The sequence below is a fragment of the Camellia sinensis genome, chromosome 10, assembly GCF_055761805.1.
Source record: "Camellia sinensis isolate YWXY chromosome 10, ASM5576180v1, whole genome shotgun sequence".
NCBI lineage: Eukaryota > Viridiplantae > Streptophyta > Magnoliopsida > Ericales > Theaceae > Camellia > Camellia sinensis.
Genome location: NC_138970.1, coordinates 140429884 through 140501972, shown reverse-complemented (window position 1 = coordinate 140501972; position 72089 = coordinate 140429884). Strand labels below are relative to the sequence as shown.

General features: G+C 35.8%; 3 protein-coding genes across 3 annotated transcripts; 1 reads left to right on the top strand and 2 right to left on the bottom strand.

The window, feature by feature from the left end:
- The first annotated feature begins 27451 nt into the window (after window positions 1-27451).
- On the top strand, window positions 27452-39067 carry LOC114284402 (uncharacterized). Its single transcript, XM_028227301.2, has 4 exons — window positions 27452-28113; window positions 28300-28375; window positions 37206-37844; window positions 38500-39067. Exons 1-4 carry the CDS (start codon window positions 28075-28077, stop codon window positions 38916-38918), a joined length of 1173 nt encoding a protein of 390 aa, XP_028083102.2. The 5' UTR covers window positions 27452-28074; the 3' UTR covers window positions 38919-39067.
- A 16256-nt stretch (window positions 39068-55323) lies between these two features.
- LOC145800726 (uncharacterized) lies at window positions 55324-59476 on the bottom strand. Its single transcript, XM_082890457.1, has 3 exons — window positions 58753-59476; window positions 58196-58395; window positions 55324-55638 (listed from the first exon to the last, which is right to left on the bottom strand). The coding sequence occupies exons 1-3, from the start codon at window positions 59474-59476 to the stop codon at window positions 55324-55326; spliced, it is 1239 nt and encodes a 412-aa protein (XP_082746583.1).
- A 39-nt stretch (window positions 59477-59515) lies between these two features.
- Window positions 59516-60568, bottom strand: LOC145800725 (uncharacterized). The gene has a single exon (XM_082890456.1). The coding sequence runs from the start codon at window positions 60566-60568 to the stop codon at window positions 59516-59518; it is 1053 nt and encodes a 350-aa protein (XP_082746582.1).
- Window positions 60569-72089: the final 11521 nt, after the last annotated feature.

Genomic DNA, 72089 nt, shown 5'->3' with positions numbered 1-72089 from the left:
AAAACTGCTCAATCAATTTTGTAAAACTGATGAGCCTTAAATGTGTGAGTTATATACACATTTATGAGGCAATTTCTTATTCAACCATTTTTCTCCAACAATCCCCCACATGAATAAAAATTGACCGAATACAGCAAACGCTCAACGTTTATCAACAAAGACTCGGAAAGAGAGAGAGCACATAGACTAACCCTATATCAGAAAAGGTAGCTGTTGGCCTTGAACCTTTCGTAGTGAAAGCCTATCGGATTTACTGGCTGACCAGTGAACGTGATGTCTTGAACTGTTCTGTCGTTTATGTAAACCGAGACAATAGACCTCACATAGGAGTTAGTCTAACCATTGTTCTTGTTCTCACTGGTGTGTCCGGTATGGCCCTAGAACACTAGCCTGGTTCTGTGAGTGTTTTTAAAGAATTCGGCCTTGGCAATTCTTAAAGAAGCGGCCCCACTTCGCACTCACATAGGTGACCTAGATACGGTATTTCATTATACCACATCACTAAGGTCATTAGAAGCATTAGCTTAACCTTCCACCCCCACAGGACATCACTGTATAAAGGAATGGGCAAGAGGATTTACCTCTTCAGTGACTCACCCGTTACACGAAGTTAGGTTGTCCCTTTGAACCTAGATCTTGGGATCTCCAGTCAACTAGGTTGGGTTTTCCGTTCCGGTAACCTTTACTAAAGGCCTTAACCCCATTCCTCTTGACGACTTTTCTACTAACTCTCGAGTTAACCCTTTGGTTAGCGGATTCGTAATGTTGTCCTTAGACTTGACATAGTCTAGAGAGACAACTCCATTTGAGAGTAGTTGTCGTATGGAATTATGTCTACGACGGATATGTCTAGACTTTCCATTATACATATTACTCTGTGCACGACCAATCGCTGATTGGCTATCGCAATGAATACTAATAGCTGGCACAGGTTTCGGCCAACGTGGAATATCCTCAACAAACTGGCGAAGCCATTTAGCTTCTTCAGTTGCTTTATCTAAAGCAATAAACTCAGATTCCATCGTTGATCTCAAGATACACATTTGCTTGGCAGATTTCCAAGACACGGCTGCCCCTCCGAGGGTAAACACATAACCACTAGTGGATTTGGAATCTTTTATATCAGATATCCAATTTGCGTCACTATACCCTTCTAGTACCGCTGGGTATCTGGTATAATGCAGCCCATAATCCAGGGTGTAACGGATATACCCCAACACCCGCATAATGCCCTTCCAATGAGTAGCATTAGGATTACTCGTGTATCTACTCAGCCTACTAACAGCGTAGGCGATATCCGACCTTGTACAACTCATCAGATACATCAAACTCCCAATGACCCGAGAATATTCTAGTTGAGAGACACTCTCACCATTATTCTTGGTCAAATATAGACTTAAGTCTACCGGTGTCCTAAACATACTTGTATCTGACTTTCCAAATTTCTCAAGTATCTTATTAACATAATGAGCTTGAGAAAGTACAATACCACCAGATGTTCTGGTGATCTTAACACCCAGAATGACATCTGCAAGGCCCATATCCTTCATGTCAAACTTAGAGTTTAACAATCTTTTGGTAGCTTTAATCATTTCATCATTGATACCAACAATGAGTATGTCATCAACGTATAGACACAAAATGACATAACCTTTGTCAGTGTTTTTAACATATACGCACTTTTCACACTCATTGATTCGAAACCCATTTGACAACATAGCATTGTCAAACTTCTCATGCCATTGTTTGGGAGCTTGCTTCAAACTATACAATGACTTGACAAGCTTACAGACTTTCTTACTTTTTCCTGGAGCTGAAAACCCTTCGGGTTGCTCCATGTAGATTTCTTCATCTAAATCTCCATTTAAAAAAGCTGTCTTTACATCCATTTGATGTATTTCTAAACCACGTAAAGCTGCTATTGCAATCACCATACGAATGGATGTAATCCTTGTCACAGGTGAATAAGTATCAAAGTAATCCAGGCCTTCTCGCTGTCTGTATCCTTTGATAACCAGCCGAGCTTTATATTTGTCAATTGACCCATTCGCTTTCATCTTTCTTCGAAAGATCCACTTACTCCCCAAGGCCTTACTGTCTGGGGATAGATCAACCAACTCCCAAGTATGGTTCTGTAAGATGGAGTCAATCTCACTCTTAATTGCTTCTTTCCATAAAGAACTTTCAGGTGAAGTCATAGCATCATGGAACATTCGAGGTTCTCCCTCTAACATATAAGTCAAGAAGTCTGGACCAAAAGACTTTGTGGTTCTAGCCCTTTTACTCCTTCTTGGCTTATCTACTTTATCAGCTTGATCATCTACTTGATCAGTTATTTGATCAGCGGTTTGATCATCCATGTGATCATCTATGTGATCGTCTTCATGGTCATCTATTTCTTTCATGGAACTCGGAACCCTGTCTTGGAGACGACACGGAAATGCATCTTCAAAGAAAGATGCACTTCTAGATTCCATGATAGTATTCTTGTGTATATCTGAAATATCAGACTTGTGCACAAGAAATCTATATGCACTACTATTTTGTGCATAACCAATGAAAATACAGTCCACGGTTTTCGGACCTATCCTAACCCGCTTGGGTGTAGGTACCGCCACTTTTGCAAGACACCCCTACATTCGTAGGTATTTATATGAAGGCTTGTGACCTTTCCATAACTCATATGGAGTTTTGTCCACTTTCTTCCGTGGTATTCTATTAAGAATATAATTCGCGAAGAGAATTGCTTCTCCCCATAAGTTCTGTGGTAACCCAGAACTTATCAACATTGCATTCATCATCTCTTTCAGTGTCCTGTTCTTCCGCTTAGCAACACCATTTGACTGAGGCGAATAAGGCGCTGTGGTTTGGTGAATAATCCCAAATTGAGCACAAGTCTCGGTAAACAGGGATTCATACTCACCACCACGATCACTTCTCAATGCCTTGATTTTCCGGCTTAATTAATTCTCAACTTCATTCTTAAAAAGAATAAATTTATCAATAGCCTCGTCTTTGCTTTTATGCAAATACACATAACAATATTTAGTACAATCATCAACAAAAGTGATGAAGTACTTGTTGTCACCACGTGATTGTACAACTTTCAAGTCACACACATCACTATGCACTAAACCCAAAGGCTGGGTACTTTTTTCAATAGAATGAAAAGAAGACCTTGTCAATTTTGTTTTTACACAAGTTTCACACTTGTGTTGTGGATTAATCTTGAAAGATGGTATGTGATCTAACTTGATTAATCTACAAAAAGAGTCAAAATTTACATGACCCAATCTACCATGCCATAAATTATGGGACTCAAGCATATAAGCAGAAGAAGAAGCTTTCTCATTAATCTTAGGGATAAGTGTCATTACATTCAATTTAAACATACCACCTGACATATATCCCTTCCCCACATAGACCCCGCCCATGGTCAACAAGACCTTGTCTGATTCAAACACCATGCGGAAGCCATGCTTGCTTAGGAGAGACCCCGAGACAAGGTTCTTACGAATGTCCGGCACAAAAAGGACATCGTTCAAAGTCAATTCTTTTCCTGAAGTCACCTTCAGGATTACCTTGCCTTTACCCTCAACAGTTGAGGTTGCAGAGTTTCCCATAAACAACTTCTCCCCGTTTGAAACCGGTTCGAAAGTTATGAACATTCTCTTCTTTGCACAAATATGGCGAGTGGCCCCAGTGTCCACCCACCACTCCCTCGGGTTTGACCTCACTATGTTCACTTCTGACACGACGGCTGACAGATGCATGTCATCCACATCGTGTGACAATTCCTCCATTTCAGCCATATGTGCCCGGTTTTTGTGTTGGGGAGAGTTTTTCCTGTAGGGCTTCTTCTTCAGACAATCAACTGCCCAATGCCCGTCACTTCCACAGTTGAAGCATTTGCCATCGAACCTAAAAGTAGGCTCCTTTGGCATGTAGGATGGCCTTTTGGAGATTCCTCCTCTAGCCCCCAACTTTGAGCTTTTGCCTGTCGGTGGTTTTTTCTTCGCCCCCGAGGACTCGCCATGCTCAACCATGTTGGCTTTAACAGTGGAGGTACTCCCTCCTTTCTTCTTGTTGTTCTCTTCAATCCGGAGCCTGACAACGAGCTCTTCGACTGTCATCTCCTTTCGTTTGTGCTTTAAGTAGTTCTTGAAGTCTTTCCACCCGTTAGGCAGCTTCTCAATCAAAGCAGCTGCCTGGAATGACTCACTTAGGACCATCCCTTCTGCATGTATCTCGTGCAGAATCACTTGGAACTCTTGGACTTGACTCAGGACAGTTTTAGAGTCCACCATCTTGAAGTCCAGGAACCGGTCGACGATAAATTTCTTTACCCCAGCATCCTCGGTCTTGTACTTTTTGTCCAAGGCATCCCACAACTCCTTAGCCGATTTCTTGGCATAGAACACGTTGAAAAGCGAATCCGCCAAGTCGTTCAGAATGTAATTCCGGCATAAGAAGTCTGCTTGTTTCCAAGCGTCCAGAGCCATGAGCTTTTGTTTATCTTGCTCATTCTCCTCTACGGCTGGTACATCTTTACTTCGAAACCTCGCAAGGCTTAGAGTAGTCAAATAAAATAGCATCTTCTGTTGCCATCTCTTGAAATTCACTCCCGTGAACTTCTCCGGGCGCTCGTGATGATTGAGCGGTCCTCCCAGAACAGCCAGAGTAACAACAGGAGGATTGACCACAGAGGTCATAGCAGGGTCGGCAAGCCAGTCGCCCCGGGGTTCGGATCCCCACCAACATTAGCAGCAGCAGTAGCAGCAGTAGCAGCATTAGAGATAGTTGCCATTTCTGAAAAATTACAGCAGAATTTTCACTATTCTGTATTTCCAGAAATCAAACTTAACACTAGAAAATCCCACAATTGGAAATTTAATTCAAAACTAGTCTCACCACGCAACCTAGAATCGAACATGGTCAAGAAAGTTTCCAGGAAGACTGGAGGGGTCACACCAGTCCCACTTAAAACCCAGTTAACCTTAGACAAAACTTTCAAGAGCATGTTAACTCCTAGTCCATGGGAAACAACTTTAAGAATTAAATTTTTCAAGGGATGAACTAGGTTAAACACACCAAGTTCCAAACTGTACAAGCAATTACAACAAAATTGCTACAATAATTACAAGCAAATAAAACGTGCATATTGGTGAATAACCACAAATGAACATTCAAGCAAACAATTGTTTCAAATATTTAGTCCAAATTAATCCTTTTTCCCATTTCCATAGGTATTCCTGCAATAAAGAGTTAGCAGCAAAATACAACAAAACCTCCCTCAGCTTTTCTTTGCTTTTGGCAAAGTAGTGATTGAAGGGGTGGGTACTAGCAAACAAACTAATAAATAACTGTAAGTAAAGATTAAAACCAACCCTTAAGTTGCACATCTATAATTTAAACTAAAAAAAACTGTAAAAAATTAATTATATAATAAACATGTAATTAACTATATAAGTTACAGACCTAAATTAAATATAATTAAACCATATTTTAAATTGGTAAATGTTACATATGAACTTATGGTACACTAAACATGTAATTAATTGAGGCAAGTTACAAACATTTTATAACTCCTAAACACTTAAATCACATTACTAGGCAAGAATTGCAAATGACATGATTAACATGCAAATAATTCTAGAGAAATTAACATGAATTTAAATATAGGCAAGTTATAAACTTTACAACTCCACACCTAAATTAAAGATTAATAGGTACAAGTTACATGAAAATTTACTACCTACTAAATATGCTAGAAATGTAAATTACACTAAAAATTAAACCCGAATGAACATGTAATTTATATTGTAAACTAGAAGCATGTGAACTAGAAGCATGCAAATCTAGAAATACAAGGCATGAACCAGTATACCATAAATTAATAAATTAATTAGAAAATACAGTGAACTAACGTTGCACCAATGGAACTCTTCTTCCCTATTGATAACAGTGGCCTATTCCATGCGATGGGAAGACCAAACAGTAGCATACACAAAATGGCAAAATCAAAAGCTTAACCCTGTGTACATGCATCTAATAAACCAATTAACTCGCTAGTACTACCAGGGGCCAATTACATCCAAAATTATTACACACACCTATGAATCTATTAATCTAATTCTATGATAAACGTCAAATCTATTTTAAGCTTGTTGGGAAAAACTACTCACATTACATAATTTCACATTGCATATCGCAAAATTATGAGATGAACAAAACAAACCTTCAATCCCAGGAAAAATAACATGCTGAATAAAATACAGATAAAATATAAAATGGTTAAAGGAAGCAAACTGAAACCTGTGTGATACCACAGTCTCCTTAAAATAGATTCGCCGCCTCACCGTTGGGTGCTGGACGTACGCCGGCGTCTACTTCCCAGGATACGCGGTTTTTACCAGCTACAACAGAAGCACTTTCTAATTAGCTTAGCGAACGGACAATGGCAGCACTCTCTCTCAGGAAGAAAATTATAGGAGAAGTAGACTGACAGTGTATGGATGTCAAGGAAAAATTCTATATCTCTTTTCAAGGAATATGGCCTCCTTTTATACACCAGGGGGGAGAGGGGAGAAGCCTCTAGCCATCAAGGCTGGCAACTAATGCTAGCAAAACTGCTCAATCAATTTTGTAAAACTGATGAGCCTTAAATGTGTGAGTTATATACACATTTATGAGGCAATTTCTTATTCAACCATTTTTCTCCAACAACTTAAACTTATATGTTTATTTGCTAGGGTATGTTTGGTTTGGTTTTGAAAAAATAGTTTTTAAAAATTGTTTTGGGGAGAGAGTTTATAATTTTTTTTGATTTATTTAGTTGTGTATTTTGAAAGTAGTTTTGGAGTTTGGAAGTTTGGATTGATTTGATATTTTATTATAATTGATTAGATATGTGTAAGAGAAAAAGTGATTGAGAATGAGAAAGGAAAGAGAAAAAAAGTGATTAATTGATGTATAAGAGAGAGAAAGTGATTTGAAAATTGTTTTAGAAAAATTACAAAACAAACAAGTTTTTTAGAAATTTCTTTCCAAAATCACTCTACAAAGTCAAACCAAACATACTATATATTTGTTCAATTTAATGGTAGAACAATGTGCATGTTTATATTTTAAAAATTTATGTTTCAAAAAATCATGTTAGATTGATGTTGAACAATATTTATTTAATGTTATGTTTATTTTGTTTGATAGGCTTATTATTATCTTTATAATTTATGATAAGTTGAATTTTTTTAAAAATATTATATGATATTTCTTATGAACAAGTTATTTGAAATCATGATTCCAAACCGAATCAAACCGTATTTAAATAGTTTAATTCAAATTGATTATATGATTTTAATAATTTAATTTAATTCTAATTTTCTTTTTATGGAACACAATGAATTAATCATGATTTCGTTCTAAATCAATCCAAGCTTGATAATACTCATCCCTACTCTCTTTCTCTCTTAATTTTCCAAGCAATCCTGAGTGGATAAGAGCCCTCTCACGTTAATTATGGCACATTAAAAAAATACACATGATTAAAAATAAGAACACCTTTTTGTTTATTATGACGACCAAAATTTCACTATTCGTTTGAGCAAGCCTACAACCTATTTTAATATTTTAATTAATTATTTATAATAATTATTATCAGTATTATTATTAGAGACAATTGTAAATAAAATTAATAATAAAGAAAAAGGAAATAATTATTGTCAGTATTATTATTAGAGAAAATTGTAAACAAAATTAATAATAAAGAAAAAGGAAAGAATAAAAATTAATTGCATATATGTAAGACGTTTCCAAAAATTATAGAGGAGATTAACTGTATAAAATTAATTACAAAACATGCAAACTTTAATTAAAAAGACCAAATTACTCCATTCTATTCCTCTTTCCATCCCTCTCTAATTCCATTGGCCACATCTCTTATGACATCCATAATCCTTCTCTCGGCCTTCTCATGTTTCAACCTCTCCTTCTTTAGCCTTTGCCCCCCTACGCCGCCTTTAAAAGCCCTTTTGCCCCATATTTAGTCCCTTTCCTACCCTTCAATAACCCACGGCCCCTTTTCCAATTGTAAAAACAGCAATGCTACATACCACTAAATTCCTACCACTAACACCACCACTAATGATGTGGCAAGTAAAAAAAAAAAAAAAAACTAAGACACAAAACACATGTGGCAGTGGGTGGTGCAACCACTAATTAGTGGTCTGCATCATTTTTCTTATAAAAATTGCCACACTTAGCCCTTTCTAGCCTTCCTACCTTTCAGCCCATTCCATTAACTACGACTACCACTACGACGCCTATAGGTCTGACATCTCAATCCCTTAGATCTAGATTAAATATTAAAACCCTAATATATATAAAACAACACAGAGCAAGTTTTGAATTTTGTTGTACACATCTGTTAAATATATTATATATTCTGTATACTGTTATATTTACCGTAATTCTAATATTACTCTATTTAGGTTAGGTTTTCCATAATTAGGTTTGTCTCTTCTTATATAAAGGAGTTTTGTACATTGTGCCATTTAATCAATTGAACACAAGAGTTTTCTCTTTTCTCTTTATTCCTCTCTCTTTATAATATCATAACATGGTATTAGATCTAATGCTCTCTTTCTAAGCCGCCTCCGGCGTTCCACCTTATTTTTCTGCTGTTCCAAACCACCTCTGGCACACCACGTTCTCCTTCAAATATTTGTGTCTCTGTTCCCAGTTTTGTCCGCCTAAAACCCAAAATAACTGGCACAGAGACCTTTCTTATCACTCCATGAATCTGTCACCACCAACCGGCACTGAAATCACTTCTAACGCGCCCTCACGCACCTTCAGGAGCCTCGACGCGTCATTTTTGGCGTCACTATGTGCACACGCACTGGCACATGCTCTAGGGCATTTGTTTGATCTGTCATGTGCTCCTATGCGCGCATCTCAACCCGTCTTGCTGACCTCAGCGCAACGTCAACCCTACTGTTCAACCATCTGCCGCTGCTTCCGTCAGCTGCTAACGTGCGCTGCGCCTTCTCTGCTACACTGCGCCAAGCCTCAGCCATGCTAATATAAGTCGCGTCTCTGCTGACGTCAGCTTCCTTCCTGCTGACGTCAGCCATGTACCTTGTTTGGCTAAAATTCAATTTTTAGTTTGTTTTGACTATTTTCGACATTTTGGATTCACTGGTGCACTCTATTTTATCCAGTTCTACTCTGCTATCACTGGTTCTCCTTTATTCATTCTTTAATCACCTCATGGCTCGTTCAGACAGTTATCCTCAACATGGTAGCTATTTTGGACCCTTCACAATATACAATCGAGATTAGTCTTCCGCCCATTTTGTATCTACTACAGTTGTCTCTGGTTCATCATCTGTGGTTGCCTTATTACCACCCTACACTCTTCAGGACATTGAAGCTATTGTCAAAAAGGTTATTTCTATCTCTGGTACACCTTTTACTGTCCTCTTAGTTGCTCCAAGTAACTCTTCTTGGTATTTCGATTCCGCTTGTTACAACTATATGACCTCTGACCATACACTTTTCTTCTTTACTACATATTCTTCTACGTTACCTGTTATTCACACTACTTATGACTCTCAAATGCATGTTAGTCATATACGTCATATTTCCACCTCTACTATTTCTCTACCCCACACTTATCTGATCTCCAATCTTACACTTAATATTGTTTCAATTGGTCAACTGTGTGATTTTGGGCTCATTGTTCTCTTTTCTCCAATTGGTTGTGTTGTGCAGGATCCGAAGACAGGACAAACTCTTAGGATTGGTCGTAGACATGGACGTCTGTATAAGCTCATCCACTTTCGCAGTCCGTTCTCCAGTCCTTCCACTGTCCAACCTACTGCTCCTACTATTCCTAGTTCTCCCTCTTACATTATGGCATTCTCGGTTAGGTCATGTTTCTTTTGGTCGCTTACGATCTCTAGTTTCCAACGGTCAGTTAGGTGATGTCCCAAATGATAAAGTTGATTGTCTATCTGGTCAACTAGCAAAACAATCTGCTTTGCCATTTCCATCCAATACTTTCATCTCTCATGCACCTTTTGATCTCATACGTTCTGATGTTTGGGGACCGACACCTAATTCCACTATGGGGAAATCTAAATACTTTGTTATTTTTGTAGATGATTTCACTCGTTTTACCTGGTAATTTCTTATGAAGTCTCGCTCTGAGTTACAACAAATATACTATGATTTCTCAAAAATGGTCAAAACTCAATTTTCTTCCACTATCAAAGTTTTTCCGTGCTGATAATGTCCATGAATACAAATAAACAATTTTTTTGCGATTCCTTCGTCAAAATGGCACACTTTCTCACTATTTTTGTCCTGGTACCTTCCAACAAAATGGTTGTGCTGAGCATAAACATTGCCATCTTTTAGACACTGTCCGTGCTCTTTTAATTTCCTCTTCTTGTCCTGAGCGCTTCTGGAGAGAATCCGCTCTTACAGTTGCCTATATTATCAACCATGTTCCTTCTCCTACCATCAACAATCATATCCCATATAACCGCCTATATGGCCAGTCTCCTGTCTATTGTCGTCTCCTTGTGTTTGGATGTGCTTGTTTTGTCCTCGTTCAACCACATGAGCATTCCAAATTAGAATCTCAAGCCCGCCTGTGTTTCTTCTTGGGGTAAGAGATTGAATATAATGGCTATTGTTGTTGGGATCCTATTTCTCAACGTCTTTGTGTCTGCATCATGTGGTATTTTAGAAAGAGAAGATATTTTCTTTTGTATCTAAGTTTCATTTGTTCACTTCTTCTACTACATCATTCTTCACAGATCCCTCTTTTTTGTTTGATGAGCTTGATACAGACACTACTTTTGCCATGCCTCCGGCCCATCCTGAGGATCGTGCTCTACCTCTTGGTCCTATTGATGCTCCACTCCATGATCCTGCTCCTAGTCCTGCCATGTTGCCTCCGACCCATCTTGAGGATTCTGCTCCGCCTCTTGGTCTTGCTTCTGAGGTACCTCTTCGTCATTCTACTCGAGTAACACAACCTTCTGTTTTTTTTTTTTTTTTTTGTGATTTTATTGTTGGTTCTGCTGCATTTTTCTCTTATGAACCTACTTCCTATTGAGAGGCTTGTTCTAACCCTCTTTGGAAGCAAGCTATGATTGATGAACTATAGGTTTTTGATAAAACCCATACTTGGGATGTGGTTGATCTTCCTCTTGGAAAAAGTGTTGTTAGTTGCAAATGGGTTTATAAGCTCAAGACTCATTATGGTTCTATTGAGCATTACAAAGCTCGTTTTGTTACCCGGGGGTTTACTTAATAATATGGGATTGACTATAAAGAAACCTTTGCTCTTGTTGTCCGTCTAACTTCTGTTCGTAGCTTACTTACCATTGCTGTTACTTGCCACTAAACACTTTGTCAGATGGATGTGAAGAATGCATTTCTCAATGGAGATCTCATTGAGGAAGTTTATATGTAACCTCCTCTTGGTTCCTCTGTTCCATCTTCCAAAGTATGCAAACTTCGTTATGCTTTGTATGGTTTGAAACAAGCTCCTCATGCCTGGTTTGCCAAGTTTAGCTCCACCATTCATGACTTTGGATTCTCTTCCAGTGCCTATGATTCTGCCACTTTTATTAGTAAGACAGAGCATGGTACTATTCTTCTTCTTCTTTATGTGGATGCTATGATCATCACTGGAGATGACATAGTGGGTATCTCTAGTCTCAAACAGTTTTTCAATCGCCAGTTTGAGATGAAGGATTTGGGTTTTCTCAGCTATTTTCTTAGCTTGGAAATCTCTCATGATCCGTCTAGTTACTTTATCTCCCAGACCAAGTATACTTATGATCTCTTGGCACATGCTGGTCTTACTGATTGCAAGCCTGCCTTTACTCTTATTGACCCTCAGACTCGTCTCACATTTCTTGACGGTCACCTATTGTCTAATGCTACTTTATATCGTTAGCTAGTTGACAGTCTTGTCTATCTCACAGTTACTCGTCAAGACATTACTTATGCTGTTCACATTGTTAGTTAGTTCATGGTTGCTCCTCGCTCTCCACACTATGATGCTCTAGTTCGTATTTTACGCCATTTCAAAGAAACTATGTTTCATGGTCTTCATTACTCCGCTCACTCTTCCCTACAGTTACATGCATTTTCTAATGCGGATTAAGCAGGGGATTTTACTGATCGCTGCTCTACTATAGAGTTTTACTTCTTCTTGGATGACTTGCTCATTGCCTAGCGTAGCAAGAACCAAACTCTTACTGCTCGTTCTAGTACTGAGGCTGAATATCGTGCTCTTGTTGACACTACTCAGAAGCTTGTGTGGCTTCGATGGCTTCTTTCTGACATGGGGATTTCTTATCCTGCTGCTATCAACCTCTACTGTGACAATCAAAGTGCTATTCAAATTGCATATAATGATGTGTTCCATGATCGCACCAAACATCATGAAATTGATTGTCACTTCATACGACAACATGTTACTGGTGGCACTGTTTGACTTCTCTTTGTTACCTCTGCTGATCAGACAACAGATATCTTAACCAAGGCTCATCCCCCATGACGCTTTTCTGACTGGGATAGTTTGGGATGATCTAAATATGTGCAATTTTTGACTTTTTATGAAATATGGGTTGGGTATGGGTTGGGTTTGAAGTGATGTGTTAGAGAAGTGATGTGATTTAAATAAGATGATGTGACTTAAATAGGATAGTGACTTTTTAACTTTTTAGCTTTTTTAGATCATGCCAAACAAAGCTTTACTTTCCAAGCTCAAGTTGTTATCTACGTTACCACCTTAACCTTAAGAGGGGGGGGGGAGGGAGAGCGGTGTTAAATATAGTATATATTATGTATACTTCTGTATTTATCATAATTCAAACATTATTGTATTTAGGTTAGGTTTTTCATAATTAGGTTTGTCTCTTCCTATATAAAGGAGTCTTATACATTGTGTCATTTAATTAATTGATTACAAGAGTTTTCTCTTTTCTCTTCATTCCTATCTCTTTATAATATCATAACAACATTAATGTAAATTGTCATTAATAATTCAATCAAAGAGTTATATCTACAATGGTGTCGCGGTGGTTGTGGCATAGTCAACAATTGTGAATGAGGTTGAGAGAGGTAGGAAAATGGATGGCTATGAGAGGAGGTGTGTAACAACCCTCACCTTACTCTTGTCATACTACATACATTCATGCATGATCCTGCCTTGAGATTAGTTCGCCTTTGAACCTTTGTACTTAGAACTATTTTTGAGACCTTGGTCAAACCCCCCATCTTCACCTCGGGCTTGTTGCCGAGATGTTTTTGCACTTGCTGAACCTTGTCCGTAGGCAGGTATGGCCTAGGCCGAGATGTGGCACACCCCGGCCAAGGTATGGCACAGCGTAGTCAAGCGTCGTCTTCCCTAGCCGATGTCTTTGTTATCCTGTTGCCGGATCCTTGATTTGAGCCGATGTCATTTCTTGCCGATGTGTCTTACCCGAGCTTGCTACATACGCTTTGTCAGAGACTTGTCTTATCAATCAATCACCTTTTTGAGCTGAACCAACCCGATAGCGCCACGTGTCCGAGCTGATTGTTAAGACAGCCGGCAGACCTTGAAACAAATCATTTTCTTGTCTCAAATCTTTGTTTTAGAGAGAGAAGCTCTAGAGAGGAGGAAGAGAAGTTCTTGAGTGAGAATAGATTTTTCCAAGCTTGATCTTCGTGGTTTGAGCCGTTAGATTCGAGCTTTGGGGTAAGAATCTTGATCTACTTTGGTTGTTGGCATTGATTATCTAGCTGCATTGCATGATCGAATCTGTTTTGCATGTCATGCATTGCTTTGAAGTTGGTTTTGGGAAGAGAAAATGGTTTTTCATATGTTCTTGAAGGAAGTCTCGTTTTGATCCGAAAGTTTGGAACGAAAACCATGTTTTTGTGTTTGTTCTTGCATAACCTTCTTGTATGGGTACCCAGGTCCATGTTTCGAACTCATGGCACGAAATCTCAGATTTTGTAACAAGTTTTGATCTTGCATTCATCTTTCTCATGATCATATTCGTCATATTTTTCATGTTATTCAAAGGGAAACCCAGGTTTTCCCGACTTTGCTTTTGATTGAGGCCAACGGGACCACGCCTCGGCAAGGATGTGTGGGACCTCGGCAAAGACCTGGTTGGTACCCAGTGTGTTCTCATGAGACAGGAGCAGCGTTTAAACTCCCAGCGTGTTTTGCTTTGTTTTTGACTTGGATCTGGTGAGGATGCCGAGATCATTTTGCATGCATGTAAGGCTTGTTTTGAGAATGTGGTTTGCTATGTGGTTGTAGGACTTTGATCTTTGCTTTGAGTCTACACCTGAAGAACTAGGTGAGTGGTATTATCGATAAAGCTATGTTATACTTGTTTTGATAAATCTTGCTGGCCTTGTTTTGACAAAAGTGTTTTGTTAAGCATGAATGAATAGCTCTTGTTTTGATGTGTCAAGTATAATCCTTGTTTTGATGCCATCTTTGAAAAGGATACGGTCCTCTCTTGGAAAGTCCCTCGTGCTAGAGGACTCTAAACTTTCGCAGCACTAAGCATAAAAGGATACGGTCCTTGTTAAATCGGGCTACGGGCCTAAGTAACACCAGTTTTGCTATGTTAAATCGGGCTACGGGCCCAAGTAACATCGTACTAAGTGTAAAAGGATACGGTCCTTTCTTGAAAAGATTACTATGTTAAATCGGGCTACGGGCCTAAGTAAAACAAGTCCCTTGTGCTGGAGGACTATAAACTTTCGCAGTACCTTTGACTAAACGATTACGGATCGTACAGCCCTTGTTGATGAGCTTGATGTGCTTTGCCGATGTCAGTAAGCATCCCTTGTGACTTGTAATATTTGATTGATGAATACGGTTCATCCCTTGCTTCGCCGATGTTGTAATATTTGATTGATGAATACGGTTCATCTCTTGATTCGCCGATGTTGTAATATTTGATTGATGAATACGGTTCATCCCTTGCTTCGCCGATGTTGTAATATTTGATTGATGAATACGGTTCATCCTTTGCTTCGCCGATGTTGTAATACCTGATTGATGGATACGGTTCATCCCTTGTTTCGCCGATGTCAGTAAGCATCCCTTGTGACTTGTGATATTTGATTGATGAATACGGTTCATCCCTTGTCTTGATAAAGTTTGATTCGTTTGTTTTGAAAGACTCCGGCTTTATTCATGCAAACCTTTATTTTTAGTACCATTCACTGAGTACCCAAGCTCACCCCCTCTATATATATGTAGGTGATGAGCAGGACGTCGGCGACGCCTAGACTGTTTTGAAAGCTTGTTTTGGATCCGTGCTTATGTCGGCTTTATTTTGTATTCATGTCGGCGAGTCTTGAAAATCATGCTTCTTGGCTTGTAATTTCTGTATTTTGTATATGTCGGCTCAAGAAGCCTTTTGATCAAGATGTAATACGTATTTTGTTTGGTTGTATTCAAGTTGTAAGATGAATGACATTGCATTTGATCTACGCACAGCTCTTATGGACCACTTGTATTTGATTTATTGCTTCCGCATTTGTGAGCCCCGTTCATTATACTCTGATTGTGTTAAGTTTTTGAAAGTTGGCCGTCGGTAATTACGGATTACTGGCCATCACGGCACCAAACTACTAGGGGCGGTTTGGGGTCGTGACAGAATGGTATCAGAGCACAAGTTCCTCGGTATACGCTATTCACACACTTTGAGTCCTAAAGAGCATAGGATTTTCCTTAGAAAGATGTTAGGGTTGCATCATGGTAATTGTTGTTTGAGTGAAGTGTGCAATGTCTTGATATACCCATTTGTTGCTTGCCTACGGGGTTATTTGCTTATTTGTTTTAAAGTCACATTTTGCATGCTCATAGCATCATGAGGAGAGGTAGACCTCCAATTGGCCGGGATCAGCCCGAAGACAGAATGGAGAGATTGGAAAGATTAGTTGAGGGTTTGGCCCGCGAGTTGAGGCAAACAAGACAGCAGTTCGCCAGTGCCACGTCGACTCAGGCCGAGCAGACCAACGGCCGAAATGTAATTCCGCCTCCACCTCCTCCAATGCCGCAAGTTCCCCCGCAGCCTGCCTTGTATGGGGAGGGCACGATAGCTTTGATTCGGGAGTTTAAGAAAATGAGACCACCAAGATTCTCTGGGGGTATAAAGCCAATGAAGGCTGAGGCATGGGTTTTAGAAATGGAGAAGTTGTTCGAGATCTTCCCTAGCACCGACGCTCAGAAAGTGACGTTGGCAGCATTCACATTAGATGATGACGCTCGCAGGTGGTGGATGATGGTTAGAGGGAGCAATCCAGACCTGACCTGGACTCGATTCTTAGAGCTGTTCTACAAGAAACATTTTTCCCTAAGTGTTCGAAACCGCAAGGCTACCGAATTTCATACTCTGACGCAAGGCAACAGAACAGTGGCGGAGTATGACCGCGCCTTCACTGAATTGGTGAGGTTTGTACCTCACATGACCAACGATGAATATATGAAGGCCAGGAAGTTCGAGTGTGGGCTTCGTGGACCGATTCAAGACTGGGTTAGTTTGCTCGGTATGCCGACTTATGCCGAAGTATTGGACAAAGCCATTCAGGCCGAAGCTAATTTGAATCGATACCAGAGCTCGGGAGAGAACTAGCGAAAAAGGCAGAACTATGACAATCGCCGAGGACAGCTGGGCACCAAGAAGAGAACGAACAGGGGCAGTACTAGTGACTTAAGACAGGAAGGGAGTACTAAGCCGACGTGTTCGGACTGTGGAAAGCAACATTTCGGGATCTGTCGTCGGACGTCTGGAGCCTGCTATGAATGTGGCGAGATGGGCCATTATGTAAGAGATTGCCCCAAGACAAAAGCTGATAACAACAAGAAGGGTGAGAATACCTCGGGTTCCGTTCAGAAGGGAAACACTAGGAAAGGACAGATGAGACAGGGCAGAGTATTTGCGTTAGTACCAGGAGACACTCAGAATGCTGAGGCAGTGGTGTCAGGTACACTTCTAATTTGCTCCCAAGATGCTTATGTGTTGATTGATTCGGGTTCTACGCATTCGTTTATATCTACTAAGTTTGCCGAGAAAATTAATAGAGAACTAGAGCCCCTTGATTATGTGTTGTCAGTGTCTACTCCATCTGGGAGACCTATGATTGTTGCATCCATCTATAGAGCATGTGTGGTTGTGATTAAGAATGTGGTATTGTTAGTAGATTTAATGCCTCTAGGCATAGCCCATTTTGATGTTATACTGGGAATGGATTGGTTGGTCGCAAATCATGCATCTATTAACTGTGTTTCGAAAAGTGTCACATTGAGACCCCCAAACCTAGCCGAGGCTATTTTCCAGGGTAAAGGGATAGTGCCCCCACCTTATTTGATTTCGTCCATTAAGGCCTGTAAGTTAATTCGGAAGGGGTGCCGAGGCTACTTGTGTAGTATACTGAGTGATCAGAATAGAAATGTTGATTTAGCCGACATCCCAGTTGTTAACGATTTCCCCGACGTCTTTCCAGACGAATTGCCTGGTCACCTAACCGATAGAGAAATAGAGTTTACTGTTGACATCATGTCGGGAACACAGCCGATCTCCAAAACACCTTATAGGATGGCCCCAGCTGAACTTAGAGAATTGAAACTGCAATTGCAAGAGTTGTTAGATAAGGGATTTATTAGGCCGAGCACTTCACCATGGGGAGCACCCATTTTGTTTGTTAAGAAGAAGGATGGCACACTCCGTCTTTGCATCGACTATAGAGAACTTAATAAGGTCACCATTAAGAACAAGTACCCATTGCCTAGGATCGATGATCTGCTTGACCAATTACAAGGAGCACGAGTCTTTTCTAAGATCGACCTTAGGTCTGGTTACCATCAGCTTAAAGTTAAAGCCGAAGATGTTGAGAAGACTGCTTTTCGGACAAGATATGGCCACTACGAGTTTTTAGTGATGCCTTTTGGAGTGACCAATGCCCCTGCTGCATTTATGGATTTGATGAACAGAGTCTTCAAACCGTATCTAGATGAGTTTGTAGTTGCCTTCATTGATGATATATTGATCTATTCCAAGAACGAAACTAAACATGAAAATCATTTGAGACTTGCCTTACAGATTTTGAGAGAACGGAAATTGTATGCTAAGCTTAACAAGTGTGAGTTCTGGCTTTCTACCATCTCATTTTTGGGTCATGTGATTAACGAAGAGGGTATCTCAGTTGATCCTAGCAAGATTGAAGCCGTAGTAAATTGGCCGAGGCCGACTAATGTATCCGAGATTCGCAGTTTTCTGGGTTTGGCAGGATATTACAGGAAGTTTGTCAGAGATTTCTCAAAGATTGCAATTCCATTGACGCAATTGACTAAGAAGGGAACACTGTATGAATGGACTAAAGATCGAGAGTCAGCCTTCCAGGAACTGAAGACGAGGTTAGTTACAGCCCCAGTACTTGTGCTACCATCAGGTAACGAAGAGTTTCATGTCTATAGTGATGCATCGCATAAGGGTTTGGGTTGTGTATTAATGCAAAAGAGTAAGGTTATAGCTTATGCATCTCGTCAGTTGAAACCTCATGAGAAAAACTATCCTACCCATGACTTAGAATTGGCGGCCGTGGTATTTGCTTTAAAGATTTGGCGTCACTATTTGTATGGAGCTTCTTGTCAAGTTTTTACAGACCATAAGAGTTTAAAGTACCTATTTACACAGAAGGAATTGAATTTGAGACAGAGAAGGTGGCTTGAGTTGTTGAAGGACTATGATATGCAAATTCAATATCACCCGGGAAAAGCCAACAGTGTAGCCGACGCTTTGAGCAGAAAGTCAGATGGAAATTTGGCGTGCTTGACCATGATGACAGTGGAGCCGACTATTGTTGATGAGGTAAAGACAAGACAGATGGAGGATAACTTCTTCAAGAAAATAGCCGAGGAAATTGACACGAAGCCGAGATCAGGGTATACTATCGAAGAGCAAGTACTCAAGTTTGAAGGAAGGTTGTGTGTGGCCGATATCCCAGAGTTGAAAAGGAAAATTTTGCAGGAAGCTCATGGTTCTAAGTTTGCTGTTCATCCAGGGAACACCAAAATGTATCAAGATGTGAAGCGGACCTTCTGGTGGCCAAATATGAAAAGAGAGATAGCCGAATTCGTGTCCCAGTGTTTGCATTGTCAACAAGTGAAAGCAGAACATCAAAGACCAGCAGGACTTCTTCAACCTTTGCCGATTCCTGAGTGGAAATGGGAACACATCTCCATGGATTTTGTGACTGGTTTGCCGAAGACACCGAAAGGTATGGATTCGATTTGGGTTGTTATTGATAGATTAACTAAGTCAGCACACTTTCTACCTGTTAAGACTACATTCAACGCCGATCAACTTGCCTTGTTATATGTGAACGAGATTGTCAGACTTCACGGAGTGCCGATGTCAATTGTGTCAGACCGATATCCTAAATTTGTTTCTAGATTTTGGCAGAGTCTTCAGAGAGCTTTCGGAGCCGAGCTGAGATTTAGTACAGCTTTTCATCCCCAGACAGATGGGCAGACAGAGAGGGCAATTCAGACGCTTGAAGATATGCTTAGACTTTGTGTATTGGACTTCCAAGGAAGTTGGGGAACACATTTGCCCTTAGTGGAATTCGCTTACAACAACAGTTACCAAACTAGTATTGGCATGGCGTCGTATGAGGCCTTGTACAGAAGAAAATGTAGGTCGCCGATATGTTGGACCGAAGTTGGAGACAGAACTCTACTTGGTCCTGAATTGATTCAAGTGACAACAGAGAAAATTAAACTCATCCGACAGAGGATTAAAACTGCCCAGAGCCGACAAAAGAGCTACGCCGATCAGAGAAGGAACGAGTTAGAATTTGAAGTTGGAAATCATGTATTCCTGAAAGTTTCACCAATGAAAGGAGTATCCAGATTTGGAAAGAAAGGTAAATTAGCACCTCGTTATATTGGGCCATTTGAAATTCTTGAGAGAATTAACCCCGTTGCCTACAGACTTGTTTTGCCGCCGGATTTGAGCCAAGTCCACAATGTGTTTCATGTTTCGATGTTGAGGAAGTACATCCGAGATCCACTACATGCAATTGACCATTCCGAGATCACGGTTAATGAGGATTTGGGCTACGAGGAGAAGCCAATGAGGATTATTGATAGACAAGTGAGACAGTTGAGAAACAAATCGATACCGATGGTGAAGGTCGAATGGAAGGAACATTATGGCACAGAAGCCACGTGGGAAAAGGAAGAAGATGTGAGAATCCGTTATCCAGAGTTGTTTCTAGAGCAAGGTAATCTAAGTTTGGGGACCAAACTTCTTTAAGGGGGGTAGGATGTAACAACCCTCACCTTACTCTTGTCATACTACATACATTCATGCATGATCCTGCCTTGTTATATTGTTTTGAAGGTTTTGTCTTGCCTTGATTTGCGTAAAGTCACTTGCTTGATTTTGTTCTTTGCTTGGTGTGTGTGTGTGGCCGAGGTCGCCTTGAGCTTAGTTCGCCTTTGAACCTTTGTACTTAGAACTGTTTTTGAGACCTTGGTCAAACCCCCCATCTTCACCTCGGGCTTGTTGCCGAGATGTTTTTGCACTTGCTGAACCTTGTCCGCAGGCAGGTATGGCCTAGGCCGAGATGTGGCATACCCCGGCCAAGGTGTGGCACAGCTTAGTCAAGCGTCGTCTTCCCTAGCCGATGTCTTTGTTATCCTGTTTCCGGATCCTTGATTTGAGCCGATGTCATTTCTTGCCGATGTGTCTTACCCGAGCTTGCTGCATACGCTTTGTCAGAGACTTGTCTTATCAATCAATCACCTTTTTGAGCTGAACCAACCCGATAGCGCCACGTGTCCGAGCTGATTGTTAAGACAGCCGGCAGACCTTGAAACAAATCATTTTCTTGTCTCAAATCTTTGTTTTAGAGAGAGAAGCTCTAGAGAGGAGGAAGAGAAGTTCTTGAGTGAGAATAGATTTTTCCAAGCTTGATCTTCGTGGTTTGAGCCGTTAGATTCGAGCTTTGGGGTAAGAATCTTGATCTACTTTGGTTGTTGGCATTGATTATCTAGCTGCATTGCATGATCGAATCTGTTTTGCATGTCATGCATTGCTTTGAAGTTGGTTTTGGGAAGAGAAAATGGTTTTTCATATGTTCTTGAAGGAAGTCTCGTTTTGATCCGAAAGTTTGGAACGAAAACCATGTTTTTGTGTTTGTTCTTGCATAACCTTCTTGTATGGGTACCCAGGTCCATGTTTCGAACTCATGGCACGAAATCTCAGATTTTGTAACAAGTTTTGATCTTGCATTCATCTTTCTCATGATCATATTCGTCATATTTTTCATGTTATTCAAAGGGAAACCCAGGTTTTCCCGACTTTGCTTTTGATTGAGGCCAACGGGACCACGCCTCGGCAAGGATGTGTGGGACCTCGGCAAAGACCTGGTTGGTACCCAGTGTGTTCTCATGAGACGGGAGCAGCGTTTAAACTCCCAGCGTGTTTTGCTTTGTTTTTGACTTGGATCTGGTGAGGATGCCGAGATCATTTTGCATGCATGTAAGGCTTGTTTTGAGAATGTGGTTTGCTATGTGGTTGTAGGACTTTGATCTTTGCTTTGAGTCTACACCTGAAGAACTAGGTGAGTGGTATTATCGATAAAGCTATGTTATACTTGTTTTGATAAATCTTGCTGGCCTTGTTTTGACAAAAGTGTTTTGTTAAGCATGAATGAATAGCTCTTGTTTTGATGTGTCAAGTATAATCCTTGTTTTGATGCCATCTTTGAAAAGGATACGGTCCTCTCTTGGAAAGTCCCTCGTGCTAGAGGACTCTAAACTTTCGCAGCACTAAGCATAAAAGGATACGGTCATTGTTAAATCGGGCTACGGGCCTAAGTAACACCAGTTTTGCTATGTTAAATCGGGCTACGGGCCCAAGTAACATCGTACTAAGTGTAAAAGGATACGGTCCTTTCTTGAAAAGATTACTATGTTAAATCGGGCTACGGGCCTAAGTAAAACAAGTCCCTTGTGCTGGAGGACTATAAACTTTCGCAGTACCTTTGACTAAACGATTACGGATCGTACAGCCCTTGTTGATGAGCTTGATGTGCTTTTCCGATGTCAGTAAGCATCCCTTGTGACTTGTAATATTTGATTGATGAATACGGTTCATCCCTTGCTTCGCCGATGTTGTAATATTTGATTGATGAATACGGTTCATCCCTTGATTCGCCGATGTTGTAATATTTGATTGATGAATACGGTTCATCCCTTGCTTCGCCGATGTTGTAATATTTGATTGATGAATACGGTTCATCCTTTGCTTCGCCGATGTTGTAATACCTGATTGATGGATACGGTTCATCCCTTGTTTCGCCGATGTCAGTAAGCATCCCTTGTGACTTGTGATATTTGATTGATGAATATGGTTCATCCCTTGTCTTGATAAAGTTTGATTCGTTTGTTTTGAAAGACTCCGGCTTTATTCATGCAAACCTTTATTTTTAGTACCATTCACTGAGTACCCAAGCTCACCCCCTATATATATATGTAGGTGATGAGCAGGACGTCGGCGACGCCTAGACTGTTTTGAAAGCTTGTTTTGGATCCGTGCTTATGTCGGCTTTATTTTGTATTCATGTCGGCGAGTCTTGAAAATCATGCTTCTTGGCTTGTAATTTCTGTATTTTGTATATGTCGGCTCAAGAAGCCTTTTGATCAAGATGTAATACGTATTTTGTTTGATTGTATTCAAGTTGTAAGATGAATGACATTGCATTTGATCTACGCACAGCTCTTATGGACCACTTGTATTTGATTTATTGCTTCCGCATTTGTGAGCTCCGTTCATTATACTCTGATTGTGTTAAGTTTTTGAAAGTTGGCCTTCGGTAATTACGGATTACTGGCCATCACGGCACCAAACTACTAGGGGCGGTTTGGGGTCGTGACAAGGTGAGAGAGGCGCTTGTGGAGAGGAAGGATGGCTGAAGGAGGATTTGCTCATTGGTTAGGATTTTAGGGACATAGAAGAGAGAAAATGAAAGAATGAAATATTTGCTTTTAGTAATTTTGCATAATTGTTTGATCTTCTAATTTTATTGCAAATTTTTCTTAGTAAGACTTCGTTTGGGAAGTGGGTTGGCTTTTAGTTTTTTTAGCTAGTCTGGGGTTAAAAAGCCTGGTTTAAGAAAGATTTTTAATTTTTTTGACTTTTTTGTGAGAGAAAAATGTAATGATTATGAATTAGATGTGATATTTTGTTTTATTGGACTAACAAATTTATTTTATTTTTTGTGACTATTTTAGTTAAAAAATTCTCAAACCCAACTTTCCAAACATAGACATTAATAATATTTTGTTTTATTAAAAATAAAGAATAAAAATTTATACGTAGGGAAAGGGGAATTGGGTCGGAGTTCCAAAAGAGATGACAGCTGAGATAGAAATTTGAGCCGTTAGAAATAGTAAAGAGAGAGTAGCAGATAGAGATGGCAATTTAAACCCGGCCCGATAGGCACCCGACTCCCCGACCTCGAATAGAGCGGGTTTTCCCCGAAAATTATCCCCATAGGGTCGGGGATGGTATCAAAAATTAATTCCCCGATGATTTTCGGGCCGGGGACGGGATAGGTTTCCCGGCCCCGGTCCCGAATTAACCCCGTATAATCCTCGAATCTATATATATGTTTAGGTTATATATATAAATATATTTAGGTTACTTTTTGAGACTATACACTACTCACCTCTCTTCTCTCAGACTCTCTCTCTCTCTATATATATATATATATATGTTGCAGTGCTCACGGGACGGCGTCTCACTGACCCTCTCACTCTCTCTCTCTCTATGCTGCGGTGCTCACGGCGTCGGCGTCTCCTCCTCTTTTTCTCACCGGCGTCACTCCTCCCTCAAGACGTCGCGGCGGCGGCTCCTCACCTCTCTCACTGGCGGTAGCTCCTCTCTCTCTCTCACGGTATGTCCTCTCTCTCTCTCACGGTATCTCCTCCTCTCTCTCAGGGTATCTTCTCTCTAGTTACTCTCTCTTTCTCTCTCTCTCTCTCTCTCTCTATCTCTATCTGTTTTTTGATTTTGTTTTTCAGATCTGGAAGTTCTGGCCAAGATCCGAGTTGAGGAGTGAGAGACGAATCTGGTGTATGCTAGGGTTTCGCCAATTCTACTGTTGAATCTGTCGAATATTTGATTTGAAGTTGAATTTTTTTTTGATCTGAAGCTGTTAAATTTGTTATTCAATATTTGATCTGATGCTGTTGAATTTTTTTTTGATCTGAAGCTGTTAAATCTTTTTTTTTAATCTGTTAAATTTGTTATTCAATATTTGATCTGAAGCTGAATTTTTTTTTTGGCCGGAGACTTTTCGGGGTCGGGGAAACCCGATCCCCGTTGGGGGGCGGGGGCGGGGGCAGTGACAGGTTCTCCGTCGGGGATCGGGGCCGGGAACGGGGGTATTTCCACCATCGGAGATCGGGGACGGAGAGTGCGATCCCCGGCCCCGCCTCGGCCCGTTGCCATTAGTAGTAGCAAAGCAAGCTATCGCATTGTTTCAATTTTCACAAGAATTGCCAAATGGTATGTGTATTAACAATGTGACAAACATAACAGGGATGGAGAGACAGAAATCGGGCCGTCAAGTAGCTACTCTTTTTTTATTGTTGGAAAAATTACAATAGTGTACCAAAGAGAACAATTACAAAAATATATAAAGTTATCGTTTGACATAGATTTTTTTAATTAATTTTTTTTATGTTTTTAAAATTATTTTAACTTGATATTAAAAGTTTATTTGATTTGATTTTTTAATTTTTATAAAAAAATAAAATAATTATAATTTAAATTTGATATTTTATCTTAGGGTAAATTATATTGACACCCCCTGAGGTTTATATTTATTACAGTTCTCCCCTTACATTTTGAAAATTACATCTCCCCCATGAGGTTTAAAGTTTCATTACAGATTCCCCCTTCAGTAATTTAATTTTTTTAAATACTAATTTTACTCTCATTGGGTAAATTACATTGACACCCATCACATTTTAAAAATTACAATTTCCTTCCTAAGGTTTAAAGTAGCATTACCAATTGCCCCCTCGGTTACTATTAATTGGAAAAAAAATTCATTGAAAAAAAAAATTAATTGGAAAAAAATTAATTGAAAAAAAAAATTAATTGAAATTTTTTTTTTGTTAGTAAAGTTTTAAATTTCTGTTTAAAAGCCAACGTAAGCTCATTTTTTGAATTTACATTTTTTCCTCAAATTTAGAAACTAAGACAACCATTTAAAAACCAAAAAAAATTATCAAACAAGTTTTTATGACATTTTTTAAAATTTTTGTAAATGTAAATTGAAAACTGAAAACGAAATAGTTACCAAATAGGCTTGATAGTAAAAATGTAGTAAAATTAACAAATAATTAAATAAGTTACTAACGTAAAAAATGACTTATTAAAATATTTTTAGGCTATGTATGGTTTGATTTTTAAATTTTTTTTTAAAAATTAAAAATTAATTTGGTTAAGAAATAAAAAATAAAAAATAATTATCATTTGTATGATAATTATTTTTTATTTTTTATTTCTTAACCAAGTTATTTTTTAATTTTTAATTTTTTTTTTTAAAAATCAAACAATACATAACCTAAGAATCTTTTGATAAGTCATTTCTTACGTTGGTAATTTATTTAATTATTTGTTAATTTTAAGACATTTTTACCAACAAGCCTGTTTGGAAACCATTTCGTTTTCAGTTTTCAATTTATATTTACAAAAATTTTAAAAACTATCATAAAAACTTATTTGATAATTTTTTTGGTTTATAAATGGTTGTCTCAGTTTGTAAATTTGAGGAAGAAACGTAAATTTAAAAAATGAGCTTATGTTGATTTTTAAACAGAAATTTAAAAACTTTACTAACAAAATTTTTTTCAATTAATTTTTTTTTTAAAATAATTTTTTCTCCAATTAATTTTTTTTTTCAATAAATCTTTTTTTCAACTAATACTAACTGAGAGGGCAATTGGTAATGCTACTTTAAACCTTAGGGGAGGGGATTGTAATTTCTAAAATGTGAGGGGTGTCAATGTAATTTACCCAATGAGAGAAAAATTGGTATTTAAAAAAATTAAATTGCTGAAGGAGAGAATCTATAATGAAATTTTAAACCTTAAGAGAGAGATGTAATTTCTAAAAAGTGAAGGAGAAACTGTAATAAATATAAACCTCAAGGGGTGTCAGTGTAATTTACCCTTAATTTTTTAATTTAATTTGAATGTGAAATTTAACCAAAAATCTATTAATTTAAGTGATTCTATAATAAAATATAAATAATTATGGGGATATAAGTGTCTGTTTGGCATGTGTTAAAATAACATATGTATATTATTTTATTTAGGTCATAATTATCTTATTTAAATTACATCACCTCTCTATCATATCATTTTAAAAATACAATAATCTAGCAATTCTCAAACAGCTCCAAAATATTATTTTGAAATGTTTTGAAAAAAATAGTTAAAAATTAATTTTTTAATTTTTTAAATTTTTTATATAAGAGAGAATGGTGTGTTTGGTTTGTGTTTGTAGAGTAGTTTTTGAGATAAAAAGTACGAAAATTTGTTTGGTTTGCCTTTTTTCAGAAATAATTTTCAAAAATTACTTTGGAGATAGAATTTAAAAAAAAAATGATTGATTTGATGTGTATGAAAGAGAGTGATTTTAGAAAGTAGGTAACCAAACAAAATTTTGAAATTTTTTTTGAAAAAATTTATTTAGTTTGATTACTCTTAAAAATTTATTTATAGAGAATTTTTTTAAAAATTTTTTCTAAAAAACAAATCAAACAAGATTAATGGGTTCGTTTGGTTTGTATTTTTGAAAAATTTTTGGGAAATTTTCTTTACAAATAAGTTTTTAAAAGTAATCAAACCAAACAAATTTTCCCCAAAAAATTTCTCAAAACTTGTAAACCAAACAAGTTTTTCAAACAAATCTCCCTCTCACACACATCAAATCAATCACTTTTTCCAAAACTCTCTCTCAAAATAATTTTCCAAAACATCTTTTGAAAAAAACCAAATCAAATAACTTTTCGTACTTTTTATCTCTAAAACACATCTCTGAAACACAAACCAAACATACCAAATATGATTCAAAATAAATTAAAAATTATTTTTTTATTTTGTATTGTAGATGTCGCAAATGGTCCCTTTACCTCCCTCCTATTTGTTTTAAAAAAATTCCCCGTTGTTGTTTTTTCCCACTTTTCCCCACTATCTAACGTTAAATCACATCATTTCATTTCAGATTTCAGAGCATCCCCCACCATCTTCTCTCTCCTCCCCCTTCTCTCTCTCTCTTGCTCCAACCTTTTACTCTTCTCTCCTTCCTCAGTCTTTCACTCTGTCTTATCTCTCTATTACTATCTACTCTTGCTCTGTACATGTTCGGGTTGTTTTGAGAGGGTGATAAAAAGTAATTTTTTAATTTTTAATTAAGTTTTTAATTTTTTTAGATAAATAATTTAGAAAGTTAGTAAAAAGTGACTTTTGATTTTTTAATTAATGTTTGTTTATGATGTCAAATCATAATAAAATGACCAAAGTATTCCTATTTATTTAAAATATTTACAACTTTATATATGTGACACATTTTGACCCATGAAAGGTAAAATTATAATTTCACCGTTGACTAAAAACTAACATCCCAAGTGAAAAAAAGACAAAAAAAAATCAACTTTTAACTTTTATCACTAAAAAAAAAAAAAAAAAAAAAAAGTGATTACAGACCATGTTATCAAAATAGGCCTTCATTTCCTCGCTCCTTTTTCTCTTTACTCTCTTGTTTTCTTTTTAAGCTATTAAAAAAAAAAAAAAAAAACGCAATGTACTTTTTGCTCTGTTTGTTTATGAGGAATTAAAGAGAGAAGGAACCAATACTTGTTCTAGTGTTGTAGAAACTCAGAAGCAACAGTCTTTTTACTCCCACTAGGAAAGAGATCTTTCATTTTCAAACTACACTCACAGAAATGACTAAAGATGAAGATTTTAAGCTCCTCAAGATCCAGGTTTTGCTCTCTATAAACACATTCTCTTTCTGTCTTTAACCCTTTTCGTGGATTTTTTTTTTCTTTTTTATTTTCTGGGAAAGTTTACGAACTCCAGGAAATTTGGGTGTTGTACTTTTCCCTAAAATCTCTCTGTTTTGTTGTTGTTTTCTCTCTATTATTTATTTGTTTAAATTTTTTTTACAGACTTGTGTGCTCAGAGTGAACCTACACTGTGATGGGTGTAAGCAGAAAGTTAAGAAACTGCTTCAGAGGATTGAAGGTGCCCACTTTCTCACAATTTTTTCTATTCTTGCTTTGAACTAGTGTTGCTTTTGCTGTTGACTATGAATGGCTTTGCTTTAACTCTCTTTTTTCTAGTTGATCTTTTTTTCCATAAGTGGCTCTATTTTCAAGTTTTCTTTGTTTTTGCTTTTTCTGTTTTTTTTTTTTAAAAAAAAATGCATCAGAGGATTGAAGGTGCCCACTTCCTCACAATTTTTTCTATTCTTGCTTTGAACTAGTGTTGCTTTTGCTGTTGACTATGAATGGCTTTGTTTTAACTCTCTTTTTTGTAGCTGATCTTTTTTTCCATAAGTGGCTCTATTTTCAGGTTTTCTTTGTTTTTGCTTTTTCTGTTTTTTTTTTTTGTCAAAAATATTTTGGAGTTTTAATTTGTAAGCACTCTAATAACAGGTCCATCTGATGTGATATTTTAATCTCGTTTTATTTACTTTATTTATTTATTTATTTTTGGCTTTTCACCTCACTAAAATTTAGGATTATTTTGAGATGATGATTATAATTAATTTTTTTTTGTAAAAAATTACTTATAAATAACTTTATTGTGAGAGAAAAAGTGAGTTATAATATAAAAGTTGGATTATAACTCACTTTTTTAAAAGAGGTCTTAGTTTTAAGGGCAAATTACATATACACCCCTTCAGGTTTGGTTAAATTACAGATACCCCCTGAGGTTTTGGAAATTACATCCCGCCCCCTGAGGTTTGTATTTTCATAACAATTTACCCCCTGAGGTTTATATTTCATAACAAATTACCCCCTAATTTCTTATGGAAATATAGCATTCAGGGAGGAATTCGTAATTTCTCAAACCTCAGGGGGGTATCTGTAATTTTGACAAACCTGGAGGGGTGTATATGTAATTTGCCCTAGTTTTAAATAGGTGTATCATTATTTATTTTATTTTATTTTATTTTATTTTTTCATAATGCCCGTGGGGAGTGACGAGGGCGTACTTGTCATCAATCACAAATTTTTATATCCTTTCTTATTTAAAATCACCCAACACAAAGTAGTATTTTGAGAAAATGGTAAAAAATTGATTTTTTAATTTTTTTAATATAAAAAAATAAAGAAGTAATGTGACTAAAAAAATTATAAAATCAAAAAATTGACTTTTTACCGTGTTGCCAAAACGCCTCAAAATTATAGACCCCGCATCTTTTATCAATCACAAAGGGTTGGTTTGGAAAGTGAGTTGATTTTTTGACTTTTTGATTTTTTTTTTACTATTTTAGCCTGGGTTAAAAAGCTTGGTTTGGGAAGGATTTTTTGACTTTTTGGCTTTTTTGACTTTTTTTTGTGAAAGAAGAGTGTAATGATTATGGGTTGAATGTGATGTTTTATTTTTTGTAGCTAAAATAGCCTATTTTGTCTTTTGTAACTAAAATAGTCAAAAAAAGCCCCATATTCTTCTAACTTAGTAAATATATATGTAATTTTTTTTTTGTTCCTTTCATTGTACTCTCCTTTCACGTCAGTACGTAGAGTGGTGTAAAATTAATTTGTATTAAATTATTGTGTATATTATTTTTTTATATTTTTAGGCCTATTTATATTCTTCTTCCCATACGGTGTCAAAAGATGTTTTGTGTTTTGAAATAAATTTTTAAAAAAGTTTTTTAAGAAGAGAGTAGAAATTTTTTTATTTATTTGGTTGTATATTTTGAAAATAATGTTAGAGTTTGAGAACTTAAGATGATTTGATATTTTGTTATAGTTGAGTAGATGTGTGTGACAGAAAAAGTGATTGAGAAGGAGAGATGAGAGAGAAAAAAGTGATTGATTGATTGATATGTAGAAGAAAGAAGTGATTTTAAGGCCCGGTGGTGTTTAAAAAAATTCAAAAAGTTATAAAAAAAAGTCAAAAAGTCATCACTATTCACAAATTAAGGGGTTGTCTGGGGTGTCTTAAATAAGTGTATTTTTTTGTCTTTTTAGATTAAAAAATTGAGGAAAAAAAGATGTATGTTTTGATTAATTTTTTGACTTTTTACGAAAAAATGTGTATTAAAAAATTGTATAAATAAATGTATAGGAGAAGTTAGTGAAGTAGCCCGCACACTTTGGGTGTGTTTGATTGGGGGGATAAGGGGGGGAACTATCCACTATTTGGACTCCATGTCCGGCCTCCCTCCTTATCCGTCGTTTGATTTTTTTTTAGTCCGGCGGACTCCATGTCCGGCCGGACTCCATGTCCCCCACATGGGGGACTATCCTGTCCTGGGGGGTGAGATTGTTTTGGGGGACTAATCACTGTTTGGATTAGATGCGAAAATGATAATTTTGACCCTCTACTATTTAATTATGTATTATATTTAATAAAATTTAATAAAATTTAAATGTCTCAATTTAAAAATAAAATAATTTTATTTGACTTTTTATTAATGTTTTATTTATTTAATTTTTTAAAATAATTTTTTATAGATATTTTATTGATGTTTTATTTTAAAATTTTGTTTATGTTTTATTTAATTTCATTATTTAAATTTAATAGATGTTTTAATAGATGTTTTATTTAAACAATTAAATGTTTAATTTGAATAATAAATAATTTCATTTATTTAAATTATGTTTTATTTAAACATTTAAATGTTTGTACATCAACATGTTTATTAAATTATTTCAACATTTGCACATCAACATGTATATTTATTTAACATCTATTAAATTATGTTTTAATACGCCAACATTTGATTATATCTACATTTGTTAATTGTTAATTACATCAACATTTGTTAATTGTTTAAACATAATCTGTATATCAACATTTATTTAATTGTTAATTGTTAATTGTTTAAACATAATCTGTACATCAAAATAATTTCAATGTTAATTGTTTAAATAAAAATTTAAACATTTAACCATTAGTATGTTTAATTTCAATAATAAATTTTTATTTGTTTAAATAAAAATAATCTGTACCGGTCAATTTTTTATCAATATTAGTATCTTTAAATATCTTTAAACAAAATTTAACCATTAGTATGTTTAATGTTTACTAAAAATAATTAAAATATTAAAGATATGTTTAATATTGCTATTACTTAGTAAACAATTGAAAAAGGGTAAAATAGTCTTTTGTTCATTTATCCTATCCAGTCCGTCCAACCAAACGTTGGATTCACTGAAAATAGTCCTATCCAGACATCTAATCCCATGAAAAAACAAACACAGGATACATATCCAATCCGACCAAATAGTCCGGGGGATTCACAGTCCCAGGACTCAAGTCCGATGGATTCTAATCTCCCATTTTCCAGTCCGTCTAATCAAACACACCCTTTGGGCAGTGTAGTGGGTTGGCTAGGAGATGAGAAATGATTGCCTCATTTTCAGGCTTGAATTGGATGGTGTTGTTCGGCTCATGGGAGCCTACTACGGGTTTGTTTTGCTAATCGGAACCGCCAATGTGTAAAACTCGTCGAGTATTATATGCTTGTCAAAAATCACATTGATTAGATATCGATAGCTATTTGATCATGTTAGTTTTTTTTGTCAACTGTTAACTATAACACCATCTATTTTTTATACAAAACTGATTTGATCATGTAGTTAGTGATATTCAATCAACGTAATTGTTTACAGACATATAGTACTGGACGAGTTTTGCATATTGAACGGTTCGGATGATCAAAACGGGACCCGTGGTGGGACCTCACGAGCCCAACATTACCATTCAACTTAGTGAATATATATATGTAATTTTTTTTTCTTTCATTGTATTATCTTTTCATGTAAGTATCTAGAGTGGTGTAAAGTTGGTTTATATTAAAATATTATATATATTAATTTGTGAATAGTGATGACATTTTGACTTTTTAGATTTTTTAAAATACTTCAAACTAGGCCTAAAAATATAAAAAAATAATATACACAATAATTTAATACAAATTAATTTTACACCACTCTACGTACTGACGTGAAAGGAGAGTACAATGAAAGGAACAAAAAAAAAATTACATATATATTTACTAAGTTGAATGGTTATGCTGGGCCTGTGAGAACCACGAGTTCTGTTTTGATAATCCAAACCGTTCAATATGTAAAACACGTCCAGTACTATATGCCTGTAAAAAAATCACGTTTATCGGATATCGCTAACTACATGATCAAATCAGTTTTGTATAAAAAATGAATTGTGTTATAGTTAACAGTTAACAAAAAAATTTAACACGATCAGATAGCTATCGATATTCAATTAACGTGATTTTTTATAAGCATACAGTACCCAATGAGTTCTACACATTGAATGGTTTCGATTAGAAAAACGGACCTGTAGTGGTTCCCCATGGGCCAAACGACACCGTTCAATTTAAGTCCGAAAAGGAGGCAATCATTTCTCATCTTCTAACCAGTCCACTATACTGCCCAAAGTATATGGAGCTACTTCATTAACTTCTCCTATATACTAATTTATATAATTTTTTATAATTTTTTAATATATACTTATACACTTATTTATATAATTTTTTAATATATATTTTTTTGTAAAAAGTCAAAAAGTTAACCCAAACATCCATATTTTTTTTCTCAATTTTTTAGTAACAAAAAGTGCATTTATTTAGGACACTTTAAAAATTTGAACTAAATAAAATTAATTTTTTTTTTTCAAAAATTATATCTTGAAATACTGAACAAACCGAAAATCTTTGGGCAGACCAATATATTACTTCTCTTCATAACTAGTTAGACCATCTCCAACGGTTCAGCAAACCTGGCATCAGATTTGAAATTTAATGAAAAATGTACTTTTTGGTGCTCCAACGGATTCACCAAATTAGTATCAAAATGAGAATTGAACAAAAAAATCATCAAACTGAGAACAGAATACAGGTTTCACCAAATTACTGTGCGTGATCGTTGGAGGAGACCAACTGGTCAACCAGCCGGTCGATTGGTTTCCTTTCAAATAGTGGGTTCAAACCGGTCAAGAAAAGGTTCAAACAGGTACCAAAAAAAAAAAAAAATGCCGTACCGGTCGACCAACCGGTCGCTCCTTTCCCTTTTGATGCTCACCGTTGGAGCCAGTGGTATCAAATTGAGAAAATTGACTTTTTTTAACTCAAATTTGATGACAAATTTGGTTAACGGTTGGAGATGCTCTTATGCTGACTAATGGGTGAGCTTTTTTATTTTTGGGAAAGAGGGCTGAGCTATGTCTTGTAGAAAGTAACCAAGGCTCCGTTTGTTTTCAGAGATAGAACAGAAAGGATTGATAGTGAAGGGATTAATAGTGAGGGGATTGATAGTGAAGGGATTAATAGTGAGGGGATTGATAGTGAGGGGATTAATAGTGAGAAATTGTTAAATTATTTTTATATAAAATAATAAAGCAAATAAAAAAATATAAAAATTAAACATTAATATTTTTTAAAAAAATTCCCAATATATAAAAAATAAAAAAAATAAAAAAATTTCTAATTCTCACTATTTTTCTAATATCATCTCTACCTTCTCACTATGAATCTCTCTTTTAAGGGTATTAGTAATACCAAGGTATTAGTAGTCGCAAGGCCATCTCTCAAAATAAACAAGGTATTAGTAATACCAAAGTATTAGTAGTCCCAATCTCCAAACAAACGGGGCCCAATGGTATTCAAATATTTTTGTTAACCCTTAGAGACAGTTGTTAAAAAGTTTAAAATAGTTGTATATAATGTATAAAAAGGTACAATTATTTTAAATTTTGTTAATAAAGAAAAGTTCTTTAAAAATTTTGGAGTAAGTCTATGTGATGTTCTAATTTGATTTTTATTAATCAATACAATGAGATACAATACTTTTTATTTGGTTGATGGCATGATTATTTGGTAGTTTTGGAGTATTACTCTATTCCATTTATTACTTGACAATTGTCAAGTTGTATCTCAAGCCATCAAAAAGTGTTGATATCACCATTTTAATCAATGAAAATCAAGTTCGGACATCATATGAATTTATTTCAAAACTACTAAATAATTTTTCTTGGTTTATGGACGATAACCTAACAAGTGTCATGTATTGGATGGTTTTAAGCATTGCTGTAAGACCACCGTTTGGGAACTTGGGGCTAGTTTGGCAAGTGTAAAAAAAGTCAAAAAGTCAAAAGTTACAAAAAAAGTTAAAAAGTTATCACTATTTACAAAAAAAAAAATATAAAAAAATTAATATACAAATATTAAAATATAAATAAACTTTTTGGCCCATCAATGTTTGACGTCAAGCCAACTGGCTCGTGGGGCCTAACATGGGTACCGTTTTGATAATTCGAACCGTTTAAGATGTAGAACTCGTCTAGTACTATATGCTTGTAAAAAATCACGTCTATCGGATATCGCTAACTACATGATCAAATCAGTTTTGTATAAAAATTGGATGGTGTTATAGTTAACAGTTGACAAAAAAAAACTAACACGATCAGATAGCTATCGATATTCAATTAACGTGATTTTTTACAAGCATATAGTACTTAACGAGTTCTACGCATTCAACGGTTCCTATTAGAAAAATAGGACCTGTGGTGGGCTCTCACGGGCCGAACAACACCGTCCAATCAAAGCTCAAAAAGAAGGCAATTTTTTCTCATGTATTCATTCAGCCGACTGACTGTCAATCCGTACGGTGTACTACACTATCTTTTCCTACACATTTATTTATATAATTTTTTGATACACATTTTTTTATAAAAAGTTAACCCAAACATTCATATATTTTTTTCTTAATTTTTTAATCTAAAAAGACAAAATGCACTTATTTAGGACACTCTACTCTAAACAATCTCCTTAAAAGTTAGCTTTTTGGCTTTATTTTTTTATATATTTTTTTTATAAAAAACGTGTAAAAAAAATAAAAAAATGATGTAATTCAAAATAAATTAAAGTCAAAAATTAATTTTTTACTTTTTTACTATCTTTCCAAATTGGCCGCAAATAATCACTCATTAACCAGTGTCATGCCGGTTAACTAAACTCCTCAAAATTGTGTTTTCAAATTTGGTCACTCTATGCTTACTTGAAGAAAATTGCTATTTTTCAAAATTTTGGTTAATTTATCCACTGATATTCCTTCCTTTGGATCTCACGAAACCAGCTGTCGCTTTGGCCAAAGTAATCTATGCTTCGCAATAGCTGTTTCTATGAAGGCCACGATGTCGTATCTAAATGGGAGAGTGATAAAATGTTAAAGGCAAATATTTTTACGGATTGTTTGGGGTGTTTTAAATAAGTGTATTTCTTATCTTTTTGAACTAAAAATTTGAACAAAAAAATATGAATATTTGAATTAATTTTTTGACTTTTTATGAAAAAATATGTATTAAAAAATTATATAAATAATTGTGTAGGAGAAGATAGTGTAGTACATTCGTACGGATTGACAGTCAGTCGGCTGGGTGAATACATGGAAAAAAATTGTTTTCTTTTCAGGTTTTGATTAGACGGTGTTATTCGTCCCGTGGGGGCCAACCACGGGTTCTGTTTTTCTAATCAGAACCGTTCAATGTGTAAAACTCGTCGCGTACTATATGTTTGTAAAACATCACGTTGATTGGATATCGATAGCTATCTGATCATGTTAGTTTTTTTTATCAACTGTTAACTATAACACCATTCAATTTTTATACAAAATTGATTGATCATGTAGTTAGTGATATCCGATAGATATAATTTTTTACAGGCATATAGTACTAGACGAGATTTACATTTTGACTGCTTGAATTATTAAAACAGGACCCATGGTGGGCCCCCACGGGCTTAACTTTATTATTCAACTTAGTGAATGTACACAAACAATATATATATATATATTTTTTTTTTTTCCTTTCACTGAAGCTGGCCTGACGTCAGTACATTAATGGGAGAAAAAATTGATTTGTATTTAATATTTGTATATTAATTTTTTAATATTTTTTTAGTGAATAGTGATAATTTTTTAAATTTTTTTAATAATTTTTTTACTTTATAATTTTTTTTACGTTTGCCAAACCAGCCTTTTCCTCACTTGCAAGATTATTAGTAAAACTGATGGTCTTACTTTAGCACTAACAAATATACCAATAATTTATTTTGAGATTGTGTCCGGTTAGTATGTTTGTTGGAAAGGCTGAGAAGTTTTGATGATTCGTAATGTTTGCTGAAAATTTAAAAATAATACCCATTTTAGCCATCGTTTGGCTAGTGGATTTTTTTGGCTTTTAAGTTAATTACAAAAAGACAAAATAAGTAAAAAAGTCCATAAGATAAAATATTACATTCAAATTATAATTATTTCTTTTTTTTTTTCACAAAAAAAAAAAAAAAAAACCAAAATAGCCAACCCAAGAGTGTTTTAGGAAGATAGTTAAAAGTTGTTTTTTTTTTTTTTTTTGAAATTTTTTTTGTTAAAAATATGAGAGATGATTTGACTCAAAATGGGTTAAAAGTTGGAAATGGCTTTTAATCCATTTCCCAAGAGAGGCCAAATTTTTTTTGACCTTATGCTAAAATAATTAAAAAGTCAAAAAATCAATAAGTTAACCTACTTTTCAAACGAAGTCTCATATAAGTAAAATACTGTTCATCAACTAGAACTTGCTGCCCCAAGGCTTGGTTTGGGAACTCCTATAATAGTTAAAAAATCATTAAAAAAAAGACAGTTTTTTTTTCATTTCCTATTTTATTCAAAAAAAAAAAAAAAAAAAACGCGAAAATTTACTAATAAAGTAGCCTATTCCCAGTGTAATTTTTTTTTGATTTTGATCTCATCTGTTTTTCCTTTGTTCTTGCCAAATGTTTTGTGCTTTCTTATTTCTTCTATTCATCACTTGTTTTTACCCCCAATTTTTTTCATAGGTGTTTACCAAGTAAAAATAGAGGCAGAGCAACAGAAAGTCACAGTTTCAGGAACTGTAGACTCTGCAACTTTGATCAAGAAACTGGTTAGAGCTGGTAAGCATGCTGAGCTTTGGTCTCACAAAAACAACCAAAACCAAAAACAGAAATCCAACTCAATCAGAGATGACAAAAACAACAACAACAACAACAACAACAAAACCCAAAAACAAGGTCTGGTTAAAGGCCTTGAAGCTTTCAAGAACCAGCAAAAGTTCCCTACATTATTCAGCTCGGAAGATGATGAGTATTTGGATGATGAGGAAGAAGATGATGAAGAAGATGAGCTAAGGTTTCTCAGAGCGAAAGCAAACCAACTGAGTCTGCTCAGGCAACAACAACAGGCCATGGAAGCAATGAATGCGAGGAAAGGTGTGGGGTCTATTGCTGCAAATTCTAACAATGGTAATAAGATGAACAACGGTGGTGGAAAGAAAGGGAATCCAAATCAGAACATGGGAATTGATCAGAAAACATTGGCAGCATTGAAGATGAACAATGTCCATTTGGGTGGAGGAGGGAATGTGAATGCAGGGGAGGCTAAAAAGGCAAGTGACATCAATGCTATGATGAGTCTTGCTGGTTTTCATGGAAATGGAGGTAATAATGTTGAGGTTTTTTTTTAGTATTGTCAGAATACTAACAAACAAACGTATTGACAAATATATCAATTAGAACATAATTAGTTAGACTCCACGTCAATGGGGGAATCCACATTAAAGTTTAATGTCGTAATTGGTATATTTATTAACATAACTTTTCGTGTTTCTGGCCATACCAATTTTTTTTTTTGTTTTTGTTTTTGTTTATTTTTTCATTTTTTTTTTTTACTGAAGGCAACACCATTTGATAAGGAATTATGTCTTTTTAAACATAATTCCTTGTCTTTGCAAAGACTAGTTTTATTTTGTTCACACAACTTGTTAGGTGTGTCAATAAAATATGTATTTTGATTTGTCTGAAATTATAGAGCTCACAATGCATTTTTTTTATGGAACTCACATTTTTATAATAATGATATAATGTATTTTATTCATTTTTAAAGTACGATTTCACATTGTGTAATTTTTTTTTTCTTCTTTCTTTCTTTCTTTCTTTCTTTCTTTCTTTTTTTTGTGTGTGTGTGTGTGTGTGTGTGTGTGTGTGTCTAGAAAGTTAAATAACCCTAATAATGTTGTTTAGAATTTCAAAAATATGTTTGACAAAAACATTTGGATTTAGTAAGAAAAGTCTAATGTTGGTGCTGCTGCTTTAGGAGGCAATTCCAATGGAATGGGAGGGTTTCAAGTCCAGCCAAACAATGGATTCCAAGGGGGAGCTTCTTCTTTCCCAACTGGTGGTTTAGCAGCTGGTCATCATCAAACCCCATTAATGATGAACATGAGTGGGCATAATCAGCAGTACAACGACAACTCATCCTCATCATCAATGTTGATGAACTTGCAGAACAGGCATGCCATGCAACAACCCCAGATGATGTACCAAAGGTCTCCTTACATTCCTCCTACCACTGCTTATTACTATAATAATCATAATAACTATGGCCCACCATTAGTCTCATACACCCCCACCACCTCCTACACTGACCCCAATTATTACCCTAATGCTAATGATCATCACTGTGCTACTCAAATGTTCAGTGATGACAACATCAGTAGCTGTTCAGTTATGTAATGGCAAATCTGAGAGAGACAGAGAGGGGTCATAACTTGTAGTAAGTAGTGAAGTGGGTGGGTTTTGACAGTGTTGTGTAGTGTGTGGGTTTTATTGTGAAGTTGTTGAATTGATACTTCTTTTATTAGATCAGTTGTGTCTTTGTTTCAGATATGTGGCTTGATTTGTGGTTTGTGTGCTTTAATATAACATTGTATAAAAACTTGGGAGTAATTGTGTTTTAGTGGGGATAATTTTGTTTCAGAGAGGTGCAAGTGAGGATTATATTTCATGTTAAAATTTTGCTAAAAGACTCATTTTTATTTTTATAAAAGTTGCTACTATTTCATTGGCAGCCAAGGAGTTTAGGGTTTAAAATTATGATTTAGGGAGTTCTGGGTTTGGTTTGGACTTTTGCTGGAAGTAGTGGGGTGTAAGTGCTGTTTTTATTTAGAAAAATGCTTGAGACTCTCATTTTTTGGAGATTCTCATAATTCTCTTTGTATCTCCACCATTGATGATGTGGGCCCTATACATACATGAGTAGGTCTTATACATACATCAATGGTGGAGATCCAAAGGGGATTGTAGGAGTCTCAAAAAAAAAAGGGTTTCTATCATTGTTGTTTTATTTAATCTAATCTAATCTAATCTAATCTAATTAGTTTTTAAAAGTTCTTGTTATTTGTAGTTGTCTTTGTAATATAGATAATGAACTTTAGAATAGAATGGTTATACTAAGCAATACACACCTTTGTAAATATATTGTATAGATAATTTAGTAAAATTGTAAACAAAATATAACATATATCAACTTTAAAAATCAAATAAATAAGTTCTTAAATTCGTAATGTTAAAAAAAAAAAAAGAAAAGAAAGGAAAAAGTATGCTAAAAAAAAAGGAAAAAAAAAAAAACCCAATAAAAAGTTTTTGAGATTGATTTCCTATGCAGTGAACATCTTGCATAATAAGAAATATAACATTATTCATAAGAATCATATATGATTCATGTAGAAAATGTGAAATTTATTTTGTAAGAAAGTGAAATTTACCTTAATATTTTGATCTATATAGAAATTGCATCCGTAATTTTTTGATATTTATAGACCCATCATTATGAGTATTCAACTTCACTATTGATTTACATTATTAAAATCATTTATACGAATCATAAGTAATTATATGTTAAAATTTATTGGAGAATTAATGTAATGGATTTATTTTTGCACCATTAAGTTTTGATCATGATATTTGATCATCATGTGATTTATCCTTTTTTATTATTGTCAGTAATGTGTGTATTCAAATAGAAAATAAAAAATAATGCTCCATTCGTCCAAAAATATTAGTCCCTTATTTCATTTTTTATTGTCCCAAAATATTAGTCTATTTTCAAAAATCAAGTACAAAAATAATATAAATTTTCCATTTTGCCATCCTTTTAAATTCATTAACATAAAAAGTACTATTATGACATTAATATTTTTTAAAAATATACTATCAAAGGGTAATTTTGAAAAATCAATTTTTTTAAAATACAATAATTATACTATCTAAAAAAGTTAAATTCCCCAAAAAAGACCATTATTTTGAAACGGAGGGAGTAATTTTTTTATGCAACCATATTGAACCATAAAGAGACCATGAAAATAATGTCTTGAAGGCAGAATCTGTTTATATAGCGAACCATATATATATATATATATATATTTATAAATAAAAGTATGTCAATTGTAAGTTCTAACTGGTGCACTAGTTTGAGTCTAAATTTGACTTCTTTTAATTTATATTACATTTATAGGTGTTGTTTGGCATGAAAGTTGGGTTGACTTTTCGGCCAAATTATCTACAATAAGACAAAATAGACTAAAAATCAATAAGATAAAATATTGGGATTTTTATTGATAATTCCAATTTAGAAGTGTTTTAACCCATTTAGTTCCATGTATGTATAGTTTTATTCCATAAAGTCCATTTTCTTGATTTACACTATTTTCTTGGACACTTATGCCCTTATATTTAATTTTGATACCCTTATAAATATTTTTTGAACGATTAGCAATTTAATAATGTGAACATTCATATTTTAAAATTCACATTGGTAGGAATGTAAAATTAGCCCGTGGGCGGCCCGAAACCCGGCCGCGAGCCGGGGCGGGCCCGGCCCGTTGACAATGTGAATATTCACATTGACATATTAACATTCACATTAATAGAAGTGTAAAATTCACCCCCGTCCCGTGGCGGTGCGAAACCCGCCCGCGACCCATGGCCGGCCGGGGCGGTCCCGGTCTGGCCCGTCGACAATGTGAATATTCACATTGACATGTTAACATTCACATTGATAAGAGCATAAAATTAGGCCGCGGCCCATGAGCGGCCAAAAGCCGGCCCGCGGCCCGGGGCGGGCCCGGCCCGACCCGACCCGTTGACAATGTGAATATTCACATTGACATGTTAATATTCACATTGATAGGAGTATAAAATTAGCCCGCGCCTCGTGGCTGCCCAAAACCCGCCCACGGCCCGTGGGCGGGCCCGGCCCGGTCTGTTGACAATGTGAATGTTCACATTGACATGTTAACATTCACATTGATAAGAGTATAAAACTGGATAGCAGCCCAGGGCGGGACCGACCCGGCCCGGCCCGTTGACAATGTGAATATTCACATTGACATGTTAACATTCATATTAATAGGAGTGTAAAATTGGCCCTCGTCCCGTGACGACGCAAAACTCGCCCGCGGCCCATGGGCGGCCCGGGGCAGGCCCGGTCCGGCCCATTGACAATGTGAATATTCACATTGACATGTTAACATTCACATTGATAAGAGTATAAAATTGGGCCGCGGCCCATGGGCGGCCAAAAGCCCGCCCGCGGCCCGGGACGGCCCCGGCCCGGCCCGTTGACAATGTGAATATTCACATTGACATGTTAACATTCACATTAATAGGAGTGTAAAATTGGCCCCCGTCCCGTGGTGGCGCGAAACCCTCCCGCAGCCCATGGGCGGCCCGGGGCGGGCCCGGCCCGGCCTGTTGACAATGTGAATATTCACATTGACATGTTAACATTCACATTGATAAGAGTGAATGTTAACATGTCAATGTGAATATTCATATTATCAACGGGTCAGGCCGGGCCCGCCCAGGGCAGCTCACGAGTCGCGGACGGGTTTCGGGCCGGCCACAGGCCACGGGCTAATTTTACGCTTCTATCAATGTGAATGTTAACATATCAATGTGAATATTCACATTGTCAACGGGCCGGGCCGGGCCGGGCCTGTCCCGACCCGGTCCCGGGCTTCGGGCTGCCCACGGGTCATGGGCCAATTTTACACTCTTGTCAATGTTATTGTTAATGTTAATATGTCAATGTGAATATTCACATTGTGAACGGGCCGGTCCGGGCCCGCCCCGGGCGGCGGGCCGGTTTCGGGCCGCCCACGTGCCGCAGGCCAATTTTACACTCCTATCAATGTGAATGTTAACTTGTCAATGTGAATATTTATATTATCAACAAGCCAAGCCGGGCCTATTTTTTTGGCCTGTGGGCCGGCCCGGCCCGACTCGAATTTTTTCGGGCACCCACGAGGATCGACATGGGCCGGGCCCCTACACATTGACGATATGAACATTTACGTTGACGGTGTGAACATTCACATTACGGGTATTTTGGTAATTATGTCACCCATAGGACTTATTGAAATATAAGAAAATAATGTGAACTAAATAGAACATAAGTCGATGAAAATGATATTTTGGTCTTCTTTTCTCAAATTGGACCTAATGGAATAGTCAAAAAGAATATGGGTTGGATGGAATAAAACTCTTAGAAAATGGATTTATAAAAAAAGCTCCCTAAAATATTACATTTAAATTATAATCATTTTATTTTTTTCTCTTTGAAAAGTTATAAAAGCTAAAAAAGCCAACCCAAACAAACTTTTTAATCGGGACTAAAATAGCCAAAAAATCAACTCATATTTTTTGGCTCAATTTGATAGGAGACATAAATAGAGACCTATTTAATTAAAAATAATGTATTAACCAAACATTATTTGCTTTCAGACTCCAACATCAAACAATTTTTTTAAAAAAAATAATAATAAATATAACAAATATATAAAAGAGAAAGAAACTTTCAATCTTTTTAGTAACTATAAATAAATTCAAATTTTGAATTTCAATATAATTATAGAATAAATTATATATTTGTAAATGATTAAATTTGGAAATCTAATTTCTCATTTACTTTTTGAATAAAGGAATGTTTATGCAAAGGTAGTTACCATACCATGGTTTCAAACAAATTTGAAACTCATTTCGAATCCAATTTTTTTGGAGTTTTTGAGAAACTCTCTGACCAATCACACTGAGGACGTACTACTTGTTAGTGGTGATGTGGTGCTTGTCGTAATAGCTCTTGAATCGGATGACGATATAGATACCACCACCTCAGAATCTCATTGCAACTCCTTGTCGTTGATAAATCACCTTCCTTTATTGCACAACTTCCTCTCCGCTCATTTACAACCATGTCGTCTCCATTCATTGCAACCTATCAAGACATCTCACATTCACTTGAGATCTGAATTCCGACCATTGTCAAAGGCAATCAATTGATGCAATTTCCTTCAACAACTTTTGATGCACATCATGACTATCATATTGTAACTAATTTTATCAAGTATTAACCAAACTCTCATCAACTAATTTGCAACCCATTCTCTGACACCATACATACCTTCAACTATTTTATTTCTTCATATTCAACAAAGGATTTTTTTATTTTTATTTTTTATTTATTTATTTATTTTATGTGGTGAAATGGGTGAGAAATGGGTATCGCAAGGAACAATGCTGTGCGCTGACCATGGGTGAGGGAAGAAAGGACAACAATGGGAGAGACGTTGTTGAACATGATGCTTATGAGAAATAAAACAATTCACATTGTTTGGTTTCTATTTTCAGAATTTATTTTTTAGAAAATTTTACTTTTTTGTTTTTCGTATTTTTTTTTTAATTTTTCTTATTTTTTTAAAATTTTTTTAGACACACCTAACATAAATACACTTAAAAAGTATAATATTTTTGAAAAAAATCTTTAAAAAATTTACTAAATACCCAAAATATAAACAAAATACAAAAATTCAATACATTTTTTTTAATATTTTTGTGTATTTATTAATTTTTTAAAATATTTTTTTACAAATATTTTACTATTTAGATACATCTAAGTAAGGTTCATCTAAAAAAGTAAAAAAATTGCTTAAAATTTTAAAAATATTCACTAAAAACAAAAAAAAAGAAAACTCAATTTTCAAAAAATTGAATTCAAAAAATTGAAACCAAACAAACTGATTATTTATTTATTTATTAAATTTTTTTTTTCAATACAATCCGAACAGTTAAATAGATGAAATGATGAAGTGGCATCATCTCATTTACAAGAATGGATAGTCCAATTTTTTGGTAAAATGTAGATAAATCACTATCTTGTTATAGTAGTAGATAGGTGGGAAGCAACGATTTGTACATGCATTTTTTATTCAAGTGTAGCAATACTTCATGCTTGTCATTTCATTCAAATCCAATTATAAAAAGGATAGTTTCGAAATCGAAGAAAAGTAGCAAAGTAGTAGAATTATTAGAAAAATAATCATATTATGATGTTTGAAGGTATAGAAGAAAAGTAGTAGAATTATTAAAAAAAATAAACATATTATGATATATTCAAAGGTTTCATACTTGTCGTTTCATTCAATTCCGATTATAAAGAGGGTATTTTTGGAATAGAAGAAAAGTAGAAAAGTAATAGAATTATTAAAAAAATAATCATATTATGACATTTGAAAGTGTTTGAATTTCAGAAGATATTTGGTTGTTCAGTAGATGTAAATTGCTGTGTGATATTTAATAAGTTTGGGAGGATATTTTCGAGATACAAAAAATGTAAAAAACATATATATTTTTTAGATTTTTAGAATAGTAGTAGAATTTTAAAACTAAATCAACACATATATTTTGCAAATTATTTAAAATGGATAAATTATTCCAAAATGTTTTTAAAGTTGGCAAATGCTAACAAGTGCTTATAGGATATTATTTACGCATGGGCAATGCTAGGGAGCTCGAAAATGAGCTCCCTCGAATCCCCCTAATTTTGTTTTTTTCTTTCAGAAACAGAGGAGGAGGAGAAGGAAGGAGGAAGGAGGAGGAAGGAGGAGGAGGAGGAGGAGAGGAACTGGAGGGGGCCATAATCACAGGGGAGGAGGAGGCGGAGGCGGAGGCGGAGGCGGAGGCAGAGGCGGGGCTGGGCTGGGCGGCGATCGGGCTGGGTTGGACGACGACGGGGACGACGATCGGGCTGGACGAAGACGACGACGGGGACCTCTCTTCTCTCTCTCTCTTTCTCTCCCTCTCCCTCTTTCTCTCTGCGACTGAACATGGAAGAAGACGAAGAAAAAAAAAATAATGCCCAAAACAACGTCGTTTTAGACATTAGGGGGATTAGGGGGGAGATTTTCGAGCTCTCAAACATTATTCTTTACGCATTGTTTGGCCATTAAAAGGTTTACTCAAAAAATTTAAAAATTCTTGTAAATTGTCATATCATTCTTTCTATATTTCTGTATATATTTTTATAAAAAATAAAAAAGTCAAATTTTGATATTATGATTGAAGTGAAAAGTATTTTGAAAATAAGTTAAATGGTTAAAAAATCTGTAAAAAAATGTTTTATATTTAACAATTTTTTATTTTTTTATTTTAAATTTGAGTTCTTAATCTTTGTTATATAAAAAACTATAATGAGTGATTAAGGTATCGTTTGGGAAGAAGGTTTCTAAGCTTTTTTGGCTATTTTAGCAACAAAAAACAAAATAGGCTATTTTAGCCATAGCAAACAAAACATTATATCTAACCCATAATCATTACACTCTTCTCTCATAAAAAAAGTCAAAAAACTAAAAAAATCTTCCCAAACAAAACTTTTTAACCCAGACTAAAATAATCAAAAAAGCTAAAAAATAAAAAAACCAACCCACTTCCCAAACCAACCTAAATTATCATTTGATGTATGGGGTTTGGAGGACATTACAGTCAACTTAAAAAAGAAAAATGCTTGGGAGCACTAATTAGTGCTCCCACTAATTAGGTGGTAGTGGGTCCCGTCATTAATGATGTGATGTTTTGGTCTTGGAGTTGTATTTTTTTTTTTTTTACTTTTTTAATGCATTAATGCTATTAGTGGTGATGTTTTTAATGGGATGAATCATTATTGCTTAAAAAACTTGTTTAATTTTGTAGATGAGAGTGACGAGGAGTGACATTGGTTTCTGTTAATGTACAGAGAGACGTGATAAGATGGTGTACAGTATAGAAAGGAACATCGGGAAAAAGTCTGCTTCAGAATTTTTTGAATGTAGGATTATATAGTAGAAATTAATTTGTATAATTTAGAGTTTATGTGAAGTGTGTGAAATATTAATTTTTAGATAATTTTTAAATTGATAAAAGTGGATTAATAGTATGAGTCGGAACACATGTGGTTGGGACTGCTGCACAATTTGTTTATTTATTTATTTTTATGTGTGTTGCTGAATACAATTTTTTTTTAAAGGCATGTTGCTGAATCCATTAAAATATAGGATAGACAGACATGTCGGGTAGATGCGCACGCGTGTGTCACGTGCACTGTTAAGTTGGACCATTACATTGGAGAGACACCCGTGGCACTGTCCCATTGAATAGTCAACTGACAAAATAAATAAATAAACAAATAAATAAAAATAAAAAAGGGTGGTGTAAACTACTTACTACTTTACACTTTGCCTTTTAACTTCACTCAATAATTCGTTTTGCAACATCTAATTTTAGCTTAAAATAAAAAAAATATTAATTTTTTAAAAAAAAGAACTAGCAAATTGTACAATTTTCTTTTTATTTTTTTTTCACATTTTTTAGTAAAAAAATCAAAAAGCCAACTTAAACATATTGGCCATGTTTAGTTTGTATTTGTGAAACAATTTTGAAAAATAATTTTTTGAAAAGAGTTTACAAATTTTAAAAATTTGTTTGATTGTATGTTTTGAAAAAAAAAATTTATAATTGAATAGATGGGTGTGAGAGAAAAATTAATTAATTAATGTGTTGGATTTAAGAGAAGGAAGGGGAGAGAGGAGAGAGAAAAAATGATTGATTGATTTCTAATAGAGAGAAAAATAATTTTGAATTTTTTTTTTCAAAAATTTTCAACCAAACAAATTTTTAATTTTTATTTTTTCAAAAATTGTCTCTCAAGAGACAAATTAAACAAAACTATTAATTTTTTTACCTCATATTTTAAGCCAACAAACAAATCAATTACTAACATGTTCCTAAATGAGTCCTACTGATTTACCTTTTAATAAAGTTAAATAGATCGAATTAATGTACATAGTGAAAAAATATAAAAATAAATAACTTAAGGTATACATTCCCGTTTAAAAGAAATAATAATAATATTTTTTATTTATATAATAAACAAATTATTGATAAAAAGTTAAACTTTGAGTTATATGAATTAAAATATCAAGGTTATTAATTTATCCTAAAAAATAATACATTTCTATTAGTCATTCAAAAAAAATACCATAATAATTTCATTTATGCTAAAATTTATATCTTGTACCCTTGATTATCTATCACATGCAATAATTCTATTTATTAAAATACAGGCCAGTATAATTAAAAAAAATTGCTTAGGAGATTTGTTGTATGTTTTTTTTTTTTTTTTTTTTTTTTTCTTCAAACTTTAAGAATGGTTAGAGTAATTCACCCTATACAATAGTTTGAATACTGATTTTTTTTATCATTTTTTTTATTTGTATTATTAGTCTCAGAGGTAATGAGTTATTAATATAGAGTTTTATTTTATTTTTGTGTCTAACAAAAAAAAAAAAAATTGATAACAAATTTCGGGTTTTTTTCCCCCTCTTTAGTTGTAAATATTTTATATTAATTTAAAAACAACTAAAATAAATTTTGTAGTTTAAGAACACTAAGGACAACTAAAATATATTTGTTAGTAACCGTCAATGAATACTTTCAGCCGCTAGCAACAACTTTCAGTTGTCAGTGACCATTTTGCGGTGTCTTTGGTGAAGTGAATTTTCACTGTGCTAGGTCAGTGCAATTTCATTACTTTCAAAATTAAATTTTTTTAATTAATGGGTAAGAATTAAAAAAATTAAAATTAAATTGAATTTTGACTGTATTGTTACATTGAAATTTGTTTTGACTTTAATGAAATTTCATTAACTTTAAATTGTTATTATATTAATTTAAATGTAGATTAATTCTGCAAAATTTCACTGACTATATTCAATCAAATGTCACTGAATTATCAATGAAATTTCACTAATCAAAACCATTGAAATTTCATGGACCTATACTACAAAGTCGGTCACATTTGAATAACTAATTTCATGCACACTTAACAAAATTTTAATGTCTTTACATCATTACAATTAAAAGTTTAAAATCTTTAATTTCACGGTAAGAAATTTCTTAGAATTAAATTTCTGACAGTGAAATTTTTTGTGTGAATTTTTAAATTTCATTGACTATTAGTGAAAGTTCATAAATTTGACATAGTGAAATTTCTTTGTGACATTTTACACTATTCGATAATGAAAACAGAGATGGTATAGATTTGGATCAACGGAAGAAGAAAGAGGAATAACAAGATGAAGACGGTAGTGGTGGCAAAACAAATACAACTGAGGTGGTCAGGACATATGTGAACGTTGAACAATGGTAATGACAAACATTGAGAAACTATAGAGTTACGGTAGTGAATTGTGCAAATGTTGATAAATGATTGGAGCCTAAATGTTATATATTTAGCCCCTTAAAATATATTTTATTAGTTTATTTATTTTTATTATTTTATAATTTTATATATTTTATATGTTTTTATATATTTTGAGTGCTTATATAAAAATTAATATAAATAATACATTTTAAATATTATTATATTAAAAAGATGCAAAGTATTTAATTGTGCACCCTCTTCACTCACGCTGCCTCTAACTTTTATATATATATATATATATATATAAGTTTATATTATTTATTTTTTGCTTTGTTTTGTTGACTTGCTGGTGATGCTTTGCCCATAAAAGACAAAGCAATTCAAGGCGAATGGGGCAGCTGAGAGTAGCGGCGGAGTCAAAAAAAAATTAAGGTAGAAAGGGTATTTATTAATTATAATTTTTTATTTAAAAAAATCATGACCAATATTAAGATAATAATAATTTTATGAGTTAAATTTAAATATAAGAAATTAAAAATCATTATTGATAGGAACAAATCAAAATTCTATAATAGTGTGCAATAGCTCGATGCGGAATGATAATGTAAGTTTGTAATTTTAGTACAAAAAATTATGGATCAAAATTTCTAATTTTGGAAAATAAAAACACATCATTTATAGTACAAATTATTATAAAATCTATTTAATTTTTATTTGACAGAAAATATTAAAGAGATGATATTACTTATAAATGATGTGTTTTGAATGAAAATTATTAAATATTCTTAGAGGACCATATGGCGTTGCGTATGTGATATTCAAAGCATGAGAAATCACAAATCACACTAAGGCCTCGTTTGGGAACAGGCTAATTTAGTAACTTTTTGGCTATTTGGCTAAAAATGTAGGTAAAAAAAACTTGTATGTTTGGGATGACTTTTTGGCTAATTACGAAAAGATGTGCAAAAAGTAGAGAGAAAAGAGAATCTTTGACTTTTTGGTATGAGTTGTTGGCTTTTTGGCTAATTTAGTAACTTTTTGGCTAATTGGCTAAAATAGCCTCTTGCCAAACGAGGCCTAAGTAATTTGTCAACTACCTGAAAATAATGAGTTAATTATATTCAATCCATACGATTTTCCACTACACTATTGGTTTAGACTACTACATAAACAATATCATATGGTGCTTTCAAAGTATCAAATAGCTACTTATTGTGAACAATATAATAAATCCTTGGTCAAATAACACGTTAAGAAAAAAAAGAATACATTTTGTATATGATTACAAAATAAAAGCAAAAAAAGTTCAAAATTGAGGGGGGCATGTGACCCCCTGGGCCTTTTTTGGCTTCGCCAGGGCATGAGCTGAAGATCTGCGAGAGAGAAAGAAAAGTAAAAAAAAAGAAAAGAAAGAAGGAAAGAAAGAGAGAGTGAGAAGGTTAGAATGTATATATTTTTTAGTGGTTGTAATAATTGTATGTGGAACTAATTTCCATATCTTAGGGTTAAGATGAAACTCTGATCAAGTAATTGGGATATTTTGTATTTAATTTTGTAGATTTTTAATTGATTGGGGTACTGTTGTATAACTCAGATATTTGTGTAAATATTGTTTTATCAAATTATGTTTTCACTGGTCATGAATACATGTTGCACAATTGTTTTCACTGCTTGTGTATTGAAATGGTTAGACGAGTCATACCTAGTAAAATGGGTTGTGCATCAACAGTAGTTCAGTTCATTTTAGGTTAGTTTATTTTAGTGGTGACAGTTTGTGCTAAGTAAAAATGATTTGTGATTTTAAAACACAAATCTTTTTAAGTGATGTGTCCCGACCAAGATATATCGCAGTACCCATTTCAATGATTTTCTACAACCTAAATACAATAACCCCTAATTACAAGGTCAGTGTGGATTCTAGATCCTAAGTTTTTTTTTTTCCCTCAATTTTCCTTTCCAAAACCAAAATTTTGAACTAAAACAACTTGCCCTAGTCTCCGTGGTTTGACACCCATTCTTAACTGCTACATTTCGTAATAGTAGTTGTTACCAGTTTTATTCATTTTATTTTGGTGTGCAAACGACAACATCAAATTTTGACACTGTGGTCGAGGACTTCTGGTAAGTTTTCTTTTTTCAGAAATTTCAATTAGTTTTTTTTACTGATTTTTCTTTTTGTGCAGATTTTCTTGTGCAGGTGAACTAAAAAAATAAAAATAAAAAAAATAAAAAAAAATAAAAAATCATACTGTACCATTGAGGAAATATCCATGCTGGACATATAATTTGTGGGATATTTACCTTTGCTGGATACTAGTGGATGACCTTTGCTGGACATATAACTTTGAGGATATAAAACATAAAAAATAAAATTCTGACTATTAACTACTGGCTACTAACATTTATTTTATTGCAATTTACTTTATCATATTCTTTTTTCTTTGAGAGGTCTTATACCCCCTTTTATTTTTATCGTACTTTTATTTATTGCAATTTAATTTTCCTTAAAGGGTAGTTTACGACTCCAGACATGTTATACATTTATTTTATTATCTTGTAAAGTGTTATTTAAGTTTTGTTGTTCTAATTTGTAGGTGTTTTCTTTCTTTGTACTGTCGTTAAATAATAATAATAATAATAATAATAATAATAATAATAAAATAAATAAAAAAAGTGTGACTGTGTTGTATGCACGGTTGTTGTTCTTGTCTTTCAAAATTATTGTGCGACCTTGAACTAGAGCGGACCTTAGAAATCTCCAAAAATATAAATCGACTTTAGCAATGGCTGAAGCAATAGTTGACTAACCTAGGTCACTGAAGGCACATTTTACCCCTACCGCTGATGTTTCATCATCTTGCATCCGATTGCCGATTACCGATGCAACCCATTATGAGATTAAGCCTAGTACCATTCAAATGCTTTCATCTTTTCATGGGCTTAGTAATTGTGACATCCCAAATTTTTTTTGAAACGTCATAAGATTTAAATAACAATAATTTGCTAGATAAAATTTTAACTACTAATTAGGAACTTTTAAATTCTTACATAGTCAAGGTCCAACAACAAAATAAAACTACAAGTTCACACACAACATCACAACATAGTTAAATACTAATACAAGAGATAACAGGATTTTATTTTGATAAAATCTTGACTCTAAGTTAGCCAAGGTTCAATATTAGCAGCAGCTTCAATTTCAGCCTCAGTCCCTTCCTCGACATAATCTGGCATGAAACGCCAGGGCAACAAAAATATATGCCATGAGTTTTGTAACACAGTAAGAAAACATAACCAACCTACCATTCTTTTTGAAAAAAATAATGAGATTATAAACACAAGATAATAATATAATCGTAGACATAAATTACAACCATTAAAATAATTCAAATAATTTTAATAACTTAGGTGACCATTGAAATCTCACTAAAGAGGTTTAACTTTCTTTTTTTTTTTTTTTTTTTTGATAACTCAGGTATCCCAACAGCCGAAGCATGGGACTAATCCTGAGGGCCCTGAAGTTAACGACCGGGCAAACCTCCAGTGGCCCGCACAGTAACCCGTGGGGAGTGGGATTCGAACTTGGGACCTCCAAGAGGAGCAAACTCCCAGACCCCAGGTTTTCTTCCCTCACCCACTGGGCCACCCTTGCGGGTTACTAAAGAGGTTTAACTTATCAACCACTAAGTCATGGCCATGGTTAATTTAGAACCCCCCCTTGTCCAAATATTCAAGAACTATTAAAGATGCCCACGTCCAGAGTTATATACCCAAGCCGTGACGTCCGTGGTCTGTCCCAACGGAACGGTCTGCCAGGGGTACGTAACTTTCCTGCGTGCCACCTACACGTCCACCCTTATTCCAAAACCAAATACCGATAAGGGTTCAAATAAGCCCCGTGCCATCTTAGGGTTTTGCGACACAATTTACTTAAAAATTATTAAAAATCAGGGCTCACCCTGTATACCCGGTATTAACCCTCTATCGGTAACATTATTCATTTAGATTAATTCATAGATCAAACCCATAATCTAAAAATTTATCATGAAACTAGACTTCTCAAATTTCATCTTTTAGTTAGAAATTAACAGATTTGGCTTAGTATAGAATTTTAAATAAATTTTCAAATACATAGTAAAATCTGTCTCACAGTTTCAGATTTAGTTAAAAATTTGTATAAATTCGTAGAAAGCTCAAAAATTGTTACCAAATTTTCTGGATGAAGTAGACATAATTATCAACAACTTTGTAGAAGAAATCATCTCTAAATTTTGAATATAAAATTGTCTAAAAATTCGGACAACATTCTGGTAGATTCAAAACAGATTATTCTCAACACAGTTTCAGATTTAGCTAAAATTTTGTATAAATGCGTAGAAAGCTCAAAAGTTGTTACCAAAATTTTTGGATGAACTAGATATCATTACCAACAACTTTGTAGAAGAAATCATCTCGAAATTTTGAGTATAAAATTGTCTAAAAATTCGGGCAAACATGCTGGCAGATTCAAAACAGATTATTCTCAACACAGTTTCAGATTTGGTAAAAAAATTTGAATAAATTCTTAGAAAGCTCAAAAACTGTTGCCAAAATTTCTGGATGAACTAGACATCATTATCAACAACTTTGTAGAAGAAATCATCTCGAAATTTTGAATATAAAATTATCTAAAAATTTGGGCAACATTCTGACAGATTCAAAACAGATTATTCTCAACACAGTTTAGACAATTTATCATATATAATCTGAAAATTTCAAATATATAAAAAAAAATGAGAGGATTGAGAGGGTTTTCTTACTTAACAGTACGATTCAAATGGGTGATGAACTGGTAGAAAAATTTTGCTTCCTTAACCTTCCCCTCTTCTTTTTCTTCTATTGAATCTCTCCTCACCCGTATATACTTCTTCTTTTGTTTGTATGTGTCCATGAACTAAGTCTACCTATGATATATATAGGCAGATCTCTCTCTCTCTCTCTCTCTCTCTCTCTCTCTCTCTCTTTTCATGATGTTATTCCCTGCCATAAACTTCACTCTACCCAAAAGCCATCATTTGGTGGAATTCACCAAGCCAACATGCAAGTTAGCATGTGGCATACCCTTGCCACCGAATCTGATTCTCCTATATTTATTTATTTATTATTTTTTTTACACTATTATATATTTTAGGTAGATTCTGAATAACATAATTAATTAATTTATTTTCTTTTAAGAATAATTTAAATATTGGTTTTTACAATCTACCCTCCTAAAAAAAAAATTTCGTCCTCGAAATTAATTCGTACTTTTAGACTCAAAAAGTTGAGGGTAATTGGCACGCATCATATTTTCTTGCTCCCATGTTGACTCTTCCATCCCACGATGTCTCCAGAGAACTCGAACCAACGGTATAGTTTTACCTCGTAATTTCTTCTCGTGACGATCTAAAATTTTGACAGGCTTTTCTTCAAATGCCGCGTCTTCATCAAGATTAATTTCCTCCCAATTGATGATGCGAGAAGAGTGTGGCTCATATTTCCGTAGCATAGAGACATGAAAAACATTATGTACTCCAACCAGTTGAGGGGTAGAGCCAAACGGTATGCCACTTCTCCTATTTTGTCTAGGATTTCGAAAGGCTCAATGAAGCGTGGTGACAACTTTCCCTTCTTTCTGAAACGAACAACTCCTCGGCGAGGCTATATTTTCAGAAACACATGATCTCTAACTTTAAATGCTAAAGGTCTTCTCCTTTGATCTGCATAGCTTTACTGCCTACTTTGAGCGGTCTCGACCCTTTGCCTAATTAGTTTCACCTTCTTGGTAGTTTCTTGAACTAACTCTGGCCCTAAAAGAGGTGTTTCTCCGACTTCTGTCCAACATATTGGTGATCGGCAAGGCCGTCCGTACAAAGCTTCATACGGTGCCATACCAATACTTGCTTGAAAATAGTTATTGTAAGAGAATTCGACTAGTGGTATGTGTTTCTCCCAACTACCTTTAAAGTCGATCACACAAGCTCGAAACATGTCTTCTAAAGTCTGAATTGTTCTTTCTGATTGACCATCAGTTTGAGGGTGAAAAGCTGTACTAAAACACAACTCTGTACTCAAGGCTTTTTGCAGACTTTGCCAGAATTATGACGTAAAACGAGAATCACGATCTGATACTATTGAGACTGGTACTCCGTGCAATCTAATAATTTCTCAAATAAATAATCGACTTAAAGATTCGAGTGTGCCTGCTGGTCCTATTGGTAGGAAATGTGTCGTCTTAGTTAATCGATCAACCACCACCCAAATGCCATCATGGCCTTGCGGCGACCAGGGTAATCCCGTTACAAAATCCATTGTTATGTGTTCCCATTTCCACTTAGATATTGGTAAAGGTTGGAGTTTCCCTGCCGGCTTTTGATGTTCTGCCTTCACTTGCTGACACGTCAAGCACTTAGATACGAATTGAGCAACGTCCTTCTTCATTCCACTCCACCAATACTGTCGCTTAAGATCCTGGTACATCTTGTTTCCTCCAGGATGAACCGCAAAAACCGAATGGTGAAATTCTTTAAGTACTTTGTCTCTAAATTGTTCGATGTTTGGCACAAAAATTCTACCTAAATACCTTAAACTACCATCCTGGTGGAGCGTCTAATCTGGTGAAGATTCCCCGGACACTAATCGGGCCTTGATGAAGTCGGTCTCTTGATCAAATCTTTGGGCTTCCAACACTTTGGTAAGAAGTTGGGGTGTTGTAACCATTGTAAACAACCTACCCTTCCCATTTTGAGCCTCTGGTTGTAACTTAAACCCATTCACGGTGCTTACCATTTCCCATTCTTTAATTGATATGCTGGCTACAATCTCTCTTGTCTTTCGACTTAGTGCATCTGCTACAACATTAGCCTTCCCGGGATGGTAAGACAAGGTGAATTGGTAATCTTCAAGGTACTCCATCCAGCGTCTCTGCCTCATGTTCAAATCTCTTTGTGTGAACAAGTACATCAAGCTTTTGTGATCGGTAAATATCTCAAATTTTTCGCCATAAAGGTAATGTCGCCAAGTCTTAAGTGCATAGACCACAACCACCAACTCCAGATCGTGAGTAGGATAATTTTTCTCATGATTCTTCAATTGTCTTGATCCGTAAGCTACTACCTTCCCGTTTTGCATTAACACACTACCTAACCCTTCTTTAGAGGCATCACAATACACAGTATAGCGATCCCGGGTTTACCCTTGTCGAACAGTGATCCGGACATGTGTCCGTGGATGTTGGTAGTTGTTTATTATCTTGTTTACATCCTTTTTACTTTGTATATTTGAGTTATAGGATGTGTTGGGCAGGTTTGTTACAGGTTGGTTGTGTTTGGGAGCCTAGTGCTGCTGCCCAGATTTTTGGACCTTCGCTCGAGCGAGGAGTTGGTCGCTCGAGCGAGAGTTGAGTTCGTGTCTGGTGGATCGAGCCAGGGTGGCTTCGCTCGAGCGAGCGATTACGCCTGGTTCTGGACCTGAGAGTTGCATTTCTTGGCTCGAGTGAGCTTTCTTCGCTCGAGCGGTCTGGTTTGTTCTTCGCTTGAGCGAGAGGTCTGTCGCTCGAGCGTGCTTCTGGTTGCAGACCTGAGGGTTTGAGTTGTTAGCTCGAGCGAGCATTCTTTCGCTCGAGCGCACTTCTGAGTTTTTGGCTCGAGCGAGAACTTCTTGGCTCGAGCGAGAGTTTTCTGTGTCTGGTCGCTCGAGCGACAAAGTCTTCGCTCGAGCGAGCGTGTTTTATATCAGCGGACAGTAGCGTTTTTGAACATCACTTTTTCACTTTCTTTTTTGATCAAACCCTAGATCCGAGACTCTCTCTCTCTAAACTTACACTCTCTCTAAGATTTGATCTCGCTAGAGTGTGAACCTAGCCTAGGGCATTTGTTAAAAAGATAGAGGGCGTTGAGAGCTTCGATTTAATCTGAAAAAGTTTGGATTTGGAACACGTTGATCTTCGAGTTTTCATCTCCTTTTTGGCTCAAACTTCGAGGTAGGGATATCCTACTCCTCTCTATGGATTTTGTCTTTAAATTTTAGTATTTTGAGATGTTGGGGTTGGTTTGGTAATTTTGTGAAAGTTTGGGGCTTTTTGTATTATTTTACAAAAGTTGGGGTTTTATTCATAATAAACCTAGATGCATATTTGGCATAGAGAAATGGAATAAATGTTGAATCATTGGTGAAAATGGAACCTAAGGGTTGAAATGTTAATTATGGATAATGACCTACTTACATTGTTTGATTAATTTGGATAATTAATTATGAGAAATGAGGAAATGAAATGTTGATTGAATATCCATTGTGCATTTATTTTCTGTTTAGAAATAACTACTTTGGGCTATCGGTAGAGGATAGTCGTGATTGTTGTAGACAATGCATGATGATTAGGCAAACGGAAACTAATCAATGGAATGTGTCATGGAACTTGACGGTTGATAGAATACATTAACTGTATGTATTGAGTGATTGTATATAGAACCAATGTGTTTGTATACGTTATGTGTAGAGGAGGAGATGGGGGATGTACTCCGCGGTTTAGGGGAAGATGGGGGATGTACCTCTAAACCGGATAGTGTTGGGAGAAGATAGGGGATGAACTCCGTAGATACAGCTCATATGCTTGTCTAGAGAAGTGAAGATAGAGCTCTTATGCTTATCTTTGTGAAGTGTGGATATAGCTTATATGCTTATCTGTGAATGTAGATATTGTTGTTATACATATCTGTTGAGAATGTGGATAGAGTTTATATGCCTATCTGTTGAAAAAGGGAAAATGAAAAGTAACTTGGACTCATAAGTCGTATGACATAAATATGTGATTTATGTGAATGTATCAGTGTTGGCCATCTATCAATTGCTAATCTTTTAGTCATTGTTCATAGTTGGTTTAGTATATTTCTGCTGGGCTGTGGCTCACCCTATTTAGGAATATCATTTTCAGGTACAGGTAGCATGCCACCTCCAAGGACATAGCTTGGGAGGCTAGAGGCGGACATACTTTTGTCGTTTTACTTTTGATGTATTACATGTAAATTCAAGCCAAGGGCTTAATGTGTATGAGTTAGTACTCTTTTGTTGTAACCAAGTGTTAACTTGGAAAGCTGTAAGCCCTTAGGGCATTTGTTTTTGTTGTTAACATGTAATACTTAGGTAATGGAATTCAGAAAAATGGAAGAATGTGGAACTTTTACATATCAATGCATGTCTTATTTGTTGGGTTTAATGTTATTATTTTGAGGGCGTTACACACAGTGTACCCAACGTCACGTTCGGGTATGATTAATATAGGAGCGCTTGTCAGTCTCTTCTTGAGTTCTTGAAATGACTGCTCACACGCTTCGTTCCATTCAAACTTTACTCCTTTTTGCGTTAGGCGTGTCATCGGCTTGGCTAATTTGGAGAAATCTTGAATGAATCTCCTATAATAACCTGCTAATCCCAAGAAACTACGAATCTCAAACGTATTCTTAGGTTGTTTCCACCCCATTACTGCTTCTATTTTAGTAGGATCCATTGACATTCCTGATTCAGACTCAACATGACCTAAGAGTTTTACTTCCTTCAACCAAAATTCACATTTGCTAGCTTTAGCATATAATTGGTTCTCTCTTAGAATTTGCAAAACGGTTATCAGATGTTGCTCGTGGTCTTCCTCCGATCGTGAGTATATCAAAATATCGTCAATGAATACTACCACAAATTGGTCCAAATAGGGTGTAAAAATTTTGTTCATTAAACTCATGAATACCCCAGGCGCATTCGTCAAACCAAATGGCATTACCACAAACTCATAGTGGCCATAACGGGTTTGAAACGCAGTTTTGGGTATAACTTCTCATCTGACACGAAGTTGGTGATATCCCGACCTAAGGTCAATTTTGGAAAAACATTTTGAACCTCTTAATTGATCGAACAAGTCATCAATTCTGGGTAAGGGATATCGATTTTTAATGGTGGCTCGATTTAGTTGTCGATAATCGATGCACAATCTTAAGGTTCCATCTTTCTTCTTCGCGAATAATGTTGGCACTCCCCAAGGAAATGTACTTGGTCTGCTAAACTTTTTATTCAACAGTTCTTGCAATTGCTCCTTTAATTCTCGAAGTTCAACTGGCGCCATACGATGTGGTGCTATTGAAATCGGTGAAGTCCCAGGTTGAAGCTCAATCGTGAAATCTACGTCTCGTTTTGGGGGTAATCCCGGTAATTCATCAGGGAAAACGTCAGCGTATTCACACACCACATGGGGTAATCCTGGATCCTTTTGATTTTCATCTTCCAAAATTAGGCTTGCCAACCATCCGGTTAGTTGATCATGCCATCGTGACTTGCGACACGTTGGAGTTAGAGAATCTTGTCTATCTCCTTTAAATTGAACTTTCGTGCCGTTAAGGGGGGATGCTATCACTGTCTTACAGTAACAATCAATAATGGCTTGATGAACTGACAACCAGTCCATTCCTAGGATGACGTCAAAATCAGACATATCCATAACTCTTAGATCACAGATCAAATATGAACCAGAGATTTCTAGCTCACAAGATTTACATACTAGATTTACTCGGGTTTGACCTCCTAAGGGTGAAGCGACACTCATAGCTATGTCTAACGCTTCTGGTTCTAAACCCAAACTTGTCACACATGCAGTGGATATAAAAGAATGCGAAGCTCCAGAATCAAACAATACTTTAACCCAAGAATTCATAAGGATTAACATACCTTGAATTACTGATGGGTTATCAACATTTTCTTCTTCTTGGAGAGCATACATTCTCCCCACTGCTTGTTGGTTAGTCTCTCCTGGTTTCTTTCAATTTTCAGCTCCTTGTAGTTGTGTTCTTGGTCGGCCTACATTCCTAGAGGCTTGTGGCTGCCCCTTGTTGGTCTGAGTATTTTGAGTAGGCTTAGAACCTTGCCCTGGTTGGCATTTGTTGTATTGTTGTGCCCCTCGCTGATCCATAAAATACTCCCCACCTTGAGGACACTCACTTCGACGATGCCCCGGTTGACCACATCTGAAACATCTTCCTTTCCACTCATTTACAAAGTTTCCTTCTTGCTGGTTTCCTCGATTCTGCCTTTGTTGCTGCTGTATCCCTTCGGCATAAGGTGCTGGTGCAGGATGGTTTCTGGTGTTGTGGACTGGACCTCCTCTGCGTGGTTGGTTGTTGTTCCTTGATCGTTGATTTCGAGTGTGCTCGGAATCTGCTAATTCTCGCTCCACAATTAAAGCTCGATCCACCATTTGAGCATAGGTGGAAAGTTGCACTGCGATCAACCTTCCTCTAATGTCTATATCCAAACCCCATTCAAATCGCCTAACCTTATCCTCTTCATTTGCTACTATGGCTGAAGCGTACCATGAAAGAGCTTCAAAACGGTTCGCATATTGAGCGACTGGCATTTTTCCTTGTTTCAGTTGGAGGAACTCTTGAATCATTTCTTGTCTTAGCGAGTTAGGAAAATACTTTTCCATGAACAGGTCTTCGAACTGTCTCCAAGTTAATGTCTCTACTTGTTGAGTACTTTTGATCATTTCCCACCAATGATCTGCTTCCCCTTCCATTTGAAATGCCGTCATGGTCACTCTATCTTGTTCGTTTCGGATGTCGGAAGTATCTAGCAACTTCTTAATTTGTCTTAACCAAGCTTTAGCTTCAGCTTCATGGGGGTTTGATCCACCAAGGAATTTGTGGAGACGTAGCTTTTCAAATTTTGCTATCATTTCCGATTTGTTTTGATCTTGGTTTCGGGGTGGTATATTGCTTGCCCTATCAGCAATCGCGCGTATAATTCGAGCGACATCGCCATCAGACACTCCATCACCATTACCGTTGTTATTATTTCTTGTTCGTCCAGCCATTCTGCATGATGGGATTTTTTTTTCTTTAGTAATTCGTGATTTGTTCATTTATTTATTATCATTATTATTATTATTATTATTATTATTATTATTATTATTATTATTATTATTATTATTATTATTATTATTATTATATTTATGTGCAAGGATAGTAAAAAAAAAAAATTCATTAATTAGATTAGATAAGCTGCAATTAGCAAAATACAAATAAAACAAAGAAAAAGATTAAATAACATACTACGGGCAAAAGATAGCCCCTACAATCTGAGTTAACTCCTACACTCACAATTCTAAACTAGGCAATTTTACATATGAGCATACAAAACAATCGGTTAGCCTAGTTTATAATTCCATTAAGACCCCTTAAAATAGCCAAGGAAAGTCTCTCCACACAAGGGCTTCCGGCTCCCATGTGGCTTGGAAAAGCCCCATGAATCGCCACAACACCCTCATGAAGATAGCAGTTTCGCACACATGATGCCCTAGCAACTGCACCGGCTCCTCCCGATAGGTCCTCCAGTCTCCAAAGTCCACTGACCCATCTCTCCTCACAATTTTGCTTGGGTCGGCATGATATACCGAAGGCTCCAAAAGTCAAAAAGGTTGCCCAACCTATCGGTGAAACCATCCGAGAAGGGGCCTAATTGATATACCCAGGGAGTCTCTTGCCTTAGAATTTGGACAGGTCCAATATAGGTACCCACCCAACTCTCAGCTTTCCAAGCACAACCTCTTAGGGGATAAAGTCTGACATATACAAAAGAGCCAATCTGCAACCCGTTTGGCACATCCCAACCCTCAAACGTGGCTCCTACATCTCCAGTGCTCTCCTCGGTATTGCCTTCTATAGCTCTCCTCGGTATTGCCTTCTATAGACTCATCTTTAGTGTCTGACTCAATCACAATAACCTCCAGGGGGTTGTATGTTGGTATAACTTCTTCAGACTCAGGTTCAGGCTCAAGTTCAGGATCAGGTTTAGGGTCAAGCTCAGGCTCAGATTCATAGTCTTCCATAGGCATCTCCACTTCTTCACTTGGGTCAGATTCTATGGATTCATAGTCTTCTATAGGCATCTCCACTTCTTCACTTGGGTCAGATTCTATGGATTCATAGTCTTCTATAGGCATCTCCACTTCTTCACTTGGGTCAGATTCTATGTCATAGTTTTCCACCGAATTTTCCTCATTAGAGTTAATGTGTGATGACCCTGGCATCCTACAAATAAAAGGTTCTAACTTAGTTAAGTCACCGAAAATTATAAATTAACGTAAGGTTTTCTTAAATGTAAAAATAATAAATTACTACCTATGGCCCAAAGGTTCAAACCTAGGCTCTGATACCAAACTGTGACGTCCCAATTTTTTTTTGAAACGTCATAAGATTTAAATAATAATAACTTGGTAGATAAAATTTTAACTACTAATTAGGAACTTTTAAATTCTTACATAGTCAAGGTCCAACAACAAAATAAAACTACAAGTCCACACACAACGCCACAACATAGTTAAATACTAATAAAAGAGATAACAAGATTTTATTTTGATAAAATCTTGACTCTAAGTTAGCTAAGGTTCGATATTAGTAGCAGCTCCAATTTTAGCCTCAGTTCCTTCCTTGACATAATCTGGCATGAAACGCCAGGGGCAACAAAAATATATGCTATGAGTTTTGCAACACAGTAAGAAAACATAACCAACCTACCATTCTTTTTGAGAAAAATAATGAGATTATAAACACGAGATAATAATATAATTGTAGACATAAATTACAACCATTAAAATAATTCAAATAATTTTAATAACTTAGGTGACCCTTGAAATCTCACCAAAGAGGTTTAACTTACCAACCACTAAGTCATGGCCACGGTTAATTTAGAACCCCCCCTTAGTCAAATATTCAAGAACTACCAAAGATGCCCACGCCCGGAGTTATATACCCAAGCCGTGACATCCGTGGTCTGCTACAAGGGAACGGTCTGCCAGGGGTACGTACCTTCCCTGCGTGCCACCCGCACGTCCACCCTTATTCCAAAACCAAATACCGATAAGAGTTCAAATAAGCCCCGTGCCATCTTAGGGTTTCGCGACACAATTTACTAAAAAATTATTAAAAACCAAGGCTCACCTTGCATACCCGGTATTAACCCTTTATCAGTAACATTATTCATTTAGATTAATTCATAGATCAAACCCATAATCTAAAAATTTATCATGAAACTAGACTTCTTAAATTTCATCTTTTAGTTAGAAATTACCAAATTTGGCTTAGTATAGAATTTTAAATAAATTTTCAAATACATAGTAAAATCTGTCTCACAGTTTCAGATTTAGTTAAAAATTTGTATAAATTTGTAGAAAGCTCAAAAATTGTTGCCAAACTTTCTGGATGAACTAGACATCATTATCAACAACTTTGTAGAAGAAATCATCTCGAAATTTTGAATATAAAATTGTCTAAAAATTTGGACAACATTCTGGCAGATTCAAAACAGATTATTCTTAACACAGTTTCAGATTTAGTTAAAATTTTGTATAAATTTGTAGAAAGCTCAAAAATTGTTACCCAAATTTCTGGATGAACCAGACATAATTACCAACAACTTTGTAGAAGAAATCATCTCAAAATTGGGAGTATAAAATTGTCTAAAAATTCGGGCAAACATGCTGGCAGATTTAAAATAGATTATTCTCAACACAGTTTCAAATTTAGTAAAAAAATTTGTATGAATTCGTAGAAAGCTCAAAAATTGTTGCCAAAATTTCTGGATGAACTAGACATCATTATTAACAACTTTGTAGAAGAAATCATCTCGAAAGTTTGAATATAAAATTGTCTAAAAATTCAGGCAACATTCTGGCAAATTCAAAACAGATTATTCTCAACACAGTTTAGACAATTTATCATATATAATCTGAAAATTTCAAATATATAAAAAAAATGAGAGGATTGAGAGGGTTTTCTTACTTAATAGTAGAATTCAAATGGGTGATGAAGTGATAGAAAAATTTTGCTTCCTTAACCTTCCCCTCCTCTTTTCCTTCTACTCAATCTCTTCTCACCCGTACATACTCCTTTTGTTTGTATGTGTCCATGAACTAAGTCTACCAATGATATATATAGGCAGATCTCTTTTTTTTTTGTTCTCTCTCTCTCTCTCTCTCTCTCTCTCTCTCTCTCTCTCTCTCTCTCTTTTCATGATGTTATTCCCTGCCATAAACTTCACTCTACCCAAAAGCCATCATTTGGTGGAATTCACCAAGCCAACATGCAAGTTAGCATGTGGCATACCCTTGCCACCAAATCTGATTCTCCTATATTTATTTATTTATTTTTACACTATTATATATTTTAGGTAGATTCTGAATAACATAATTAATTAATTTATTTTCTTTTAAGAATAATTTAAATATGGGTTTTCACAGTAATGAGGATCCCTATAAACATCTTAGTGAGTTTTTGGATATCTGTTTTACAATGAAACTCCACAATTTTACCGATGAGACCCTTAGGTTGAGACTGTTTCCCTTTTTACTTAAGGATAAGGCCAAACACTGGCTAAATTCCTTGCTCGCCAACTCTATCACAACCTGGGACCAATTGAGGCAAAAATTTCTGAACAAATATTTTCCCATAGGTAAAACAAATTAGATACGACATACCATCACCAATTTTTCTCAAATTGATGGTGAACACTTCCATGAGACTTGGGAAAGGTTTCTGGAATTACTTCATCAGTGTCTCTATCATTAGGTACCGTAGTGGCAACTTGTTCACATTTTCTATTCTGGCTTGGTCAACTCATTCAAACAAATGGTCAACTCAGCCTGTGGTGGGATGTTTATGACAAAGAGTGATGTATAGGCATGGAAGTTGTTTAAAAATCTGAATGAAAACTCCCTATACCATGTGTCTGCCTCTCGACATAAGAAGCAACCAACCTTTAGTGGTATGAAGGGAGATTGCCTATATGAGGTAGGTCATAGTGCATATATTGCTCAGAAAGTCAAAGTATTGTCTAGAAAAGTGGATTAACTGTTAGCAGTACGACACATTTCCTCATAACCAGCACAACCGTCATACCAAGAGGCTTGCACAATATATTTAAGCCCTATCCACTATGCAGTCGAGTGCCCATCAATACCTCAGTGTCCTGAGTTAGTTCCAGAGCATGTCAATGCAGTTGAAGGTTTTACTAAATCGAGTAATGATCCATTTTCAAACACCTATAACCCGGGATGGAGAAACCATCCAAACGTTTCTTGGCACTCACAACCACAAAAAAATTCTTATGTTCCATCCTCACTATGGCAACATTTCCAAAATTCTGTCAATCCGTCTCTTTACTGTTCTGTATCTCAAAAGCCATACCAATATCCTTCGTAGAAAAATTCACCACTTGAGAAAACAGTGTTAGAACTCTTGCATAGGATGGATGCTACAAACCAGATTGTTCAATTTCAGGCCTAATCCATTTCAAAACTTGAGACCCAAATTGGCCAACTGGCTAACACTTTGAGTAAGAGAGAGGAAGGACAATTGCCCAGTTAGCTAGTCAAAAATTCAGAGGGGCAATATGTGGTGGAATCATCAAATGACAAGAACATAAAGCAAATCCAAGTTGTCATGACTCTTAGAAATGGTCGAGAAATGCCAAACCGAAAAATGGGACCAATGCAAGAGTGGGTGAGCAGGGTAGTCAGATCCAAAATTCACCAGAGGAAAGTCATGAGCCTAGAAGTCCTCCCCTGAGTCTTCCGAGTGAGCTTATGGCACCCTATGTGCCAAAGGCACCATATCCCCAGTGTTTAAATAATCCTTCTCTTTTTAGTTAGAAGAGGCATGCATTTATAGAAGTAATGATAGAGGTGTTCAAACAAGTGAAAATCAATCTCCCCCTATTGGAGGCGATTAAACAAGTACCCTCATATACCAAATTTCTAAAGGACTAGTGCACTCAAAAGAGTAAATCCAAGGCCCATGTGACCAAAAAGATCCTACTCACTAAACAGGTCAGTTCTATTTTGACCAAAACACTACCCTAAGCTTAAAGATCCAGGTGCACCTACCATTTCTTGTGTCATAGGTGAACATTCAATTGAAAAGGCACTCCTTGACATAGGTGCTAGTGCCAATCATCTTCCCTATTCAGTGTACGAGAAACTTCAGTTTGGTGAGTTGAAACCTACATCACTGACTTTTTAGTTAGCTAATCGTTCCCTCAAAATCCCTCGTGGCATACTTGAGGATGTCTTGGTTAAGGTCGATAAGTTTTACTTTTCTGTTGATTTCCTTGTCCTTGCCAATGCATGCATTAATTGTAAGATGGGAGCGATGAAAGTATCATTTGGAAATATCCAAGTCAAGATGAATGTGTGTCATGCATCCCAACACCCTTCCAATGATAGTGAATGTCATATAGTTGATGTGGTTGATAAGTTGGTTGAAGATGTTCTTCTGTTTATCTTCTTAACAGATCCTTTAGAGGCATGTTTCACTTATTCTGGGTTTGAGAACTATGCTATTGACAAATCTATTGAGGAGGTCAATACTTTGCTTGACGCTGCTCCTCACATAAATCTTCAGCCATGGAAACCCTGATTTGAGCTCCTACATATCCTCTCTTTCCATTGTGACCCCACCAAAACTTGATCTTGAAACCTCTTCCAGCTTCACTTAAATGCTTTTTCTTAGTGTCAGATGACACTCTTCCTGTGATTATTACATTTAACCTGTCTAGTGAGCAAGAATGTTGCCTTTTAAGTGTGCTCAAGGAGCATAAGAGTGCCATTGGGTGGTTAGTAGCTGATTTGAAAGGAATTGATCCATCTATTTGTATACACCACATTCATCTCTGATCGGTGCCTAAATATTACACATTTAACCCCCTAATATGCACTTCATTAGTCTATTTATTTTTATTATTTTATAATTTTGTGTGATTTTATGTGTTTGTATATGTTTTATGTATTTATACATAAATCATTATAAATAATATATATTATTAAAAGTTTTAATAAATAATAAATAAAAATAATAATAATAAAACTTTACGGAGGTGGTAGACAAGCCATCACCCCACTCCATTTTCTCTCTTTGATTGCTTTATTTTTCATTTTTTTTATTCTATTTAATTTCTATTCTTGTTGTATCGTCATTATTCCATGCATTATACTTGCCCAATACATCAACGACCTCAAGCCTAATACATAAATGGCATCAGGCCCAACACATAGCAGAACGACCTCAGGTCCAACAAATAGATATATATATATATATATATACATATTACAGATAACATACCGAGTAGACAGACTGAAGGCTCATTCATACTTTTAAATCGTAAGTGCAGAAAACTTACCACTTTGGTATAGTCAGAAAATAGAATAAGAGAAAATATCTTTACTAGGATACTACTCACCTTGAGTAGATTGATGTTCCTCCACAATGTTCAAACGTACATATTTCACATATACACATACTGGGACACATTGTTCGAATCGAATAATTCATCTTCTCTTTCTAGTTCAATCATTCATGTTAATTCTCACTTATTAGTTCCTTATCGAGTCACAAATCATGCCTAGAAATGCTCCATAGAAGAGGAGAACGAAGATATGAGTACAGAAGAACTTGTCAAAATATGCTAAACTTGGCTTGATTGCTCGAGCCACCTTTTGGTTACTTGAGCGGACTACCCTATCTACAAAAGTACTAGATAGGTCTCATCTATGCTCAAGCCAACACTTGGTCACTCGAGTGGTCCAACAATATGTAGAGGGTTCATTCGAGCGCACACCTAGTTGCTCGAGCCATCTGTAAAGATTGCAAAAAAATTGAGAGCTCATCAAGTTCGCTTGAGCGCACACTTAGTCACTCGAGCGGTCTGCAGAATTACTGGGTTTTCCAGAATAGAGCTTGAGCTCCAAAAATGCAATTCAAAGCCTTGGGTCATGTATGGCTTGTTCAAAAACACAAAGTTACTTTGGACAACATGCATACATGACCCCTCAAAAACCATTTGCTCAAAATCACTTTAAATCCACCAAAATTGAACCATAATCCATGCATGTAATTTTTTCCAGTTCTTTTCTCAAAACTCACGAGTTTAACAAACTTGAGGTCACAAGCTCCATGCATGTACAAAATCCTTTCCAAAACATGAATTAGTTGTATATGATGGACGGTACATGCATGTACAATATAACTCATGATTTCAACATGAATGATAGAATTCAAACTCAATATGGCATAACTCAACATATTCATATATGCATGTAAAGCTTCTTCATCTTCAAGACTTTAATTAACAAAATACATGCAAATGGCCATATAACTTCCATGAACTCAACTCTAAAACATAATATCTGCATGAATTGAGGGTTGAATGCTTACCTAGAGGCTTCAAAACACACCAATTCTAGCACAATGTTAATCAATTCAAGCTATATCTTCACGTTTCCTTTAATCTCTACACTTTGTCTCTCTAGAATGTGAGTTCTCTCTCTCTCTCTCTCTAAAGCTCTTCCTCAGAATTGTTGCTCTCAAAATGAAGAGGATATGAGCTCAAATGAGCTTAAGGCACAAATATATAGTTGGAGTGACTTAATACAATAATTAGAACATTAAGCTAATTAAATACAACTTAATTAATTAATCTGAATCAATTTTTAATCAAACTTGCCATAAGGTTTTAAAAATTCTAATTAGTCTATTCCTGTAGCCAATCTTGGTTTTTGACGCCATTAAGACCTTCAATTTCGAATTCTCAACAAAAATCATAGCAGATAGTTTCTAATTCAAACAGGTAATTCAAATTAGACAGATATACACGAAGTAATCATATGGCACATATCACAATTATTAATTAACACATAATTAAATAAATGTAATTATGATATGCATGTTAGGGTCGTTACAGTGATAGTAGAGTGTAGAGTGTTTCTTTTGTAGAGTGATAGTTCCACAATTATGTGGAACTAATTTCCTAATCTTAAGGTTAAGATGAAACTGTAATCAAATGATTGTGGTAGATTATATTTAGTTTTGTAGACTTTTAATTGATTTGGGTACTATTGTATAACTTAGATTTTTATGCAAATATTTTTTTTATCAAATTATGTGTTAGTTGGTCATGAATACATGTTATACAAATGATTTTTATGTTTGTGAAATAAAATTATTAGACGTGTGTAGACACCCCATTTTTGACCGTCCTTAAGACTTGGACGTTATCGTTTGAACACTCGATGATTACCCTTGTTTGTGTTCGTCTTGAGTTCCCGGGAGGTCTCGGCTACGCGCCTTGCCTCAGGATCTCTCGACTCGACTGTTTTGTGTTTGGTTTTGCACCAAACACTCGTGTTTTGCTTTTGAGGGGCAGGGAATGGCTTGTTGGCCATCCCCACACCTCACCGGCCATGGCTTGAGGCCACCGGCCCTGTTTTATTGCTATCGGCCATTAATGATGGCCGACCGGCACTGTTTTTGATCGACCGGCCTTGTTTCCTTGCCACCGGCCATTGGTGATGGCCGGTCGGCACTATTGATGGTCGGTCGGCATTGTATTTGGTCCACCGGCCACTGTTTTTGATCAATCGGCCACTTTTCCTAGCCGAGACCTTTTCTCGGGGGAGCTTGACCATTTTGAATCTTTTTTTTTAGCTTCTCCAAGAAGCTTGAACCTTTTGACCCTTTTTAGCTTCTCCAAGAAGCTTGACCCTTTTTTAGCTTCTCCAAGAAGCTTAATCCTTTTTTTAGCTTCTTGAAGAAGCTTGAACCTTTTGACCCCTTTGTCTAGCTTCTCCAAGAAGCTTGGCCCTTTTGCTCCAAGCTTCTAAGAGAAGCTTGGCCTTTTTGCTCATAGCTTCTAAGAGAAGCTTTGCCCCCTTGGTTTCTCTATAAAAAGAGGGACTCTCCTTCCCTTTAGAGGGTTAGAAAAATCTGATATATATCATATATATCACTCCCTCTCTATATCTCCCTCTCTCTCTACATTTGTGTGGGTTAGAGGGTTCAAAAGGGTCTAGTTCTTGGCCATTTGAACTACACCTCCTAGCACAACACCTCCATCATCAACCTAAGGAGCTTGGAAGCCATTTTTAGAGACTAAGGGACTGTTTTTTGGACCAAGAGGCTATTGTCCCCTTTTGGCTACAAAGGTAACTCATTTTCCCTCTTTATTCCCCGTTTTTGCACACACTTTTAGCCTATCTTGCTTGCTGTTTTGAGCTTCGTGTATAACATAAAAAAGTTTTTTTTTTGTGTTTAAGATACTTCATTAAGGTCACTTTTGTGTTTGGGGTCGTTTACCCCCTCTTAGGCCTTGTTTGGCCCCATTTTGTGCTATTTTTGGTGAGCTTCGGGACCACCTTGTTTGGGCCTCCTCACCACTAAAATCTTGAGGGATTTCAGTGGTGAGGATGGTGGTTTAAGGTCCTAAGAAGGAGAGGGCCATCCCCTCTCCTTGTTGTCTTCAAAAAGTGTCATTTTAGCCTCATGTGTGAGTGCCATTTTTAAGTTCATGTTGGCCATGTCTTAAGTGTTATTTGTGCTTATTTTTCCATGATATAGCACTGTTTTTACTTGGTTTAGACACACCATGCTTGCCTTGCATACTTATCTTGTAATGCCATGAATTGCCTTAACATGTGCCTAGCATTTAGACCACTATGCTTACTTGTTTTGGCCTAGCTTTGTGAAGCTTTTATGCTTGTTTTAGCATGCTCAAGGTCTATTTTTGGTTGCTTAGGCCATCCATGACTTGCTTTGTATAGCTACTATATAACCCCCCTTGGCTTGCCTTGAGTTTTAGACCATTGTTGCATGCTTAGCTTGTCTTGTTTACTTGGTTTTGCACCTTCTATAATATGATTTCAGAGCTTTCTATGCATTCCATGTATCCATGTTTATCCTTTCTTAAGTGTGCTTAAAAGTTGCTCTTTGGTGCCTAAGTATTGGACCTTGTGTGCATGCATGCTTGTATGTGTTTTGGCCCTCATTTCCATGGCATTTGGCCACTGATTTGGGCCTATTTGAGAGCTACCCATTTTGGTTTAAGACCATTCCCACATGTCGTTGCATGTTCATCCATCTTGCATGCTCGTTAGTTTGCATAACTTGCATGCTTGTATGTTTACATTGCTTGTTCACATGCTCATATTGCATGCTTAGCTTCCATGCCTAGGTTGCATAACTTTAAGCATGCATCTCTTGCCTCTTGAATTGATTATGATGGAGGTTGGGGCCCAGTGTTTGTTTTGTGCATTTCATTCCATATTGAAATTGCACACTTTGACTCTTTGGGCCATCACGCATTGAAATGCGCGATTGGTGGTCCGAGAATCGAGGACCATCCTCCTTTGAGTCATGAACATGATAAGGGATGTGGTGGTGCACACATTTGCTTGAAATGCATTGCCATGCCTTGCCAGCCCTTTGCTACTGTCAAACAGGTTTCTGCAAGAAGTTTTGGCCGGCCAGCCATATATACTGCCGACCGACCAAATATATTTGGCCGAGAGCTCAATGGATGGTCGATGACCACTTCAAAATGGCTGGTGATGATCCCACTTGGTCGGTGATGCTCCCCAATATCCATAGAGCGCTCCTTGGGGGTTGTGCAATTTTCAGAAGAGCAGAGCAGGGTAAACAGAGGCAGTTTGTGCATGGCAATGGGTTTCCGAGCGAAGCTAATCCGAGCATGCATTCATCCCTCTCCCCGAGGCTGTTTTACTGCTTTAGTAGCTTAGTTAATTTGTTTAATTAATTAAAGGATTGTAATATTTAATTAGCTAGAATAGTTAATTACTTATTCGGTTTGTATTATTCTTTTGGTCCCTCCGAGCGAGGGCGAATTTGTAATAAGTGTGGGTGCGTGTGTGCATGTCTTCCAACCCCCACTTCTTTCTCCCTTTTACTTACCTGCTTTTGATGGTTAGTATTAGGTCATATTTAAATTAAGCATACCTTATGCTATGCATGCGTGCATCCATACATTTGTCTTGCATACACTAGGCTCGACGCATCATACTAACTGCATTGTATTTCAATTCCAAGTTGAATACGTGCTAGTTGTAGCATCATCATATGCCATCCATAGATTAGCCGAGCCTATTGCAGCTACATCTTGCATGTGTTGCATTAGCCATCTTAACATGAACTAGGATCATGCATATGATTACTAACTAGTTTCTGTTTTGGCTTGGAGTACTCGGTGAGCATTTATGTTTTAGCATCCTTGCATGCGTGTGAGTGTTGCCATGATAGCATGCTTACCATGAGGCTACTTGCTTATGTGATATAACTGCTTGAATGCCTGTGGGTGGAGGTTGAATTACCGAAATTGGAATAATACACTAAAATTGTGAGTTGTAAGCCCACTAGATAGTGGCAAAACCATCTTTTCTAAAGCCCACTTGAGGGTGGCAAAACCTGCATTTTAGCCTACTTGCGAGTAGCAAACCATTTTTAAAACAAACATGCAATGTTTTGTTCCAATTTAGGCGATTTGGTCTATACTTG

Coding starts and splice junctions, on each gene's coding strand:
- LOC114284402 (XM_028227301.2), top strand. CDS start 28,075: ATGACTAAAGATGAAGATTTTAAGCTCCTCAAGATCCAG. Junction 28,114..28,299: donor TTAAGCTCCTCAAGATCCAG/GTTTTGCTCTCT, acceptor TTTTTTTTACAG/ACTTGTGTGCTCAGAGTGAA. Junction 37,845..38,499: donor TGGTTTTCATGGAAATGGAG/GTAATAATGTTG, acceptor CTGCTGCTTTAG/GAGGCAATTCCAATGGAATG.
- LOC145800726 (XM_082890457.1), bottom strand. CDS start 59,476: ATGTATGCTCTCCAAGAAGAAGAAAATGTTGATAACCCATCAGTAATT. Junction 58,396..58,752: donor TAAAAAGTTTAGCAGACCAA/GTACATTTCCTT, acceptor AATTTGTGGTAG/TATTCATTGACGATATTTTG. Junction 55,639..58,195: donor ATCCTACTAAAATAGAAGCA/GTAATGGGGTGG, acceptor AACATGAGGCAG/AGACGCTGGATGGAGTACCT.
- LOC145800725 (XM_082890456.1), bottom strand. CDS start 60,568: ATGGCTGGACGAACAAGAAATAATAACAACGGTAATGGTGATGGAGTG.